Source organism: Akebia trifoliata, chromosome 5, assembly GCF_017979445.1.
Source record: "Akebia trifoliata isolate Shusen 1 chromosome 5, ASM1797944v1, whole genome shotgun sequence".
Taxonomy (NCBI): Eukaryota; Viridiplantae; Streptophyta; class Magnoliopsida; order Ranunculales; family Lardizabalaceae; genus Akebia; species Akebia trifoliata.
Window position 1 is genome coordinate 16,623,289 of NC_141379.1, and position 72,089 is coordinate 16,695,377.

The 72,089-nt window shown below is 35.4% G+C and overlaps 1 protein-coding gene across 1 annotated transcript; it reads left to right on the forward strand.

Moving 5' to 3' along the window:
• The first annotated feature begins 4,711 nt into the window (after positions 1 to 4,711).
• On the forward strand, positions 4,712 to 39,811 carry LOC147401566 (uncharacterized). Its single transcript, XM_086442885.1, has 7 exons — positions 4,712 to 5,111; positions 8,697 to 8,932; positions 9,159 to 9,849; positions 11,059 to 11,425; positions 30,305 to 30,399; positions 37,647 to 37,841; positions 38,970 to 39,811. The coding sequence occupies exons 1-7, from the start codon at positions 4,929 to 4,931 to the stop codon at positions 39,591 to 39,593; spliced, it is 2,391 nt and encodes a 796-aa protein (XP_086299011.1). The 5' UTR covers positions 4,712 to 4,928; the 3' UTR covers positions 39,594 to 39,811.
• The last annotated feature ends 32,278 nt before the right edge of the window (positions 39,812 to 72,089 follow it).

The window sequence follows — 72,089 nt, forward strand, 5'->3', positions numbered from 1 at the left end:
ATCCATTCAAAAAAGTGCTCCAATATGTCATAAACAATCAAATAAACAACTAAATATTCCATCAATGACAAAAAAAATCACAAAACTATTACTAAGATATCACATATCAAAGCCTATAATAAGTGAATAACATTAAGTCATGATAATCGTAGTGTTGGATCTACCAATTCCATCCAAATTATCTTGTACTCCTTTTCCTTAACAAATGCATTAAACGTAATATTATAGATGTGCCCTCCTATTTTCACCATCGTCATTTCATACAGTCTTGTATCGAGGGTCCATTGTCTGTATCTTTCACAAGAACATCGATAAATATTTAAATATATTTTTTAAGATCATCTTGATTGTTCTTTTTCTGATATTTTTTTGATGATGAAGTATCCATATTTTCTAAAGGAGTTGATACATTTGGAACACTTTGTCCTGAAGATTCATTGTTCAAATTTTGTGCTTCAAATTCATCAAAATTGTGGATCCTCTCTAACTTGAGATGATACATCCACATGCAATCCTTTTCTATGTGGACCTCATCCAAGATCTCTCATGGCCATTGTACATTCAAATAATGTACATAACTCACGTGTAAAGATCAATGATTTATGATGATATTTTTTCGCTTCTAGATATTTCTGAGACACATTAGAATCATATTGAAAGTGAGCTAACTTATAATATTCTTAAGATTTAGAAGTAAAAGTATAGGTTTAGACATGCCATCAAGTAGTCATCTCATCGTTCATTAGTCCAATAAATAGTATTTATTTCTACATTGTATCTATGACCCGTGAAAGTTGTAAGCCGCATCCAAATTTCATATTGCTTCTTTTGATAATCTCATTGATTTTTTAGTTGCCTTTGTTTAAAAGTAGTCAAAAATTTCTTATTTATTTCAACTATAATTCTAGTCCATGATTGGGATTTTAAAGTCCCCCCCTGATCTTCCTTCACGGTTATTTTCATCAATACATAGATCAATAAATATTTTTCCTAACCCTCTCATCAATCCAATATGCACGGTTGTTTTCATTAGAATTCATATTTAAGTGTAGTAAAAAATAAAAATAAACAACTATATAATTTAAGATAAAAAAGTAGTAGTGTTGCACAATTTTTCCAAGCCAAGATGATGAATATGTACTAGTCAAATACAAACTATATAACTTAATAATACTTAAATTTGGCATGTGAGCTGAGATTTTTTTTAACGGAGCTTACTCTATGATGGATTCTTAATTTTGGTGGATAACCAGAGACAAACTTTGATTAGTCAAGGTAAGTTCACAACATGTATTATTTTTATTAAAATAATAAATAATAAATAAAATAAAAAGCTACCCCACAAACATCTAGTAAGCCTTTGAAGTCCCTGTCTTTTTCCATGTATTAAATTCATATATTTTTGTTCTTTATCATAATTTTTTTATTTAATATTTTAGATTCATCTCAACAATTTACAAGGAGATTCAGAAGCAACTACTACAAATCAAATCCTTCTTCATAAATACAAATCAACACAAAATACTTGGTTTCTAGTATTGTACCTTTCTCCAGAAATATGGTGGTGGTTAAGGTTCTGTTTGACTCTTAATGATGCATTTATTACCTTTAAGGGAGAAACCCTTCTCAAATCTGCTAATAATTTCACCCAAACCTGAAACAGAGTTAAGATTTGTTAATAAGAAGGGAGAGAGAGAGATTAGACACAAATATTATGAAATAACTCATTAACCAAATTGTAACTAAGATGTGTTTGACAATTAATTGAAACTATGTTGAGAATATTATAATTAAAAACTAAGGAATGAGTTAACTTATTAAAACACTTAAACTATACAATCTTATATTTAGAAAATTCGTAGAATGGTATACCAAATTGGAGTCTTGATTTAGCAAAGATAATGAGCTATTTCATAATATCTTGAAGTGTGTCTGTTATGAATGAGGAGTTAAGAACTATTGAGCTACTCAATTATATCTCACACATGGTGAAATAGGTCGTCAATGATTAAACGATACAAAAGTAGAATCCAATATTTCCCTCAGGCACACTTAAGAAAAACTTTACCTAGAGTCTCCTACCTTTTAGAAGTTAACATCAAGTATTTGGTAAGTCTCAAAGCTCCACCCTTGATCTATTGAGAAAATTTGGCTACCATTTCATTGGCATCCAACCTTCAATCATGCCTACACAAAACATGTTGAGATGATTTATTGTTTCATCAAAGAAAAACTTCTATATGGCAACATTCTCAATTGTTTGTTGGGTGGCTTATAGTTGTAAAGTACAATACCACTCACGTTAGTAACTACCTTTCACTCTTTACTCTTCACACAAATCTTATACCAATGTAAAATTATTTTTGTTTCAATGTAACCAAGTCGAAAAAAAAAGACTTTTAAAAGAGTCAGATTAGGTTTACATAAGGAACTTAGACTTTTGTTAATTTTCAAACTTTTTTACTGTTATTTGATTCAATTATCTCGTTATGATATCTTCGCCTATAATTCAACAAAGAGACCACAAAGACAAACCCATAATTACCCCAAAACCACCAATATTCAAATCAATGGCAAATTCATAAAACCTTACACTCTAAAACCAACAATCGACACTGAATAACCAATTAGAATATTCGAAAAAAAATCGAAAAACCAAAATTTAAAAATAGCCTAAACTTCAATTACTGAAAAACATGGAGAGGAGAAATCATTGCAACAACATTATAAAAATGTAGATCTGTAAATCAGGAAGTCGATTACAAATAACATTTTAAGAGAAAGAAATAAAACCCTAACTCACTTGAAAGTGCAAGATCTAGGATTTTACCTTACAAGTGCAAGATCTACAATAAATTATTTCCAATCTTTCTCTATTCTACCATCTATTTTCAAGATCTAGGGTTTTACCTCAACAAAATCTGAAATTTCTATGAAGAGAGAAACGAGATCAATCTAAAATTGCTGTGGAAAGACATATCTGAAATTTTTGTGGAGAAAGACACAAGAAAAGTCTGTCGATTAGGAAGAGATAGAAAATGAGGACATGAGAGGTAATAAAATACATTTTGGAAGGGTATACTTGTCCACGAGAAAATTGATTGATTTTGAGTACAAATAATGATAAGCATTTAGCTTAATTTTGGTGCTGAAAATTTCAATCAAAATTTCAGCACTTTTTGTTGAATTTTTCCAATAAACAAATGCACTAATTTTAAGGTAGTGCTAAAACTGAATGATTTTAATATTAAGCGTTAAAAATTACCACAAACAAACAACCCCTTAGTCACTTTCATCAGTCATATTGTATGGCAAACCAAGGTTACTATTATTGATAAAAAAATTTCGTTCCTCTTTAGTAAATTCAGAAAAGTCACTCAATCTGTTGTGTCGTGTGACATAGCGATGCATTCGTGTATTTTCCTTTTCTTTGTGTTCAAGAGCTTAATCAAATACAAATGGTGTATTCTTTGAGTACATCTTTACTTTCTGTCAGAGATTTTTTTTCTTCTTGATTTCATGTATCTCCATCTTAAAATATTCGACTTCATTGACCAACCAATGTCACTATTTATTTCTTTCACTAAAATAATCTTCAGTCGACTCTATAGTTTGAAGATATTTGATTATATTGTCATGAACTGCTTCATCTAAGCTACTCGTGTCGTAACATGATTTTCCATGAGACATTGTCAATAATGAGTTTTTTGTAGAGAAGAAGACGATTATGAGTTGAAAGGTAGGCTTCAAAAGAATGTATTCCAAACTTATATATAGGTAATCAAGAAATGTAGATGTGACCATTTACTAGATCTTTTGTGAATTGTTGTGCCTTCAAATAGATAAGTTGATGTAACCATTAAGTATTCAATGAAGCAATTAAATATCTGAGATGAATTGTCATGTCATTAAAAAGTTAAAGTTGATGTGATCATTCACAAAAGGTTCTGTTGCATAAAAAATCTATATAATTAGCATCGAGTTCGACGGTTTTAATATTAATTTGCACTAAACTTAGTGATAATTTAATTACCATTGAGTTCATAATATTATTTAGTATCGAACTCAATGGTAATTAAATCACTGTCGAGTTCATAATATTATTTAGTATGAACTCGACATTATAATTCATTTTTTTTTTCAATTTTGATTCCAACACAATTTTTTCATCAAAACGACAAACAAAACGAAATGGATGAACCGGGAAATCTTTTATAAATCATCTATTTACTTAGGTTTTAATTTAGATCTGTTATATTCATAGAAAACAAGTAAAAAAAGTGTTAAAAACTTATATTTTATGTCAATTTTATCGTATAGAAAATTGGAAAAAAGAACTTAAGGGAATGAGAGCAAAATCAATTTATTAAAGGGGTTTCTAAGGTTTCGTATAATCAAGAATTAATAAATGGATAATTTCTATATTTCACATGCCAAAATGGTGAAAATGATCTTAGGGATCATTTAGAAAGAAAAAGTTTACAAAATGCTACCGTCAAAAGATTAGGGATTATTTAAAAAGAAATCCTCCGCGAGGGTTCTTTTAAGTAATTTTTCTTTAAAAAAAAACTAAGGAGCAGAGCTATCTCAAATATTCACCAACACGTAAGGGATACGACCAAATTTTTTTTCATTATTTATTTATTACTGAATTTGCATAACGGTTCGTTAAACCGGCTGACACGTAACAAGTCCTTCCAAAATCCAAATCCAAATCCAAACCCAAGGGACTCTATCTCTCTCTCTCTCTTTTGATGAATGATGATGATGATTGTCTGAAACTTCACATTATTCGGTTCCAGAATATAATTCGGAATCCAATTCGTCAATAATTCTCCTCTTTTCCTTTTTTTTTTTCTTCTATCCGGTTCATCTCATCAATCGACCCATCATCAATTCATCAAATTTTACTAAATCTGCCAATCAAAATGATTACGCTTGTTGTGGGTTTTGTTTTGGGGGTTTTGGCGATCATCGTCGCTGAAGCTCTTGGATTCCTTCTACTTGTGAAATATTTATCGAACAAGGAGAAGAAAAATTCCTGTGTGTCTCAAGTGCCTCCTACTGATCTTGATCCACAGCAATCTCTCCACTTTTCTTACAACAAGCAGGTCTGCTCGCTCAAACCGAATTTTCATTATTTTTGGTTGATTATGCATTTTTACGTGTTTGTTTCTTTGTTGAAATTGAAATTTTCATTGATTGGGAAATTGTGTTTCTTGCTTTTATTTATTAATCTTTAGTTGTTAGAAACGAAATTACTAACTTTACTTGTTTGATGATTGTTACAATTATCAAGAAGTCCCTCTTTAGAAATTTTGAATCTTCTTGTGAAGTTGAGGTAATTCGAAAAACCTTGATAAGGAAAAATTCATAGACTATGAATCCATTCAATTCATCTGCTGAGGGTCTTAGTTCTTGATTTAGTCAGCTGCAATCCATTCTACCTGTGAACATTGTTAAAGATTAAAGAATGTAGGGAGTCCTTAGAGGTTGAGAAGTTCTACCAAAGCAGCAAAAGATAGAAAAATATACAAACCAACAGACTAGAGATGTCATTCAGATTTTGTGATTTTGAGGTTTTTTTTGTATGAATCTAATAATTGGGCAACAGACTTCTTTGCCAATTTATTAGTTATCTATTGCTATTTTCTGTTATTTTTAATGAGGGCCTTCCTCCTGAGATGCTATCAATCCTGTTGGACTACTTCACTTGTAATTACGTTCATATGTAATTGCCTTGTTTTTAACCTCATCTTGCTGAAAAAAAAAACTAAAAACTACAAATCAGTGCTTATAACCATGTCCATTTGTAAAGAAAAAGATCCTCAAAGAAAATTCCTATGCTCTCTGTTTGAAAGCAGACATCAATAAAGAAGCAGAAACTTTATGTCAAGAGTAATTTTAAGAAAATCCTCTTCCCTTTGGATGCTCTACAGTTTCTCTTCTCCATATGCCCCAACAAATGGCTGAAGGGACCCTCTTTCATAAGATATGGTCTTAAAAAGAAGGCAAAGATGTACCAGCTATGAAAAACCTCCATCACATATTTGGGTAATGCCCAAGCCACACATCAAACTGAGAAGAAAAAAAAGAGCACCAGATCTTACAGGCAACAATAATCCTAGACCATAAGATTTCTTGATTTGTGATCATCTATAGTCACAATTTTCTCAAGAGATGCAGTCTAGAGAAAGAAAACTACCTTGGATTGGATTCTAGATTAATTCCCATTACCTTATTAAACGATTTATATAGAAAGCACCATTTAGATCCCAAGTCCAGAATATCCAATCCGAGATTAAGGTATTAAGAGGGATACCTGTGGCAACAGTGGGTCTTTTATTTCTTTTGGAGCAAACAGTTTAGAGAATTTAAAGGTCTTTCTTTTCAGATGGGATCTAATTTGTAAGGGGAGAAGTTTGTTGTGCTCTTGTTATTTTCATTCCTTTGAGGACCACTTGTCCTCCCAACAATAAACTCTTTATACTTATAAAAACTAAAAATAAAAAATAAAAAATAAAAAATAGGGGCACGTGCAAGGTTTCTAAGAAAAATAGAAACCTATTTAATCTCTAATTCATTAGGCCTTTTTCAAAAGCCAAGATGCTAGGATAAATTCTCGTCATTCCACACATTAAAATCTTGAATAAGAAGACCCTTCTAATCCAATAGATTATAAAGCAAAAAAGTAAAGAACTCCTAAGGTTCTCTTCTCACACCATTTATCTTCCCAAAGGTTGACTTTTTCTCCCCTCCCAAAGTTAAAGTCAACTCCTCTAATTTCATCATGTCTTTCCACACCCTTTCCCAAAAGAGACCTAGGAAAATACTTTCTAAATCCCTCTATTGCAATCATACTGTGCCACAATAACTCTCCTCCACATAGCATATATTTCATCACTAGAACTCTACAGTCTCTTCCTAGGAGGTTTCAGTTCATTTTCCTACTACTTTTAATGCCTAACCCACCTTTTTCTTTCGAAAGGATAGCTCGTTCTCAATTCACTAAATGAAGTTTAAAATTATTGGGCTTTTCATCCCATAAACTATCTATTATTATTTCTCTTTAGAAGATGGAATCATGAATAAGGAAAGGGAGTAGATTGTGAATTGATACATGCTATTTGTACCTGGTAAGTGTCGGGCTAAAAACATGTAATTCTTATGGTATAATATGAACTACATATTTTTTTTGGCAAAGTAGTTTTATTTATTTATTTAGTTATTATTATTATTATTAGTTTTGTTTTTTTTTGTTTATGGGGGGTGGAGGAGCTAGGTGGGTGAACTAATACAATATATTGTAATATAATCTAAAATGTTGAACGTTCAAAAAAGAAATTGTTGTATAATTTGCGGCAATTAGCTCGTTGCCTGGTAGGAAGGTAATTCTATTTTTTCTTTGTGATGGTTAGCTTGAGGAGGAAGGGTTCCAATTTTCTGAGGATTTAGTCTTTGCTCAGCTAGTATCTTTCAATTTCTTAGTGGTTCAATTCTTCAATCACTGGAAGAAATTATCCCTTGTCACATTTTTCAATATCCAATTTCCTTTAAACATCTAATAACTGGTGACCACAAGTGCAATGCTGGCAACATGCATCCAGTTGTCTTTAGATGTGATCTCAAGTGATTCTAGATAAAAGATTAAATTTTAATAGTAACATTAGGCTTGTAAAACATAGATACAATCATACAACTTTAATTATATCTGAAGTTATAATTTGAAGAACTTGAAGGCTTAATTTTGTTTCTTAAGCAGATTTCTAATTTTCCAATTCTTTCTAAGTGAATGAATTATATGCATATTCTACCATGCATCTTTGCTTCTTTTCTTCTTCAAATTGTTCGACTATGTTTTCTTTGCAGTTGAATATCGGTCTATTGTGCTTCATTGTTATTCGAGAGACCAAAATAACACCATATTTGTTGGAATTAATATCCGACCTATTGGTATTAAAGATCAGCTGATTAATATTGATTGATCGGATATGAGTTCCGATTGATTGGCCTGTATTTTCTTAATTGATTTCTTTTGTTTTATTTAGTTTTCTTTGGTCCTTTGGGCCCACATAGGTTGTAATTAAGGTTTTTAACCCATCCAAGATAAATATAATGTGATAGAAGGCTGAACCGACAAAGTTCATCTCCCCTTCCACCATCTTCTTTTTTCCTTCATCTTCTTGTTCTTCTTCTTCTCAATCCCCTTCTTCTCTTCTCTAAATCATCTTCTACTAGTTACAACCTAAGAATTCAACAATATTGATCTTTATTCTAGCCACTTCGGTTGATTTGCTTTCTTTCCTTCATCTTTAATTAAATTTCTTACTTTCCGTGCCACTTCGTGTTTATGCTTAACTTCTTTTACTTTTTGATGGGTAAGCTGGTCTTGAACCCACGACCTCAAAGTTGATTTGCAATGTGTCAAACCAACCGAGCTTTGAGTTTAAGTTCTTGTTCTTAACTTCATTTAAGATGAATATGAAACTTGACCATCAATTGTTGTATGTTGCCTTTATTTACTTGTTTTTGTGTCTTACATCTTTTCTAGTAGCAATGCATCAAGGATTGTCCTGCATGGGACTTTTACCTTGTTGCATGCTTATAGCATGAGAAGTTTGTGGCAGTTACTTTTATAGGAGATTGTAAACTGTTTCTTGACATTTCTTCTTGTATTTATTTATTTTTTATTTTAGGGTGTACTTTGGGTATTAGAACCAGAAAAAGTTCCAAAGGTAGGGTCTGAGGACAAAGTATCAAAGGGGCAAAAGCGTAAAAAGGAAATCTTGGAGGTTTTTCCTGTCAAGAAATATGCAAAAATTAAAGACCACTCACTTATTATGACAGATGCAGATGGTTCTAACACAACAATCCATCTTTTGGGTTGCACAATAGTATCTGTTTCAGCATCAGATCTCTCGTCAAGAAAGTGGTAAACTTTTAGCACCCTAAGTTTTTTCAGACATCACATCAGTGTAGACAAACTTAACCTTTTGTTTTCTTCTTGGTGTTCTATATAATATTCATGTGGTACTGAAGCACGAATTGATACATTGTCTGTATTATATAATCTAAATAAATATTTGTAATTGGCCATCGTCTTGGTTCTCAATTTTGGTTATCGAGATCTAATTTTTCTTTTCTGATGAGCATTTTAGGGCCAAAAGGTACCCAATTAAAGTGGAGAGCAGGAACTCAGTAATTTACAATGGAAGCAGTACTTGTTACATATATCTGGAGACTTCTTGGGAGAAGGAATCATGGTGTAAAGCCCTTCGACTTGCTTCCTGTGTTGACAAGGAAAGAGTCAACTGGTATGCCAGATTGAGCCAAGAGTTCCGTGATTATTTGAAATCCTTAACTGCAGGATACCCTTCATTTATGAAACCTTCTGTGGAAATTTCTTGTGAGCCAATTGATAAAACTAGTAAGCTTGATGCCTCTTCTTCAAAGTTTCGCCTTATTATGAAAAGTCTTGCAAAGAAGGCTTCTAAGGTTGGTCTAGAAAATAAGGGAAATGGGGGTTCATCCTCAGTTTGCGAAGAGAGAAAGAAGTCTGAGAAGTCGCGTTCTGTCCAAGATTTATCGTCGCTCACTGAATCTGTGAAGACTTCTCTAACAGAAAAGACTCCTGACAATTCGTTGGATGAAGACACAGTACCACCATTTCCATTAACCATTACCGACTCAGGAAACCAAAGTCGGGCTTCTGTCATCTCCGATGCAGATTCTGAGTACAAGTTTGGTATTGACGAGGGAACACTTTGCTGGAATTTGCTAATTTCACGGCTTTTTTTCGATGCAAAAAAGAATACAGAGATGAAAAGCTCCATACAAGCACGGATTCAGGTTGTCAATGTCATTTTAGTTTCCAGTACACTTGGTAGCACACACCAACATAAATATGTGATTGTGTAGGGTGATGAGAGGGGTGTGTAGGTGATGGGTTTCTCTCTCCTTAGGATCACCAAGTGGCAAATGTGGGAAATTCAACCATTTCAAATTGACGGGCATCATGTGGCACATGTGAGTCAAATTGATGACCCTCCACCTAGGAGATCGGCATACTCAAATCAACATCCATTGGATCAGGATTTCATACAATTAAACTTCTTTTTAGGTATTGGTATCAGCCAAGATCAATACGAAACATTGAATGTTTTGGGAAAGTACGGTTTGTATTGAATGTATCGGCCGATACTGTATCTATTTTTTCATTAACCGATACATTCAATCGATAGGATATTTTAAACCATGGGGCCAATTAATTGAAACATAGTCTTGTTGCTGTCTCTCATAAAGTTTTCCTTTTTGTTTGATGATTGTAATACCCAAGTCACAGCACACTGAAAGTACATCTCCACTTTAGCCACCTAGGTCAAATTTTATGAGCAATGGCGTGATTATTCATTCCTCCCTTATGGATAATGGAACCAAGATAATAAAATGGCCATCTTGGGCTATCTTCTGGCCATCAATTTCAACTAGTTCACCTTCTCTCTGTTTGTCTCTACTACCATATAGTTTTTCTTGATCCGACTTATTTTAATTCATTTGTATCCTAGGCATCCCTCTAGAATTCTAGTTTTGCATTCACCCCATCTGTAGTCTCAATAACAAATACAATCTCATATGCAAATAACACGAAGGGACTCAAGTGGTATCGTAAGCTAAATACGAGTTGAAAGGTTTTCGAAATGTTGAGCAAGCCTTTTCTTGTATATGGGCAATTGCTTCATTTATAACATTTTCACTGTTCGTCTAATTAAAAGGATTTTTCCTTGTCAATAAAAATAAATTGGTTCTCTAGCATCCCTGTTTACTGTCTTGGCCTTTCCATTAATCTCTCCCATAGTTTTTAAGTGTTATGACACGGTAGTTGATGTATGCATCCACTGCTCCTATATATAGATACCAAAGGTACTCCATTTATTTCTCATTGTTGAACATTTTTCTCATGAATTTTCCATACATCTATTGGAGTACCATTTTGTGTGCATTTTATGTTTATATATGGGTACACATAGTCTGATACTCATGTTCATTTCCTATGAACAGAGAACATTGTCAAACATGAGGACTCCTAGTTACATCGGTGGAGTCACATGTACTGGCTTGGATCTTGGGACTTTACCACCTTATATCCGTAATATGAGGGTTCTTCCTATGGACATGAATGAAGTATGGGCCATAGAAATTGACATTGAATACTCTGGTGGTGCAATACTTGATATTGAAACAAAACTTGAAGTTTGTGAACCTGAATTCCAAAAAGGCATAGTAAATAGAAGTTTAGAATCAGGCTCTGCAGGGGAGGCCACCTCAGATCTTCTCGAAGGTATTGAGCATTTTGGGAACCAATTGAAGCTTTCTGGAGAGACAATGAATGAAACAGAGAAGAGGGATGAAGGTGATAATAAGCTTGGTAAGTGTGAGTGTAAGGTTTGTATGTTACATTGAATTAATTTTCATGTATGTTTATCTATTTACTCAGATTACTAGGTTGAATCCCTATGGATTTGTCTAAAGTTAATGTTCTAAATGCAACCTATAGTTGAGCACATCCTAAATAAAATACTTGTGTTTGCTAACTTTGAAATAAATAAAAAACGCAACAGGAGTAGGACCCAAGAAACCAAAAACGATAAAGAAATGAGTCCAGATATTCAAAGTTGATAAGAAGGTGATTGACTGTTTCACTATTAGTTTTACACACTGACCGATGATCAACTATTATTATCCTAAGGAATATAAGGTGATTAGCTTTGAGAATGTCCTTGTCAATTGGTGAGATGGAAATATTAGAAGTGTTCGATTAGCCTTGAAGTTCATCTCCAAATGATTGAAATTTCTCCCAACCAAGATCCAAGGAAATATGTCAACTAGAAATCACAAATTCTGAAGTGATAACTGTTTCTTGTTTGGGACATTATACAAATCAAGGAATTGAGACATTAAAGAGGAATCTCCACACTGACAATCTTCACAAGGTCACACCCTAATGCCTTCATTTATTTTGAAAGCCATCCCTTTCGTTAAATTCTACCAATCTGTTTTGAAGAACTCTCCTAACCCTGCATTCATATGTGCTTATAACCTCTTTGTTCTTCCATCCAGATTTTCTACTCCCATAATTGGCCCATATTACTCTTCTCGAAAATCTATTAGGTGCCCCTCCAAATCTCCAAATCTACCTGTTCAATGATGCTTTGACTCCCAATCCTCCTTTTTTTTTTTTTTTTATATCTTGGGAACACAATATTCGAATGTACTAGAAGAAATTTATCAGAGTTTCCATTATCATTCCACAAGAAGTCTCTTTCCAGTTTATGAGTATGCCTTTTAACTGATTGTGGAATGGTGAATAACACACTAAATAAACAGGGACTTTGGCTAGAGAGTGTTTAATAAGTAGATCTTTCCTCCTTTAGATAAAAACCTGGTTTTCCAAGAGGTTAATTTCCTTTTTACGCTATCTATCATTGGTTCCATTTGGCTTCCAATTGAAGCAAGGTTTAAAATATCATTTTGAAGGAATGTTTCAATCATGGAAACACTCAAAACACATGAGATAAACGAAACATTTTGATACATTCCAAAAGATCCATAAAAATCAACATTTTAATGATAAATAATGTAAAAAAAGAAAATATTTGAAATATAATACATTTCTTACGTTGATACGCACTATTAGACACCAATATGCTATGAATACACTAAGTTTGATTGCATTAATTTATGTTTAATCTTTCAACTTTCTATAAGCAATCAAATACCCCTAGCCTAATGGATGAAGTGCTTGATTTTAATCAAAAGATTGTGGGTTATACTTGATTTCATTTGATAATGGCTCGTTAAAATTAACTTATTTCCCTGAAAAAATAAAGATTTGAAAGGATTGAAATATTTTTTGCAGAGAATGCATTGCTTTTGTTGCAGAAATGCTTGATATCATTCGAATCTCTATTTTTCCTGTTTTTTTTTTTTTGCAAAGACATCATTACTTTTTTCTGAATAGTTTTCTCTTTTTTCTAATTTTGGATTGTTTCGAAATGATTTGGTTGAAACGTTCCAACTCATATTGATACAAACCAAAATATTCTGATACATATCAACATCAAATAAAACATTACGATACAAACCGATACCAAGCGAAGCACTTAATAAATTCTAGGAACGTTTTTTCTCTCAATGTTAAAAAAAACTAGCACATATTGGCCAATTCATTCCAATAAGATACTTCCAACCATGAACGGAAATACCATGCATTGTGCAGATAATTTTTTGACTTCTAGAGTCATTGAAGAATTACATGAAGATTAACTACCCCCACTAGTAGAACTTCCAAAAACTAATAAATGGTCGACATATTTGAAATAAGAGATCATTGGTCCATCCTCACATGCTCTTTGAAATTTCAATCGTATCAAGTACTTCCACATTATATATAGGAGTTAACCAAAAGAATTGGCCCCTAGATGAACAAAAGAAGGATAAGGGATCAACTTGTCCAATACATATAGAGCTATTGAAAAACCTTTTGGATATTAACAATAAAAAAAAAAGAGAAGAAAAAAGTCTCCTTTGAATTTTGCTCATATATCCAACTCCATCTATCGTCAAATCCCTTCATTTCCAACACATAGTCAAGAACCTCGATTGCACTTGATGAGACATTAGAGATCATGGGTCTATCATATTTGGGTCATAGTTTATGTTTAATGTTTTATTTTATTTTAGTTATTGGGCTTTAATTATGGGCTTATGTTTTTTAGATATATATATATATATATTTATACTTTTTTGAGTCCTATTTGTTTTAGAATTTTATTATTAAGTATTTTAAATTAGTAGGATAGTTTTTTCTTTTTTGAATTGATTTTTTCTATTTATGAAAATTTTCTATTTCGGGAATGTTTTTATTTTTAGAAAGTTACCTTAGTACAAGGAAAAGTCAAATTAGGAAGTCCTATCGGTTTTAGCAAGTATTCTTTTCTATTTAAACAATGTAACATGATGTTTTGGGGAGATTAGAGTTTATGGAATAAAAGGAAATTTTACAGCTTTCTTCTTGAGGTTTCTTCAGTGATTGAATATGGTTTGATGCCAATAACCCTTAATGTGATTCCAAGGCAAATCTATCATCTTTTTCTCTTTAACCTTTTTCTCCTCTATCTTTTTTATCAATCCATTTTTTTCTACATTTTATTTTTGTTTTTGTTTGAGATCAACCTATCCAAACTCTTACTGGTCTACAAGAAATCTTTCCAAGCTCTTTCAAATCATAGATCTAGAATGTATAGCCCAATCTCTAACTTCAAACTTCTTCTCTGTCAAACCTAACTCCATTTTATACCCTCAAACCTAGTTACATCACCTTATCGTAATTGCAAAATTTTGTATTTCACATATTCAATTGGTCTTGCAAAGATCTCACACAATTGGCCAATAAAACATGTTGGGCCTAAAACCATTTCTTGAAATGTCGAATCTATTTTTATTTATATATTTTTTATCCTAAACCTTTACCCTATAAGCTTAAACCTTTAACTGTAATGGCAGTCATAATTCAACTCTGCAACCCAAGTCCTTTTGGTTTTACCCTAAACCTTTACAGTAACCCTATCGTAGCCCAAATCCTTGACCCAAATCCAAGCTAGATTCCCTATCCTGTAGTATATCTTCATCCCTCTCGTCTTGCATCACACATGGTTATACGTCTTTTTGAGTCCACTTCACACACATCACCCCTTTTCTTTTCTATTTTCTATAGGTATTATATTTTTTTTATCCAACACTCTTGCTGAAAATCCACCTACCTTTGATAGAAGAACCTTGGGGAAATGTCTATAAACTCTTTTCCCCTTGTTTGTAAGAAGTAATAGAAAGTAGCTTTGAGCCTTTATCACACTTATTCCTGTCACTGAACACATTCGTAAGGATTTATTTTAAAATAGCTCCACATACTTTAAGAGAGCCAGTATGATCTTGTTGAAACTCGGCTTTATTTAGGTATAATGCTTATCTAACTGTAAGCATTTACCCATCTTCAAAATTTAGTCCATGTACTGATCATCATCCAGAGAAAGAAAATCCAACACACCATCCAAAAAATATTTCCTCACAAAATTTGATATTTTACCTTTACCGATTAAAAAAAGATGTTATTTACTTTCAAATAATGTCCCTTCTTTTACCAAGGACTCTCCTAACTTTATTCTACTAGTGTAAATCACCCTCTTCCCTCATATTCATACAAAAATGAAATATTATGCATTTTCCTTTCTCCATTATCTTGAGTTGTCTTATATAATCTCCGTTGAGAGAACTTGGTTTGTGAATTGGCCAAGACATACTTCGCAATCGAAAAATGTTGATGTCAGGGTGCATCTTGGTTAATTCAAAACCGAATTACCTCAATTGACATGGTACAAAAGAATGGGAATGCAAACTCCTAACGTTCCATTACTCAGATTGAGTTGTCTTAATCGTAGTATTAAATTTTGTTACATTTCCACATGTCTCAACTCTAAATACTGAAGTTTCTTTCTGTATATATTTTTGTAGAAATCTCTATTCATTTTATGAAATATTTCGTTAGAAATTACCATTGATTTTGCAAAATATTTTGTTTAATAGTAAATTTCTGGAGTGAAAAATGCAAGATTTCAGTGGAAGTATTTTGATGAACAATAAAATTCAACTGAAATATTCCTTTTTTTAAATGATAAAATATATAAATAATTATATGTTTTTTTGTAGAAAGGACTTGCACATTTCAAGTAACATTCATTTATTAGTATAAATTTTTAATATCAGGTAGATATCAATATATCATCGTATTGATATATTTTAGGTGTATTGGCACATTCATGTAAGTTCATACGATCATCCATGTTCTACTTATTCGGATATTTTACTGATACATTTGTACCGGTATTTAAAACTAGAAAATATATAACAATGTGAATGTCATAATTTAGTTCTTGACAATTTTACATTTAAGCAAGGGTTTAAATATTGAGCTCCATATAATTAGTATGACATTATTTTTCTCATTTTTCATGTAGAATACAATGGTTTTGGGCTATGAGCTCTCATTACATGCTTAATATGTTGTGAAACACTATTGATCTCATTTCCAAACTCCATATGGTTGCTTATTGTAGTTTGATGATTTATTAATGTGTTTTCCTATCAATTGTTTTATTTCCTACAGTTTTAACGAAAATTTTGTCAACATTTTTATCATTTCCACAATATTTTTATGAAAAATTGTATTAATTTTTTTACATTATCGATATATTTCTATGAAAGTATTATTTCCTCATTGATTGAAATTAACACTGAAACTGGAATTCAACTCCTTGGACTCAATCAAGACATTCCAAAACAAAATGAAACTTTGAAGACGAATGTCTAAAACTAGTTTAATGGTCCCAAGTTTCAATTGATGTGGTCGTTACCATGTCATTATTAGTCGGTTTCAGCACAAAAATACTAATATTCATGTTCAAAATCTCCTTTCAATACAATGTTTCAGTCAGGAGAAAAATCAAGATGGTCTTGATTGAAACTTTTGATGTTTTGTTTTGGTCTCAACCGTAAACAAAATTTTCGGTCAAAACATTCCAGAATGGCTTGAAACTTTGAAGCATGCTAACATTTACCCATACGTTTTGAGTTTCATTGTACATCAATAGCTATATTTTATTTGTTACAATACATCATATATAAATTATGTATCAATTGGAACACATGGGAATTCATGGAATTGCAGATGCAATGCGACTTTCATTAATGTTATAAAAATAAATATTATAAAAAGTGTCAAGATGTACTTGATTAATTAGTACACACAACTTTTAGATTCAAAAGATTTCGAGAGTAATCTTTATGGATTGATTTTTTTCACCCATGTAACTTGAGGGGAATACAAACCTAAATTTCACATACAGTGGTTGTGATATGGAGCATTGGAATAAGGTGTGTCTTGATACACCAAATCATCTGTAGATTTGGCTAGGATTAGGATTTGATTAGGATAAGATCTACCTAGATCTGATTAGGATATGAATTTGATTCTTCTATTATCTATATAAATCCTATCAGGGTTCATTGTAATCATCTAAGATAATCAATCAATTTCATTCTTCTACATGGTATCGGACCATGTCTTTCAAGGACCTGTGATCTATTGATTAAAGTTCTAGGAATGTTCTTCTTCCACCGGCGGACCCTCATTAATCTGTTCAGTACCCATTCCACCCTTATTTTGTCAACTAGACATTTTATCAAGCATATGATAAGCATCGTGCATATAGTCTCTATTACCATTACATTCTAGATCCAATAATCATCATGAATGCTCCATCATCTTGCCAGGTTTTACATAGTATCTATGTTCTTTTTTGTAAATGTCATGTTTTTGGAGGAAAACTGAGGTGGTGGTTCTGGCTGCATGTGCGGGAACGGATTTGGGGTATGCAAGATGTCCCAAACATCAGCTTCTTTGGTAAGGAGACCAACAGAAAGACCATAGTCATTGGGTTGCACATGAAAAAGCGTACTTTGAACTTTGAAGAGAGTTTGCAAGTGTGGATAAGGCAATGATTTATGTATGAAGGGGTCGTACATGAGCATAAGGCAATGAAGAGAGTTTGCATGTGTGGATCAACCAACACATGTACCCTTGCCCCTGCATACATAAATTATTGGATTAATATAATGTAATGCTTTAGTAGTCCAAGTGGCTATTTGCCCCAAAGAGGAAAATTTTATTTTCAACTCCTATTTTTCCTATAAAGTCCACCCTAGCCTACATCCTATTGGAAATATGTCTTTTTCTTTTCCTAGTTTTCTATTCTATGTAAGGGCATTTATGTCCATTCATCTTGATTATTATAAATACCTTGGCAAGCTTTCATTGAGAACTTGACAATTTACCTTCAACAATTCTTCTTGGTATCAGAGCCCTAGAGGACCCACGACAGCCCCTTCTTGAGTTTCTTCCTCATCAGTTTTGGACTCTTGAAGCTTCACCGCTATCGCCACCCTCTTCTCTTCTCTTCTTCATCACTTTAGGTTTTTGGGACCAAGAATAGAGTAGCAGCAACTTTGTTGGAGGTCTCCCCTTTGATTTTTTTTTTTTTTTGTTTTTTTAAAATTCTTTAGATCTGTGATGACCTAATCACAAGATGCTATTGGGCTCTTCTATGCGATAGGACTGTTCGTTGGGTTGTGTAATAAGGCTGCCCTTATTATTTTTCTAATTTATATGGGCTCTTTCTGCTGTTTTCTGAGTCATTTGGGCCGTCTTTGCCCCTTTGCTGATAGCACATTGGATTGGGATTGTGAGAGACCTCTCTTCAAGCCAAAACTTCAAGTTTATGTCCGTTCCTCACTTTACTCTAGATTTCTGGTAATCTCTTGATGTTTCAGATCTTCTCGATTGTTTTTCTTCTATTTTTTTGCACCCTCTATTGGTTTTTGCACCCTAAGTGTATGTTGATTTGATCCTACACTATTTCTTCTTCAAATTGTAGTGTTTCTACATTTGGTTATTGCTCTATTGCCTTGTTTTCCTTGTATCCATTTTTTTTGGAAACATATGACATCAAACCACAAGAATAAGGAGTCAAATACTATCCTTGGGGCAAATTCCTCAGTCCAATGTATTACTAGTGCCCTATTGGATGGTCGAAATTTGCAGTCATAGTTTCGGTCCGTGAGACTATTTGGGCAGTAGAGGCAAATCCGAATGGTTTTTGGGCATTGTTAATAAGCCACCTACTACGGATTCCAAGTTTGAATAATGGGTGATTGATAATCGTACCATTCTTGGACGATAGTTTAATTCCATGGAGCAGCGTATTTATACTATGTTCATGTACCATGAGATTGTCTCATCTTTTTTGGTCAGCTCTTACTCAGATATATGTGCATGCTAAGAATGATTCAAGGATTTATGAGCTCTATCGAGACATTGCAGGCTACTCAGGGGACTTAGAGTATAGCTAATTATTTTGGTTTTCTTCAGTCTCGATGGGAGGAGCTTTCTCATTATGAGTCTATGGCTAAGTTATCTACTGAGGCAGTCGAATATGTGGTTAAGAGGATTGTTCGCCATTAGACATGCCAGTTTCTCATGGGCTTACGTTCCGATTTTGAGGCACTACAGATTCAGATTCTTAACACCTCTCATTTGCCTTCCTTATTTGAGATTTTTGTGACTATTGATAGTGATGAGCGTCGTCACCATGTAGTTCCAAGCTCCTCAAACTTAGGTACTCTCTCCTATCCCTTTTTTTTTTGACTCTTGACTTATCTATTGCACAGTTAGAAAATTTTCTTATGTAGGGAGAAAAATAATGAGTAGAAAAAATTCGAACAGGGATTTTAAGGCTTGGAAAACGATTTCTTTTAGACTATTTTTGCCCTTTAGATCTTGATCTCAAGTGTGCAAAAGGTGTAGAGAAATTACCTTGAGGATACAATTAAACCCTTTGATTGAAGAAATACTGTGATACAGAGTGCACTGTCTGATCACAGTCAGATCACACTTTTCTAATACTGATGATGCTTTAAAAAACAAAAAGATTAAACTAATATTTTCTGGATTTTTTCAAGTTTCCAACAAAAGAAGCAAGTGGTGGTTTAATAGACACCCAAAGAACACTTAGTAAGGAGGTACCTTTTCTCAAGAGACATGTAATAAACCAATGGTTTTTTTCTCAAGAGACACCTTTTAAATCCAGTGGTTTAGATTAAAATTTGGTAGAGACATGTTTTTTCCCAACTAGTAAAACATATAAGGTGTCTTTTTGCCACATTGGATTCGATCATGTTCACTTGATTCTTGACTTTAGTCATGTTTACCTGATTTTTAAACTCTTTCTTTTGATGTCGACAGTATCGAGCATATTGACCGGGTTTGTGCAAAAGTAATAATTTTCTTTCTTCTTGTCTTTGGCACCTTGTTTCTTAAAAAACTAGTTATTCTTTGATTTTAATTTGTTTGTATGCTTGGTCTTTTGATCCTCAACCATATTTGCTTTGGAATAATTTTCAGATTGGTCTTCCTCATTATCGCTGTAGAAGAATCCGGAAATCTGATCTCATAGAATCAAGAAAATAGGATATTCTTCTTGATTATTCTTGATTACTCTTAACTTTCTAGAATATTCTTGTAATGTTCTACAATAGGATAGTTGGTTTATTATTCTAGAATATTCTTGAAGTTCTAGATTATTCTTGTAATAGGATAGTTGGTCTATAAATACCACTATTGGGGCATTTGTAATGATCATCCAAGAATTCTCAATAAATTCAATTTTCTACATGGTATCAGAGCACTAGGTTCTGATCTAGGGATTACCTATGGCGGGTCAAAATCCGTGGAAGACGGCTTTAATCGGTGCGACTAGTAAGGACTCAGTGGTGTCAGGGGAAAGCACCACAAGTCCGAACCTGAACTCCTCCATCTCATTTAGTGGTTCAGAAGGGTCCACGAATTCGTTCCAATTAAATATCCACCGTCTAAATGGAAAAAAACTACACGGAATGGTCGCAAATCGTTCGTTTGATTTTGAAAGGCAAGGGGAAGCTTGGATATCTGACAGGAGAAGTGACAAAACCTGCCGATGTAGATTCGACTCTCAAGACCTGGAAATCAGAAAATTCTTTGATTATTGCGTGGTTAGTGAACTCAATGGAACCCGCAATTGGCAAGCCCTTCATGTTCCTGCCGACGGCCAAAGATGTTTGGGAAGCAGTCAGGGATACGTATTCCGATCTAGAAAATTCTTCGCAGATTTTTGGTTTAAAATCCAAACTTTGGCACGCGAAACAGGGTGACCGAGATGTAACCTCCTACTACAACGAGTTGATGACATTGTGGCAGGAGTTAGACTTCTGTTATGATGATGTCTGGGAGTGTGTGAATGATAGTGTCCGGTTCATGAAACGACAGGAGAATGATCGTGTATTTATGTTCCTAGCAGGACTTAACAAAGAATTAGACGAGGTGCGGGGCCGAATTTTAGGGAAAACTCCTCTGCCAACAATTCGTGAGGCCTTCTTAGATGTTCGGAGAGAAGAAGCACGGCAGAGTGTGATGCTTAACAACAAATCGGTTCCTAGTACTACTAACTCGGAAGTAGAAAGTTCTGCCCTTGTAACTCGAGATTTTCAGGAGGAGGTGAAGAAGGATGGTAAGCGTTCTGAACGGCCGTGGTGCGATCACTGCAAACGTCCGTGGCACACACGGAAACCTGTTGGAAAATTCATGGCAAGCCTCAAAACTGGAAGAAGAAGTCTGGTGGAGCGGGGCGTGCACTTCAGGCCAGTGTCTCGGATCAAGAGCAGCAGTCTTCTTCAAATTCGTTTCGTTTCACCAAGGAGCAGATAGACCAACTGTACAAGATTCTCGAGTCTCAGAAAAATCCTACTTGTTCTTTGGCTCACAAAGGTAATTACCTGAAAACAGCTCTCATTGGTGTCAACCCTGATCGCACCTGGATCATCGATTCAGGTGCAACCGATCATATGACAGGGTTGTCAAATCTTTTTTCTTCGTATAATCCTTGTGCAGGTAATCAGAAAATTAAGATTGCAGATGGCTCTCTTTCAGTCATTGCAGGAAAAGGTTCTATTATAGTATCTCCATCACTCACTCTTCACGATGTTCTTCACGTTCCCAAACTTTCCTGTAATCTTTTGTCTGTCAGCAAGCTAGCCCGTGATCAAAATTGTCAAACTAATTTTTTCCCAACTCATTGTGTGTTCCAGGATTTGACCTCGGGGAGGATGATTGGCAGTGCTAAACAGAGTGGAGGACTCTACTTCCTTGATGATGGATCTGAATCGAGGCGACAATCTCAACAAATAAGTTCCTGCTTTGAATCTATTTCTGTTTCCAATAATAATATTATGTTATGGCATTTAAGATTAGGTCATCCAAGTTTCAAATATTTAAAACATTTATTTCCTAAGTTGTTTGGCAATAAAGATCCATCTATGTTTCATTGTGAAATATGTGAATTTGCAAAACACCACCGTACATCTTTTCCTTCACAACCATATAAACCATCAAAACCTTTCACTATTATTCACAGTGATGTTTGGGGTCCTAATAAGATAAGTACACCTTCTAGCAAGAGATGGTTCATCACATTTACGGATGATCATACTCGACTCTGCTGGGTGTATTTATTGAAAGAAAAATCAGAGGCCGAACGCGTTTTTAAAATTTTTACAATATGGTGCAGACTCAATTTCAAACTAACATACAAGTTTTCAGGAGTGATAATGGGAAAGAGTATTTTAACACGACCTTGGGAAATTTTTTTCTTGAAAAAGGAATAATTCATCACAGTTCTTGCATCGATACACCCCAACAGAATGGTGTTGCAGAAAGAAAAAATAAACATCTGTTGGAGGTGGCTCGTGCATTACTTTTTACAACTAAAGTTCCCAAGTATCTATGGGGAGAGGCTGTTTTAACTGCTGCGTACTTAATAAACAGAATGCCCTCCAAAGTTTTACAATTTCGAACTCCTTTCCAAGTTTTCACAAATTGTTTTCCAACTACTAGACTTTCTGCTGATCTACCTTTAAAAATATTTGGTTGTACGGTTTTTGTTCATGAACATCGAAAAATTGGAAAACTTGAGCCCAGAGCTATAAAATGTGTCTTCATTGGTTACTCCCCAACTCAGAAAGGCTATAAATGTTTTGACCCGATATCGAAAAAATGTTTTTGTCACAATGGATGTTACATTTTTTGAAAAACAACCATATTTTAAGGATATTCATCTTCAGGGGGAGATTTTTAAGGAAGATTCATTTAACTCGGGCAATGTTTTTCTCTCAGATGATGTGTTTCTCTCTGCAAGAATCTGAGTTTAGTATCTCTGCACCTACAGTAAATGGCCAAGATTCATTCCTTGAAAATCCTCCTATTATGAGTGATGTTTCCCCTGAGTCTAGACCTACATTTGAAAAACAATTTAAAAATCAGAATTCTGAACAACAAATTTTGGAAACCGAAAATAAGGAACAACCTACTATAATGTCACAACATGATAATAGATTCAAGGATGGTGACCGAACTTGGAAAGGGATTGTTTACTTGAAGAAGAATCATAAGAAAAGGAAAGACGAATTGACTCTACAGCACAGCCATGATTCTGAACCAAGGACGAATCAACAATCTGAGTCTGTTACAGGTAATTCTCTTTCTCTTTCCAACAGTCAGTCTAAGCCTTCTGATTTAGACATTCCTATAGCTCTTCGTAAAGGGGTTAGATCTTATACTAGTCATCCACTGTCTAAATTTGTATCATACTCGAAATTGTCATCATCTCTTGCTGCTTTTACCTCTCAATTGTCCAGTGTAGAAATTCCTAATAGTGTACAGGAGGCTCTAAAGGTTCCAAAGTGGAAGGAAGCAGTACTTGAAGAGATGAAAGCTCTTGAGAAGAACAATACTTGGAGTGTTGAGGCATTGCTAGCTGGGAAGACCACTGTGGGTTGTAAATGGGTCTTCACTGTGAAGTACAACTCTGATGGTTCAGTGGAAAGATACAAGGCTAGGTTGGTGGCAAAGGGATTCACCCAGACATATGGCATTGATTATTCTGAGACTTTTGCTCCTGTTGCAAAATTAAACACGGTGAGAGTACTTTTATCTATTGCTGCTAATCTGGATTGGCCCTTGCAACAACTAGATGTGAAGAATGCCTTCCTCAACGGTGACTTGGAGGAAGAAGTGTACATGGATAGTCCACCGGGCTTTGAGGAGAAGTTTGGCTCAAGATATGCAAACTAAAAAAGTCCTTGTATGGTCTCAAACAGTCTCCAAGGGCTTGGTTTGAGAAGTTCACACAGTCTGTCAAAAAACAAGGATATTCTCAAGGACAAGCTGATCATACCTTGTTTTCAAGTTTTCTCATGAAGGAAAGGTTGCTGTGCTAATAGTTTATGTTGATGATATTATTCTCACAGGTGATGATGTGATCGAAATAGAGAGATTGAAGAAGAGCCTTGCTTTAGAATTCGAAATCAAGGATTTGGGAGCACTAAGATATTTCCTTGGCATGGAAGTTGCTCGTTCAAGGAAAGGAATCGTTGTCTCTCAACGAAAGTATATTCTTGATCTTTTAAAGGAAACCGGGTTAAGTGGTTGCAGACCGGCTGAGACTCCCATGGATCCCAATGTAAAGCTTTGGGAAGAGGGAAGTGTTCCTATTGATACTGGTAGATACCAGAGATTGGTTGGAAAACTAATCTATTTATCTCATACTCGACCGGATATTGCCTTCTCCGTCAGTGTTGTTAGTCAATTTATGCACGCACCTTATGAAGAACACCTCGAGGCGGTCTATCGAATTTTGAGATATTTAAAGTCTACTCCTAGAAAAGGTCTGTTTTTCAAAAAGACAAATCAAAGGAGTGTTAAGGTATTTACTGATGCAGATTGGGCAGGTTCAGTGAATGACAGGAGATCTACTTCAGGGTATTGCACCTTTTTGTGGGGAAACTTGGTTACCTGGCGAAGCAAGAAGCAAAATGTTGTTGCCAGAAGTAGCGCAGAGGCTGAGTTTAGAGCAATGGCTCAAGGGATCTGTGAGGTATTGTGGATATACAGAATCCTCGAACAACTCAAGATGACTGTGGAACTTCCTCTGAAGCTGTACTGCGACAATAAGGCTGCAATAAGTATTGCTCACAATCCTGTCCAGCATGATAGGACGAAGCACATTAAGATTGATCGACATTTCATTAAGGAAAAAATTGAAGCTGGAACTGTTTGCTTGCCGTTTGTGCCTTCTAGTCAGCAAACAGCCGACATCTTGACTAAGGGGCTTGCTAGACCTAACTTTGAACATCTGATAAGCAAGTTGGGCATGATTGACATCTATGCACCAACTTGAGGGGGAGTGTAGAAGAATCCGGAAATCTGATCTCATAGAATCAAGAAAATAGGATATTCTTCTTGATTATTCTTGATTACTCTTAACTTTCTAGAATATTCTTGTAATGTTCTACAATAGGATAGTTGTTTATTATTCTAGAATATTCTTGAAGTTCTAGATTATTCTTGTAATAGGATAGTTGGTCTATAAATACCACTATTGGGGCATTTGTAATGATCATCCAAGAATTCTCAATAAATTCAATTTTTCTACAATCGCGAATGCGAGAATCTTCTTCAATACGAAGATGATGTTGAAGGGACTCCAAAGTACGATTCCGTTCTTTGTGTTTGAGTTTCTTTTTGTAGTTATTCTTTAAGTTCTATACCGACAATTTTAAGATCACAAACAATTTGTTGAATTTCATGCACTTGTGCTAAAATCGATTTGTCATTGATCATTTTAAAATCCATATAATTAGAAATAATTTTTTTTTATGTTACCTCTTCAATACGGCATTTGTTGTGAAGAGCATCCCACAATTGTTTTGCCATTGGCAATGATCTATGCACACTATAAACTGAGTTGGATAGGGCGTTCAGAATGAGTCCTCTACATAGAAATCCGTCTTTTTTTTCTTTTGAGTCGCTTCTTAATTTCCTCATCTTCTGGAGTGGGTTTTGGAATTTCTTCTAGGTCATCTTCAAGAACATAAGCAAGCTTAAAAGATGTGAGAAAGAACATAACCTATTCTTGCCACCTAGTAAAGTTTTGTCCATCAAAACAATCAAGATGAACCAGATCTTGATTCATCACTGGGATTGACTAAGCTATTGATCCCTCCATTAGAACAAGAAGAGTACTGTCTAAAAATCTTGGAAAATTTTCTTATGGAGGGAGAAAAATAATAAGCAAAAAAAATTCAATCATCAAGGATTTTAAGGCTTGGAAAACAATATCTTTTAGACAATATTTCTCCCCTTTAGATCTTGATTTGAAGTGCACAAAGGGTGTAGAGAAATTTCCTTGAAGGTACAATAAAGCCTTTTGGATCGAAGAAATACTATGATACGGATTGTATACAATCCGATCACACTTTTCTAATATTGATGATGCTCTTTAAAAAACAAAATATTAAACTAATATTTTTTGGATTTTTTCAAGCGTCCAACAAAAGAAGCAAGTGGTGGTTTAAATAGACACCCAAATAACACTTCGGTCAATAGGTACCTTTTCTCAAGAGACATGTAATAAATCAATGATTTCTTTCTCAAGAGACACCTTTTAAATCCAATGGTTTGGATTAAAATTGGGTAGAGACATGTCTTTTCCCAACTAACATATAAGGTGTTTTTTGGCCAATTAGTACAACATATTCACAATAGGTATTTGAACCAATCAAATAAGTTCTATGTCTATTCTCAAAAGTCATAACCACTTTACCTTACCTGATTGGAAAAGACACCAAATAAACAAAATAAAACTAGATTTTTATTTATTTTATTATCATTGAAAATATTTAATAACTTTGCAAAGTTAGGCGGAGGCATGTGTTACTGATCACCTTATTACCCAGTTTGTTTCCTATCAAAGACTCTCATTGTCAGGTTACCTTAGTGCCACTGCTTCTATTTGTTTCAGAGGCTCTACGAGACTCTCAATAGACTGTAGTTATGGCTACTAAGATGGATGCTTTGCAGAAGAATCATACCTGGGAGCCTGTTCCCTTTTCTTTTGGGGAGCAGACTATTGGGTGTAAATGGGTTTTCACTGTTAAGTATCTTGCAAATGGCATTGTTGATTGACACAAGGCCCGCCTAATTGCTAATGAATTTACTCAGATTTTAGGAAAGGATTTTAATGCTACATTTGCCCCGTTAGCTAAACTTTCTATTGTTCGCCTCCTTATCTCTTTGGCTGTATGTCCCTCATGACCTCTTTACCAATTGGATGTGAAGAATGCCTTTTTGAATGGTGATCTAACTGAGGTCATATATATGGGCCCCCTCTTGGATTTCGTATTCAGGGGGAGTATTATGGGAATGTATGTCGCATTCTCAAATCTTTGTGTGGGCTAAAGCAGTCTTCGCGCATTTGATTTCACCGCTTTTATGAGGTCATTTTATTTATGGGTTTTTCCATATGTCACTTAGGTCATACATGTTTTGTTCATCGAAGATAGGATGGTCATTGTACTATTGTTCTGGTTTATGTAGATGATATTATCTTTATTGGAGATGATGCCCAGTGAATTGATAGGGTGAAAATGATATTGGATTGTGCTTTTGAAGTTAAGGACTTGGGTCCTCTTAAGTACTTCTTGGGGATAGAAGTGATCCGCTCTCGTCGTGGTATTTCGCTATCTCAGTGCCAATACACATTGGACCTTCTTCATAATATTGGTATGCTTGGTTGTTGTCTTGTTTCCTCTCATATGGATTATAATGAATCTGACATCATATAATCTCATCTCTCCTCTAATCAGAGACTTGTAGGACGTCTGATTTATCTGACTAATACTATACCAAATTTGACCTTTGCAGTGAGTGTGCTCAGTCAGTTTATACATGTTTTGCATACTTCTCATCTTGATGTCGTTTATCGTATTCTTCGCTACTTGAAGTCGCGTCCTGATCTTGAGCCTTTTTATTTGTCTACTGCTCAACTCATCTGTCCTGCTTCACTAATGCTGATTATGTTGGTTCTATTACGGATAAGAGATCTTTGTGGTTTTTTACTTTCCATAGTGGTAACTTAATCTCGTGGAAAAGTAAGAAATAGAGTGTAGTTTCTTGTTCTTTTACTAAAGTTGAGTATCACGCTATGGCCCTTGGCACTTGTGAGCTTATTTGATTTTGATATTTACTGACGGAATTGGGATTTCTTGTTTCTGGTTCCTCTACTCTGTTTTGCGATAATAAGTCTTTATTGTACTTGTTTTTGACTTTATGCTTCAAAAGAGAACCAAGCATATAGAGGTTGAAGTTCACTTTCTCAAGGAGAAAGTACGATCTGGTGCCCTTCAGACAGTATTTGTATATTCTTCATATTAGTTTGCCGATATGCTTACGAAGTATGTTGGTCTCTCTATGACCAATTCTCAACTTGTCAAAGTTGGGCTTAGTTGATATATTTGCACTATCTTGAGGGGAAGTATTGAAAATGTCTTTATTTTTGTTTTTCTAATTTTCTATTCTTCTATGTAAAGGCATTTATGTTCATTCACCTTCATTATTATAAATATTTTGGCAAGCTCTCATTGAGAACTTGACAATTTACTTTCTACAGTTCTTCGCATCCATCCATCTTCCGTTAAAATCTAGACCATTGAGATTGAACCATTATAGATGAGCCCATCCGACCAGCCACTTAAAAGCACAAATTATTTTGGATGATGTTACATACAAACAACGTGTGCCCCCTTATTGGTCCCTTCTAAATCACATACTAAAACCCTTTGTGTCATACTTGTTTTCAATCCAAGTTATCGCATTTTTCATGGCCAAGTCCTACTTTTCATTCTGTAAGCCTCTTGATAAACTAACCCAAGATCAAATATTGGCAATTTGTATGGTTCAACCCATCATTTTTTTTAAAGAAGTTTATGGATTGATGAAAACTCAAATTAAGGTCAATGATATTGCCCGCAATGGAGCCACATTGAGATAATATAAGACCCAAAAGAGGCTGTCGATACTCAAAAATGAATTGTGCCACGTATATGCCATGCGGACTGATTGTACATGAGGTGGCACAAACATAGTCAATGTGGGGCGACAAATATAACATAGGTTTGGAGGCCAAGGGATCTTACGACCCGCGTGATCGTAAATTCTAACATTATATCTAACGAATTTGTTACTTTATGGGTCATGGGAGGGGCATTTTAGTAACTTAATGTTTATCCGCCTATAAAAGAGAGCTTCAGGGCATCATAGAAGGGGCTGGATCTTTCCCCATTTTCCTCTCTCACAAAGGAGGTCTCTCTCTCTCTCTCTCTTTCTCTATCTCTTGGATCCTCCTCCTTTATCTTCTCCTTTGACTCGTTCCATCGGCGAACATTTCTATAGGCGGCGTCTACCTATGCCGTCCATAGGTGCCAATCACCTACGCCATCCATGGGTGATGTCCACTTACATTGTCCATAGGTGATGTCCACCTATGTCAGACTATGTCGTCCATAGGCACCATCCCCAAGCGCCTGTCCACTTACGTCATCCATGGGCGACGTCCACTTACGTCATCCATAGGCGGCGTCCACTGCGTTCGTCCACCTATGTCATCCATAGGTGCCGTTCACGCCATCAATGTTATCTAGGTGGAGAAGTAGGGCTCCAGGTAGGAATGGTTCCCCTCTCACAACCCAATATACCCATGGGAGATGTTGTTAAAGGGAAAAATTTTAAGTAGAAAAGATCTTATCCGCAATTTTATTAGTTGATGTATTTTGACCCATTATAAAGGGAATGACCAATGATTGAGCCCATGATGGATGAAGCCTACTTTGAACCCATTTCAAGGCCCAAAAGAGGTCATTCGATAATATTTATTTTCTAGGTTGTCCATTTATATTTGAGGTGATTTGATTTGATTTGTTTTAAGCTATATGATCATTGGGATGTCGTCTTCTACAACGTGCATTTCGCATTGGCGACTCTTCTTCGATGATCTTGATCTCTGAGGCCATTGATTTCAACAAACCCACATTGATTGCTGATCCCCAATCACCATGAGTTTGAGGGAGGATGTAGTATTAGATATGGAGCATTGTAATAAGGTGTATCTTGATACACCAAATCATCGGCAGGTTTGGTTAGGATTATGATTTGATTAGGATAAGATCTTGTTAGATCTACCTAGACCTGATTTGATGTGATACATCTTATTACAATACTCCATAGCTAATACTCTTAACATAACCTACAAGATGGATATTCATACATCACAATGTAAAAGCAATTAGAAGTGCAAAATCTATCCTTCATACCAGCAAACACTATTTGATGTACAGAAGAGGGACAAATACATACTTAGTATTTCATGTTATCATGTATATATGTTTCATGGATGTTTGGTATGTGTAATTTTTTGTCATAGTCTTTCATTAACCTATCGTCCAGTGTGCATACGAATGGCAGTTTGACTTTCTTCTTTTTGCAATCCAAATGGTTATTAGAGTAATATTAAGAGGACTTAAAGAATACACAAAAAATGTATTTAAAATAGATTTTATGCTTGTAAGAATTTTTTACTTTAAAAATAAAAAACTGTACATATAAGCAATTACTAGATAAAACACCTATGCAATGTATTTTATGTACCAAAGTTGATTTCACAACATGGCCCTGATTATTGAATCAAAGTTTGTGAACATGGTTATGTTGCAGATGGGATGAAAAAATCAAAGAGCACCAATTGGAAGTCAAATTACGGATCACGGTGGAAGTCTATCATAAATTCCATGGCCAATCAAGTTTCACAGGTTTGTAATAATTTCTCTATATGAGTGTGGGCATTTACTTTTCCTTATCTATTTATTGTGCACATTTCTATGTTTTTTATGGATATAAATGCTTGTTATTAAAGAACAAAACAAAGATGGGGGTTGAGAAGAATTACCAATACAAAAGAATTTGAAACTAAACTAGTTGAAAACATGGTCAATCACACGAGTCCTATGTGAATTCAAAGAATAATCCCCTAAATTCCTTTTGTATCTTGGTATAAATAAACGTTGATGTAGGACATCTACAATTCTAAGTAGTTTTCTAATTCTATTAGGATTTATTTCTATTTTCTAGTTCTATTAGGATTTTTATTTTTTAGTTACTTTAATACTATTCCATGTTAGTTTCTATTTTTGTTTAAATTCGTTTTTATTATTTAGACTATTATTAGAAGTGCTTAGTTTTAGAATGTTAGTAGGATTATAAGTTGTTATGATGGAGTTATCTATATAAGGAGCTTCAAATATGAAAATTAAAACAATAGAAATTTAATTATCTTTTCTCTCTTATAATTACTTTTTAGCTCTATACTTTATTTTCTTTCAAGCTATTATTTGTTTATCTTATCAATTGAATCTATTGATTCAAATTAATTTTGAGTGTTCCATTGATCACAACCTATCAAATCTATTGATTCACACGCTTCCACTACGTCAAATGGTATCAGAGCTCTTGCTACGATCCATAAAAGATGTTTGGTGAAGGTGATTTTGTTAGAAAATCTTATCTAGAAGCTCAATTGGAAGTCAAATTGGAGAAGTTTAAAGAAAGCATCGCTAACAAAATTATTGCTATGTTGGAATCCAGTGTTCAAAGCGTAGTTCTCAACACCATTGAGAGGAGAAAGGTAAGAAAACTTTTGGAGATGAAGACCCAAAGGATTCCCACAATCCCTCCTGTAATTCCCTTCATAATTCAGCCCCTAGAAGCTCTTCTAGAGACGCTGAATTCCCTTAAAACCATAACCTTACCCATAATTTTGGTTTTGCCCAAATTGGATAATTCACACCTCATACTGCCCTCCTTCAACCTTCTAGCCATACCGCATCATTCCTATACCATCAAAATCAAATCCTACACTTTCCAACAACTACATATCAGCCTTCACAACATGTTTTTCATGAACCTAACCTTCCAAATACTCTTCAAAACCTATCAAACAACTTCAATGAACCCTCAAGGACCATAACAACCCTGTATGTGGATTACATAGATGAATTTGATCCTTATACTGCCCCTCCTCTTACTAAACATCCCTATTTTAACCATGATAGACTTGCCCCTAACCCTCCCCATACTCACCCATTCCATATCGCGATCCTAATGCAAGAGGAGACCATTATCCCCTCCTCGCAAATCAGTCTTTCCACGATTTTGAGGAGGTTGAATGCATGTTCATGCATAATCCATCCCCACATCCTCGTAACATTGGACAACAAGAGAGGCTTTTTGAATATAGGCTTAAGGCAAACATTCCTACCTTCAATGGGCTCTTGCACATTGAAGATTTCCTTGATTGGATCTTCAGTGTTGAAAGCTTTTTCGATTACATGGGAATTTCGGAGGATAAGAAGGTCAAACTTGTGATTTTTTTAAGTTAATCGGGATAGCATCATCTTGGTGGAACCATCTCCAACGGGATCGACTATGTCAAGGTATTAGGCAAGTGGAACAATGGCCAGTCATGAAACAATTGCTGAAGCAAAGGTATTTACCCCCGAATTACATCCAAACCCTCTTTATTAACCTACAAAATTGTAGGCAGGGCTTTCAAAGTGTTAAAGAGTACGTGGGCGAATTCTCCCGACTTCTTTCAAGGAATGAGTTGCATGAGAATGAAGAACAAACTATTCGCCGTTTTCTAAATGGACTTAATAGGAATATCCAAAAGAAATTGGCTACTCACTAGCATATTTCTCTTCATGTCACCATCAACAATGCATTGAAGGTAGAGTCTTTCATGATCGAACTCAAGTCCTTTTCTAAGTCTTCCTACAATAATAATTGTCGAACCAATTACCATCAATCTGCCTCTCCTTCTTAAGGCACTTCTCTACCTGAAAATCAAGCCCAACATGAGCCATCTACACATGTCTCCACCTCCCATCCTCTACCTCCTCCTCCCAATCACCCGAAACCTTCATTCTAACCCCAAACCAACTTTAATTCCACCCCTTCTTACCCCAATCAAACCAACAACAACAATCAACTACCCCCTTCTAAACCTAAACTGACCAACCCTTATGCACATTCCAAGCTAAACAAGTGGTTAAAGTGTGGCAAATCAGGTAACACCTCCGAGGTGTGTCGTAGTCGACAAACCCTAGTTGCGGAGGCCGAATGTGAACATTGGGATGTTGTTGATAATGTTGGAGATGACGATGGAGTTGTGGTTTATGATGCATATGGATATGATGAAGATGGAGAACATCTTTCTTGTGTAATTCACAACCTTCTTTCCATCCAACATGTTGATCATTCCACAAGGTATTACTTGTTCCACAACACTTGCAGAGTTCAAGATAAGTTGTACCAGTTGATCATTGACAGTGGGAGTAGCAAGAACATTATCTCGTCGCATATGGTAAAAACTATCAAGCTGCCCAAAACTGCACACCTTAAACCTTATTCAATAGGTTGGGTTGATGATGAATACCAAAAGCAAGCACTCAACAGTGCAACCTTGCATTCAGGATAGGTACCTACATGGATCAAATTTTATGTGACATTGTCCCTATGTGCACTTGCCACATACTTTTAGGCTGCCCTCGGGTCCACGACAAGGATGTTACATACAGTAGGAAAGCCAACACCTACTCCTTCATGCACAATAAAGTGAAGGTTGTTTTGCATCCCTCATATGCCAAACCGAAGCCTTCTCAACCAGCCAAATACAAACATTTTGCCGACAAGCATAGGAATTTTACAATGAAGGATATCTTTACTTATTCTCCCGATGTTGGAGTTTCTTTATCTGTGTCGAACTCGAGAACGAGTTCTCTTCAAGAATAGGGGCCTGATGTAGGACATCTACAATTCTAAGTAGTTTTCTAATTCTATTAGGATCTGTTTATATTTTCTAGTTGTATTTGGATTTCTATTTTTTAGTTTCTTTAGTAGTACTATTCGGTGTTTGTTTCTATTTTTGTTTAAATTTGTGTTTATTATTTAGACTATAATTAGAAGTGCTTAGAAGTGTCCAATTTGAGTTCTAATGGGATTAGAAAGTTAGTATTATGTTATAGATAAGTTATGAATGTAAATTTTTAGTATTTTAGTAGGATTATAAGTTGTTATGATGGAGTTATCTATATAAGGGCTTCAAATCCGAAAATTAAAACAATCAATCAGTACATAACAATTTAATTATCTTTTCTCTCTTAATTACTTTTTAGCTTTCTTGTTTATTAATTGAATCTATTGATTCAAATTAATTTTGAGTGTTCCATTAAACACAACTTATCGAATCTATTGATTTACGCGTTTCCGCTACGCTAAACATATAGGATTTGACCCCCAAAATTATGTTTAAAGGGATTTCTACTCCTCATAAAAAAAATTCTTTGATTATGCTATCTAGATAGACAAATACACCTCAAATGCAAGATTTCCCCAAAGAATCATACCTCTAATGGAAAGGGCCTAATATGGAACATTAATTTAATCGAAAATGGGAGAATCATATACATGTAGAATGCAAAAAAGAAATATGAAATACCCTTCAAGTAATATTTCAATGAAGCGGAAGATTATTGATTTTTTCATTATTCCTTTACAAGTGAAGCAAAAAATTTAGCATGATGGGATAACATGATAGAAACTCTATCAAGCAAACAATTGATTCCATATTCCCAGACATTCGGTTTTTTTATTTTTTATTTTTTGAACTCAGGTTCCAAGAAAGCTCCTCACTATTCTATCATGTGAAGCTTTGAACCAGATGATATTCTTAAATGAGAGAAATACATCCCATAATTGGCTTATAAGAATCGGCTACACACAACATAAACCCTTCAAAAATTTAGCGTGATGGGATAACATGATTTTCCAAACATTTGGTTTTTTTATTTTTTTATTTTTTGAACCCAGGTTCCAAGAAAACTCCTCACTGTGCTATCTTGTAAAGCTTTGAACTAGCTGATGTTCTTAAATGAGAGAAATACATCCCAGAATTTGCTTATAAAAATTGGCTACACACAACATAGATCCTTAAAAAATTTAGCATGATGGGATAACATGATGGATACTCTATCAGACAAACAATTAATTCCATATTCCCAGACATTGGATTTTTCTTTTAACTCAGGTTCCAAGGAAACTCCTCGATATGCTATCCTGTGAAGCTTTGAACCAACTGATGTTCTTAAATGAGATAAATACATCACAGGATTGGCTTATAAGAATCGGCTATACACAACATAAATCCTTCAACAATTTAGCATGATAGATACTCTATCAGACATACAATTAATTCCATATTCCCAGACATTTGGTTTTTTTATTTTTTTATTTTTTGAACCCAAGTTTCAAGAAAGCTCTTCGTTATTCTATCTTGTGAAGCTTTGAACCAGATGATGTTCTTAAATGAGAGAAATACATCGCATAATTGGCTTATAAGAATCGGCTACACACAACATAGACCCTTCAAAAATTTAGCATGATGGGATAACATGATTTCCCAGACATTCGGTTTTTTTATTTTTTGAACCCAGGTTCCAAGAAAGCTCCTTATTGTGCTATCTTGTGAAGCTTTGAACTAGCTGACGTTCTTAAATGAGAGAAATACATCCCAGAATCTGCTTATAAAAATTGGCTACATACAACATAGATCCTTCAAAAATTTAACATGATGGGATAACATGATAGATACTCTATCAGATGAACAATTAATTCCATATTCCTAGACATTTGGTTTTTCTTTTAACCCAGGTTCCAAGGAAACTCCTCACTATGCTATCTTGTGAAGCTTTGAACCAACTAATGTTCTTAAATGAGAGAAATACATCCCAGAATTGGCTTATAAGAATCAACAATACACTACATAGATCCTTCAACAATTTAGCATGATAGATACTCTATCAGACATACAATTAATTCCATATTCCCAAACATTCGGTTTTTTTATTTTTTTATTTTTTGAACCTAGGTTCCAAGAAAGCTCCTCACTGTGCTATTGTGAAGCTTTGAACTAGTTGATGTCCTTAAATGAGAGAAATACATCCCATAATTTGCTTATAAGAATTGGCTACACACAACATAGATCCTTAAAAAATTTAGCATGATGGGATAACATGATAGATATTCTATCAGACGAACAATTAATTCCATATTCCCAAACATTCGGTTTTTTTATTTTTTTATTTTTTTATTTTTTTATTTTTTGAACCCAAGTTCCAAGAAAGCTCCTCACTGTGCTATCTTGTGAAGCTTTGAACCAGCTGATGTTCTTAAATGAGAGAAATACATCCTAGAATTGGCTTATAAGTATTAGCTACACACACCATAGATCCTTCAGAAATCGGACCCATTTCCGCTACTCACCTTAAAGTTAATTCCTTTCGTGAAATCAGAGCCCTCACTCTAAACATCTCTTCACACTCCAGACCCATATTAACAATGAACCCATTCAAGAAATCGAAATATCTAGATCCACATCTGAATAAGCGCCTTGTTCATCACCTTTTCTTTCCTAATTCCTAGAGCTCAAATCCTCTCGGGTGTACAAACATTTTCCCACTTAATTCGTTACTATTTGTAAGACTTTTCTATGTCATCCCATAAGTAATTTCTAAACAATGTATCTATCCTCTTAACCATAACATTGGAATGGAGATGTTATAGTTCAAAGTGGCTCAATCCCTAAGTGCATAAATGAAGGTAGTATTCGTCTGAGATGATGGACTAGGGATACCTTGTACCACATATCCACATTCATGCATAACAAGTGGGTTCGTTTGTACAGTTGTTTAAGTACAAATACATAAGGCACAAGTTGTCTTGTTGTTCACTATATTTGCTCATTCTGTTTATTATTTTAGTGGTTGCATTGGTAGCGATTGTTCTGCTCTTTGAAAGTTGAAGCAGCTATACTTATGCTATACCAAAGACGTTATTTTGATATTTTTTGTCGCGTCACATGCCATGTCAGTGATGGATAAGGGTATGCCATGGCAGTAATGGATATGAAAGAAATGATTGTACATTGGATAGATCTATACATAGGGGAGGAAGAGTTTTCAAAAGGGGGAAGAAGAATTCCTCCATTAGAGAAAGATAGAAGAGAGATGGTCTTTACTTTGTAAGAGATTTCTTAGAAATTTTGAAAGAGGAGTGAAAAGAAATAGATCAATTCATATTATAAGCATAGTAGTACGTTTATATAAGTATGCACATTCAATCATCTATGTTCAAATTAGTTAATATATTTGTAACTTATTTGTATGTATTAAAAAAAATGTAACGGCTATATAGCAGTGTGGAAATTAATAAAACTATACTTATTTATGTTGTAGTTAATAATATGTTCATTTAAGGTAGTATTTTACATATTAAGGTGTTTATTTAATGTGGCATTATTATTCTCCTTTTTCCATGAAGAAACATGTTTTTGGTTGTGTATATATGCCAACATGTGGAGGAATGCTACTGATCTTCATTCCCACACTCCTTATAGTTGTGTTATGGTTTGGCTTATTTGTGAGTCTTCACATCTTTTTTATCATTTGCTACACTTTCATTGAGAACTTCCTTAACATTTCCATTATTTCATAATATTTCCATCATTTCCATAGTTGTGTTAATTTTCACACTTACTGAAATATTTCCAGAAAATGTTTTCATTTCCAAGATGTCAGAAATAGACTCTGAAGTCGAAATGGTTCTGGGAAGAGAGCTATAAGTTCCTACCGCATCCTAGAAACTCCTCCAAGAGAATGTTCCACATTTTCTTTTCCTCTATATGGGTTGTAAATTCTTTTTGTTTGCTTTATCTATGGTCTGATAGTAGAAGATGTCTAGCCCATTTTCGTTGGTTCAATGCTAACAGGGTTGATCACAATTATAAAACTCTTGTGACTTCCCCCTTCTTTTTTTTTGAAGTGTGTGTGATGTGGCAATATACTAGCTTTATTCAATAAAAGAAATACAATGCTTTTCTTGTACTTCATGTAATGTAGAAGTCAAATCCTTTGAAACTCTAAACTAATCTTTTTCCAAATCAAAGGTTCCCCTCTCCTTGAAAATAAGGGTTGCATCAATTCGAGGAACAGTGAGGTTGCATATAAAGCCAGCTCCTTCTGATCAGTTATGGTATGCATTCACATCAATGCCTGAGATAGATTTCAGCCTGGAGTCTTCTGTTGGAGACCACAAGATTACTAGTGGATACGTTGTTTCACTCCTAGGGAGTCGGTTCAAGGTGAGGAAATGAGTTTCTTTGAGATAGTATATTTCTTGAATGAGATAGTATATTTCTTTTTAATGATGAATACTTATTATTAATGTGTCCACGCTTATCCTTCTAACTCCATTTACTTACTAGTACCCAAAAGTCATGTACCCAAAAGTCATGGTGGGTTATCCTATGTTTACACGCAGGGTCACTACACACCATTTAGTATTTTAATGGGTTGCTATACAATCTATATATATATATATAAATTGATGTCAAGGGGCTTGTCATCATTTTTAAAATTCATAGGGGTATTTCTAATATTCATCATAATTTGGAAGGGTAAGATGAGGCAACTACATTAATTTGTTGGATATTTGTTCAAAAGGATAGTTATGGTATTTAGTTAAAAATTATTTCAAAATATCTTTATAAGTCCAATGTTTTAAAAAGTATGTCTTAAGTGGTCTGGATTCTCATTTGGAGGACTATTTGATCCAATATTTCAAAAACTAGGCTTACATGGTACTTGTCCCTAATTCTATCTTTAATTTTATGTTCCATATTGTTTTTATGATTCCAAAAACAGAGTAATCAACTTGTAACGATGGGCTTGGCTTCTCCTTGTGCATTTCACATATGCCATAATTTATACTTGGTTTGCTAAAGCTGACACCAAAATGAAGAAAAGAAATAAAAAAAAGGAGAGCTGCTATTGGCACCCCAACTTTTACTTATTACACCCCATGTTCTTAAATTATGTATCACACCCCAGCTAAAGATTAAAACACACTCTTCAACTTATCATGGACATGAAGGTTTGGTTGAGATTATAATCTCACCATTACAAAACATTGTAACACCCATTCAAACAATTTAAGTAGTTGTTCACAATTATGACTAGGTTAATCTACGATCCTAAACCCAAAAAATAGAAATCTAATAAAAAACAAAACAAAAAAAGAGCTTCTATTGGCACCTCAACTTTTACTTATTTTCAACCATTCACTTATTTTCTTTATTTTTAGTTGGGGTGCCAATAACAGCTGTTAAAAAGAAACGACAAAGTGGAGTTCTTATTTCTTTTTTTTTTGGTTTGGGGCTGAATGAACTTGGGTGGATCTTCTGTTTGATGCTAGTGCGCCATTTGTACAGGTGGCCATCCGTGAAACTTTAGTACTTCCAAACTGTGAAAGTGTATGCATTCCATGGATGTTAGCGGAGAAGGATGATTGGGTCCCTCGAAAAGTTGCACCATTCATGTGGATTCGTCAAGAGGCAGTTGTTAGTGATTCGAGCTCTCAACCTGGAGAGAAGAGTAAACTTAAGCTTGAAGCTAGCAAAGAAGTATCCAGCAATCATCACATGGAGGGCAAAAATGAAAAAACAAAGAATGTGGCAAGTGTTCAACAGCCAACACATGAAGCTTCTTCTGAGGATTTGGTATCTCCTTCTCAACCGTCTAGGTCTACCAGTCACAGCGAGTCTCTTCAAGATCTCAAGGCCCCAGTATTATTAAGGAGTAGTGATGAACAATATGAGAGCAACAACAATAGCAGACCAGAGAGCCCACAGTATCAATCATCATTAGGGGCAGAGGTGGTGAAGGATCAACATTTTCTTGCTGGTGAAGAAGTGAATTTAAAGAGAACAACAACAGCAGGCAGGAGAGCAAGGATGATGGATTTGGGGAAGAAGATGGGAGAGAAATTAGAAGAAAAGAGACGTCATATTGAAGAGAAGGGTAGGAACATTGTCGAGAAGATGCGAGGACCATAATTGAAAATAGATAATTGTCTACACTCACACTCCAACACAAAATGATTCTTCTGCTCATTGCTATATTTCAGCAGTCCGCATCTAAATTCTGATTATTCTTTGTGAGATAGGGTTAGCAATATTAAGGCCACTACGGGGTTTAGAGATTGTATTAATTCAACTAATGACCATTTTCATTGCATATTGCGCAAGAAAGAAAAGGGATTGGGAAAAAATAATCCTCTATTTTACATTATCAGATGTATACAATAGTTTATCCACGGCTTGGCTAGTCTTAATAATGGAATGATATTTCACATGGCTATCAGCTTTCTCATGCCACAAAATGAAATGAAGCACGGACTGGCCCATCGTATCTCCTATTCTGAATCAAGTATTAACAGCTGCCACGAAGATCGACTGTAAAAGACCCAAAGCTTCTACTTTTTCGGAGTATTCAATTTTATGCACCCCATCTTTTGTCAACAATCCAATGGTTATAAGACTAATGCTCCAAGAAAATAGAGGAATCCATATATAGTCTCTTTTCATATCTTGAAGTACATTTATCTATATAGTCTGGACTAGTTATCCCTTCCCAATCACCAATCCGTCCACCACCAAAATCCACTTGTTGAATGCCTAAATACCTGCAACGGAGTAGAAAATAAATCAGAGCTGACTTGGATAATAGCTGGTCAAAATTGTGTAAAGTAGTCGCTTATTTTAACCATAGAAAATAGATTTTGAACTATTAATTAATATAGCATCTGATCTAGATTCTGAAAAGGAGCGTAAACTTCTAATAGTGCTACGAGAGGACCATGAGGCTATTGGTTAGATTATAGCCAACATAAAAAGGATTATCCCCTCTATGGTCATGTACTAGATTAATCTGAAAGATAACACTAAATCATCAAGAGAACCACAGAGGAGATTGAACCCTATTTTGAAAGAAGCTCTGAGATTTAAAGAGATCAAATTGTTAGAGGCGGGTATCATATATATGATACCCCCCCATCTCGAATAGTTGTTGGGTTAGCTTAGTTCATGTTATACCCAATAAAGTCACGGTCATGGCCAATAAGGACAATGAGTTTGTCCCCTTCACAACCAAATAGGATGGCGAGTGTGCATTGAATATAGAAAACTCAATGCCATGATTTGGAAAGATTATTTCCCCCTTACATTCATAATCAAATGTTGGAGCGCCTAGTTGGCCATTCCCACTACTACTTCTTAGATGGCTACTCCGGGTATAATCAAATCCCAATCGCTCTTGAAGATCAAGAGAAGACAACCTTTACATGCCCATTTGATAAGTTTGCCTACCGTCACATGCCATTTGGGTTATGCAATGCACCTACTACATTTCAGCAGTGCATGTTAAGTATCTTTTTAGATATGGTCGAATGATTTCTAGAAGTCTTCATGAATTTTTTTTTTCTGTATTTGAGTTTAGTTTTGATAAACGTCTTCATCATCTGACACTCGTGCTTAAATGTTGGACAGAAAAGAACTTAATTCTTAACTAGGAGAAGTATCACTTTCTGGTGAAGTCAGGGATTGTCTTATGCCACATAATCTCCAAGAAGGGAATAGAGGTCAACAAGGCCAATATTGAACTAATTGCCAACCCCACCTCTTAAAATTGTTAGAGTGGTACGATCTTTTTTAGCAAAATCTCAAAGCTTATGTGTGATATTTTGGCCAAGAATGCTTTTTGAGGATTTGACTCCAACTACTTACAAGCTTGCAATAAGCTTAAGACTGAATTGACTTCAACATCCTTATTAGACCCCTCCGGATTGGAGTAGGGTTGGGAACAGATCGGTTTAGTATCGGATTAGTGTCACTCCGATCCGATTTTTTTTAAAGATGTACCCAATCCAAACAGATTAATGAGTATGTGAACCGAATTTGATCCCTTTCATTTCATCCTTAATCTGAAACTGATCCTAACACATGCTTTATTTTTAAATTATCAATGTTCAAAAAACTTAAAAATATAGAATTTTAAAAAATCTACTTTTCTACTACAAATATAGAGGGAAATTAAAAAGATTAAAATGTTATCTCTCTATGTATTGATATGAAATTAAGAATACAAAAAATTATTGAAATATGTTCGGATCAAATTGGGGTAGATCTGAATCTGATTCGAAATTATTTCGGATCTAAGATTTCAATCTGACTCCAATCTAAAAATCTGATTTTTCATGTTTCTTGGATCATATTGGATCAGACCGATTCAGACATCAAGTATATTTCTGGTTATTGCCAACCCTAGATTGGAGTATCCCTTTTGAGGTAATGTGCAACACCTCTGATTATGCTATAGAAGCCGTGCTAAGACAATGAGTGGAAAAATTTTCATATGTCATTCCTTATGCTAGCAAAACATTGAATGACATCCGACACAATTACTCCACCACAGAGAAGGAGTTGCTAGTTATAGTGTTTTCACTTGATGAATCCATATCTAACTTGATATGATCCAAGGTATTGGTCTACTCTAATCACATAGCCCTCAAGTACCTTCTTACCAACAAAGATGTTAAGGTTCGCCTTATCTGTTGAGACATTCTTTTGAAAGAATTTGATCTCGAAATTTGAGATAAAAATGATTTGAAAATGTGATCGTAGACCATTTGTCTAGACTAATTGTTGAGTCATCGCTCAATTCCTCTCCAATCCTTGAAATATTTTCAAATGAACAAATCATGTTCATCTCACACTCTAATGTTCCAAGATATGTTGACATCGTAAATTATATTATCACGGAATAAACACCTAGTACCTGGTCAAAACAAGAGCGGCTTATATTTCTAAGCAAAGTACAATGGTACTTCTGGGATGATCCTTACTTGTTCAAGTATTGTCCCTATGCATACAAATATCTTTATATCTTCGTTGCGGTTGATTATGTTTTCAAATGGGTTGAAGTTGTTGCTTGCAAAATAAATTATCATAAGGTGGTAGTCACGTTCCTCAAGGAAACTATATTGGCACATTACGATTCATTTAAGCTATCATTATCGATGAGGAAAAACATTTTTGCAATTAGGCTTTCGAATCTATAATGTGAAAGTATAGGATAACACATAAAGTTGTTATTCCTTATCACACTCAAACAAGTAGATAAGTAGAAATCTTTAATCGAGAGATAAAAATAATTTTAGAGAAAACTATCAACACCACTTGTAAAGATTGGTCATTGCTACTAATAGATGCCTTATGAGCATATTACACAACTTACAAAACATCCATAGGAATGTTTCCCTATAGGCTCATCTTCAAAAAGCCTATCATTTGCTAGTCGAGTTAGAACATCGAGCGTACTAGGTTATTAAACGCTTTAATTTTGATCTTGACTAGGCATGAGAGAACAAGAAACTCTAACTCAATGAGCTGGATGGAATTAGGAATGATACGTACGATTGTACTAGGAAATACAAGGAAAGAAAAATATGGTGCACGATAAGCTCATCCTAAGAAAAGAGTTCCAACTAGGGCATGAGGGTCTACTCTGTGACACATAGTTACATCTGTTTTTTGGGAAATTAATAACTAAATGGATAGGCCCATACATAATCCATACGTGCACTAACATGGTGCAATAGAAGTCCAGAACCCTAAGGATGAATTGATTTCAAAGTCAATGGACAAAGACTGATGCCGTATCTAAAATGCTCCATTTTAGAGGATTGTGAGATCCAAATCGAGGATCCTGTATACTAGGATTAAAAATGACATCCGTCTAGATGAAGATGTTAAACTTAGCATTTTTTAGAGGCAACCCATGGTTTTAGAGTTTTTAAACAACCAATAGAGTAATATTTATTTTTTGAAGAAAAATGGATTTTAGTGGTTTAAACATTTCAGGTCATTCCTATATCCGAGATAAGTCAAATCAGGTGTTTTTCACCATTTTCCTTACATGTTTAGTTATTTTCAATCTCCATTTCATGTATTCATTCTAGAGATTAGAATATTGAGGACAATATTCAATTTAGGTTTGGGGGTATGGGTTGGTTAACCAAAATATTTCTTTTAAGTTATAAAAAAAAAAAAAAGATCGTGTTGATATTTATTTTTCAAAACAAAGCATGAGTAGATGTTTTTAGACATTTTATTAAAATTAGAAAAATTAGAATATCAATAATAACCCTTGAGATTTGAGCCATTACATTATCATTCACTTAATGGATATTTGAAAGAATTGTATCTTTGATAAATTCACTATACATCTGACAAGTTTTGAGAGTCTAGGTTGATTAGAGTGGAGTGAAATCTCTGTTTGCCTAGAGTGTTAGGAAAAACAAAGTCAAAAATTAAGAAAATAAATTGAAGTATGAACTGTAGAATGTAATGAAAAGATCCAAAAGAAACAAATGTAAAAAAAAGAACCCACTGTGACTAAATTATCGATGTTTCAATAGGGTGAAAGTCGTCAATGATTAAAAAGTGAGTCAAACTTGTCTACTAAGGGTAACCTGTGGGTTTAAGGGCTTACTGTATTCATTAATTATAGTCGAGAGGCCTACAAAAATGACATTATTTTTAATTTAATTTAATTTTTTTGTTTTGTTTAGGACTAGAAAAATCTAGGTTTGGGGCATATTAAGTGTATAAAAATATGTATTTTCCCATTGTTTAATAGATTACTTAACGATATTTTTTAGCCTAGAGTTACGATTTCTTTATAAAATCATGCATAATTGTTAATTCATCATAAATTACATTTTATTGACTAAATTACATGTATTTTCCCAAATTTTGAGGATTTAATTATATATACATTTCTTGTAGGGAAAACAAATAGGAATTGAAGAATCAAATAGTGGGAAAGCTATCAATGTCAAAATTCAAAAGTCAAAGGTCAAAGTCAAAGCATGATCTAAGAGATCCGATGGTTCTAGATTGATAGAATCAAGTTGTGATTCTGTCATGTCATACTGTTTTGACTATAACTTTTGACTCACTTATCAAAATAAGGCGAGATTTTAGGATTAGCAAAATGATTCAGAGGAGAACAAATTCTTATTTTACATAACAAAACTAAATCGTTTTTGAATTGGTCATAAATACGTAACAAATTAAAGACTTCAAATCTGTCATGTTTCACCATTTTGGAGCTAACGTTTGACTCGATTATCTTAACAGAGTAAGGTAAATGGGGTTAAAATTCTAATTGAGTAGGGAAAATAATTCTATTTCACGTAGAAGAACCAAATCAGACGAAAAAATGACAAAAACTTATTGTCAAAGCAACCCTAGTTTTTTTTTATATTATAAAAGACATTGATTTTCTAGTTTTTGGATTCTCTTTTCTCTCTCTTTGATCCTTCTCTCCTCTCATCTCCTAATCTTTTCTTCTTCTATTTTTATTTTAGGTTTTAATTATTACTTTCTAAAAATTGAAAGACAAGTAGTTGTTCAAGATTTATTTAAAAAGATCAATAAAACATAAGTTATTTTTTATTTTCTAGAATGAGTCTTGGCTAATTTCACAATCTAGGGAGATTGATGAAGCTAAGATGTTTAATTAATTTTTATTTTTAAATTTCTTACATATTTTTCAAAGTTCTTAATAGATTTTTATTCAACAAATCTTGTTTCTAAAATTTTGTTATTTATTTCCACTTATCCCTTATCTCAGACGTGATTTGTTATTATTGGGAAGAACCCATTATATTAGATGCTTGCTATGATATAGGACCGTTGGGTGATAAAACTTTGAAGGGAAGTGAATCTTAGCCAGTTCTTAGATTTATAAAAAAAAAAGGGTTTTTATTGTTAAACTTTCAGAATCAAGAACCTTTGGCGATTTCTTAATTTTAATTATCCAAGAAGAACGTGAGAATAGATTGACTTAAATTAATTATCATATGTGGATCCAGTCTCCTAAGATGTTTTTCAATTTAGATTTTTTAGTTAATTTAATTAATATTTAGTTTTCTCCAAAAATCAGACCTTTTTTTTTCCTTTGATTTTTAAAGCCTGAAATATTAGTTTCCCAATCCTCAGTGGAATGATCTTACTTACTAATCTAAAATATATTTTTATATTTTATTTGTTCTTGTTCTTTTTAGATACATTTTTACTCTACAAATGTTGAATGATGCAATGAATCCATCTAAAAAAATCCAGTCTTCAACTTACAAAACAAAAAAATGATTGTGGCTCTTCAGGGTTGTCTTCGAACGAAAATGTCATTTGCAACTCTTCAGGTTCAACAAGAAGAATAAAGATTTTTATTCTAATTTTCCATTTAATATTGATTATTTTAGTTCAATTTTAATAAAATAATTTGTTTCTAGAGATGGATCTTATGTTAGTAAGTACTTTTTTTAGCTCAAGTACTCGGGTAGTATTGTAATCAGGCAAAATGATTAAATTTATTGAACTTCTTTATAAATGATTGATGGTTGTAAAACTAACTTTCTTTTTTAAATATATAATGGCTCTTCTAGGGGTTGGGGTTGATTTGTCACTTGGATTACATGTGAGGGAGTAGTGTGTATATGTTGTTGATATTGCTGATTAGCATGTGTTGATATGGATTATAGTGGTGATAATGGTCATAACATGGATAATGCTTGTAGTATTCTTGGTAGTGTTGCTGCAATTGTTGATACCATGCTCCCAAGTTGGGAATTTATATTTGCTTGACTTTGATCTTGGCTAGGTTGTGGAGCTATTGCAACCTGTGTGGATTGTGCGTGAGAAGCCAAAGTGTTCCTACCTGAGTGATAATGTGATTTTGTTAACTGACCCTGCCATGAGCACCCACCCCTCCCCTGTGAGGGATGCAAGACACAAATATGTATGTTAAGTACCTTCCTTCATAAAGAAAAAAAAAAAAAAACCCACCAAAAATAGCAAAATTCAATTGAATCTTGACATGCTGGAACTAAATAAAGCTCGGTTCCTCATCATGAAAGATTTAAGGTAAAAAATTAGTTGTTTATCGGATGCATTAAATTTCATTTAAAAAAATATTGCAGCAACCAAGATGACCACCGGTGCAAAGGGGTTTGTTGATTGGCTTTCAATTTAGCTGGGTGTTAGTAATGCAAATCAAGAGAAAGATACTCCCTAATTTTGTAAACAATGGAGTTGTTATGATATGCAGAGGATTTTTAGGAAGCTTATTTGTTGCAATTCTATTTATTTTATTTATTTATTTCTATCTGAGTTTACTGCTTTCCTAGTTTACTTCTTCCTAGTTTATTGTTTTTTGATGCAAATTAGGAGAAGGATACTCTATAGTTCCGTAAACAATGGAGCTGTTATGATATGCAGAAGATTTTTAGGAAGCTTACTTATTTGTTGCAATTCTATTTTTTTGTTCTGTTTATTTCTTTCCAAGTTTATTGCTTTTTAATGCAAATCAGGAGACTGATACTCCATAATTCCATAAACAATGGAGCTGTTATGATATGCAAAGGATTTTTAGGAAGCTTACTTATTTGTTGCAATTCAATTTCTTTTGTTTTGTTTATTTCTTTCCGAGTTTATTGCTTTCCTAGTTTACTTCGTCCTAGTTTATTGCTTTCCTAGTTGGAGTTGTAGATTGTAATATTGGATTGATATTTAAGAAAGGTGAAAAATAATGAAGGCAGTTTTTGGTCATTCAACGAATGAGGATTTTCTTTGGAGTGATTCCAATGTTACAGAGAGATTCTGTGTTTGCTCTGCTCTTGGTCATGACGTCAGGTTGATCTAGGAGGCTTTGCACCAATTTTGGTATAAGAGCAAGGTTCTTTCATTATGGAGTTTCGAGTCTCATGCCTGTAACCCGTAGTGGTACTTCATATGCCATGGCAAACAACCAAAATCTGAACAATCCAAATCCAAACGACCAAAACCCAAATAACCAAAACACAGACCAACCTCAGTTGCAGCACCAAATCGATCAAATCACCACAGTGTTGGAGCAACTCACTCATCGACTAGATGCTATGGATGAACGTTACGTTCGAGAGGAGTATGGGCCCTTCAATCGGAGAGGGCGCAGAGTAGTTCGTAGGGGGGTTTGGACGAAAGTGATGGAGATACTGATGAAGGTTGGGAAGAGGAAGAAAACCATGAGTTTGAGGATCATGGACCTCAAATCTGACGTTAGAGGTGAAAATTTCATCTAGATCATGCTAGACATGGCGCAAGTTATCAACCTCTTAATGAACTAACCAAGATAATGAAGGTTGATGTGCCAGATTTTTATGGAAAGTTATAGCCCAACGCTTTTGAGGACTGGTTAACAGCTATCGAGGATTATTTCGATTGGTTTGCTATATTAGAGGATAGAAATGTTCGTTATGCTCGGATGAAATTGAAGGGGCATGCACAAGCATGGTGGGAAAGTGTGGAAGAACAATTACGTCGTACTCGACGACCAGCAGTTTCTAATTGGGAAGAAATGAAGGAAAAATATTTGCCCATTGATTATGAGCAAATGATGTCCGAAGAGATGTTGCAACTTAGGCAAGGGTCGTTGAGTGTTAATCAATTTACGGATTGCTTTCATGAACTGACTGTCCATAGCAAGATCATGGAGACTGAACAACAGACTTTGGCTCGATACCGCACCGGATTACACAGTGAACTATGCAAAGAAATGTGGACTGCATGTTTAATCAATGTGAAGGAGGAGTATCAATTGGCACTCCATATTAAGAGACAAATGGGACCTTCGGTTGGGAGGAAAATGACGTCGATGGATTCAAGACTGGAACGTGTCGCCATGCCTTCATCACAAAGGCCACCATTACTGAAAGATCAATCTAGAGGTACGGTGAGTGGATACCAAAAAGGAAAAGCAAAAGCTTTTAACGAAGGGCCACAATGTCAGAAATGTAAAGGCTTTAGACACTATGTTGTTGTGTGTCCTACAAGAGATAAGAAACTAGCCTTTATATGTGAAAAATAATTATTAGTAGTTGATACTATTGAAGACACGGATGGGGAGGAGACCGATGGGATTTGTCATTGTGAAGAAGAACACTTGGGTGGGTCGGATTTACCTAGCTGCGTGATCCAGTGAATGTTGACGGGAACTAAGAGAGAGCTCCAAGCTAATCCAAAGTGGTTGCACACCAATATTTTTCACACATGCATGGCACATAGTGGTCGGGCCTTAAATGTCATTATTGATAATGGCAGTGGCATGAATGTGATCTCCAAAGCTGCCATCGAACATTTGGGGCTGAAAACTAAGAAACATCCTACTCCTTATCGGATCAGTTGGGTTAATGAAGCCAATTCAGTCCCAGTGAAGCAACGATGCTTGGTTAAATTTTCATTGGGAAAAAATACGTGGACGAAGCTTGGTGCGATGTAATCCCTATGACCGTTTGTCACATGTTATTGGGATGTGTATACAGTGGTTGATCGGTGTCGGATTTGCCAATTAAATAAAGGAACCAAGCAACAAGTGGGGCTCTATACGCCATTCCCCATTCTAGACAATCCATGGCAGCATATTAGTATGGACTTTGTTCTTGGGTTGCCAAGAACTCTTTGGCAACATGATTCAATTATGGTGGTCGATCGTTTTTCCAAGGTGTCCCATTTTATTCCATGTCACAAAACTTATGAGGCATCAAAAGTGCTTGCAATATTTATGTAGGAAATCGACCATTTGCATGGTATTCTGGCTTCGATTGTGTCTGATAGGGACGTTAAATTTGTGAGTTATTTCTGGAAGACATTGTGGACGATAATAGGAACAAAGCTGATGGTTTCTAGTGCATTCTATCCCCAAACTGATTGCCAAACTGAAGTAACCAACAAGAGTTTGGGAAATTTATTATGCTGCCTCGTCGAGGATCATGTGACCAGCTGTGATATGGTGCTTCCGCATGCCGAATTTGCCTTCAATAATTTTATTAATAGGTCAACAGGCTGCACTCCATTCAAAGTGGTCTATGGGTTCCGACCTAGCACTCCACTTGATGTTAACTCATTACCATTGCCACCCAGGCCAAGCGAGGATGCACTAGATTTTTCTAGCTATATGCAAGATGTCCATGATGAATACAAACGACACCTTACCTTCCATACAAATTCTTATGCAACTTCAGCAAATGCAAGATGCAAGGATCAACAATTTAATGAAGGTGATATGGTTCTTGTTCGTTTAAGGCCGAAGCATTTTCTTCTAGGGAGTTTTACTAAGCTTCATGCACGCCAAACAGGTCCTTTTAAAGTAACCATAAAATTGGGCACTAATGCATATGTCATTGATTTACCTTTTGATTTTGGTATTAGCCCTGTTTTTAACATAGAAGACCTTATGGAGTTCAAGGGTGATGTCGATGAAATTTTCGTAATACCGATTCCAGAGTTAACACCAGTTCTGTGAGTTGTAGAAAATACAGCACTGCTAGATGAGATTGCTGCCATTCTTGACCATCAATTTGTTACAACTCGTTGAGGAAGATATTACAAGTTCTTAGTGGAATGGAAAAATCGTCCAAATTCGGACTCTGTTTGGTTGCAAGCTTCGAAAGTCAAGCGTTTACATCCACATCTATTAACTGCTTACACTCGTCAAAATTTGCTAGAGTCAAGTTATTCAGGAGAGCCGGCAATTGATGCTCCATAATTCCGTAAACAATGGAGCTATTATGATATGCAGAGGATTTTTAGGAAGCTTACTTATTTGTTGCAATTCTGTTTTTTTGTTTTGTTTATTTCTTTCCTTGTTTATTGGTTTCCTAGTTTACTTCTTCATAGTTTATTGCTCTCCTAGTTGGAGTTGGAGATTGTAATATTGAATTGATATTTAAGGAAGGTGGAAAATAATGAAGGCAGTTTTTTGGCCATTCGACGAATGGGAATTTTCTTTGGAGTGATTCCAATGTTACACAGAGATTATGTCTTTGCTCTACTCTTGGTCTTGACATGAGGTTGATCCAGGAGGCTTTGCACCAATTAGAATGCAAGGTAACAAGATATTCAGCTCGATTGCTTCGGTTAAGAGCATGAACATGAAAGAGATTCAATACTTCAAACCTTTTAGGGAAGGTACATACATTCTCATTGACTATCCTGAGGATGTTCTGGAGAAGAAAATTTCGAAGTGGTTAGGTGTTTGGTGGGGCACTTCTTTAATGCCAAGCTACCCTTCATTTTAATTAAGAATGTAGTCGGTGCTATCTAGAAAATTAACGGAGCTCTCGACGTTTCTCAGATGATAACAAGCTTTTCTTCTTTAAGTTTAGAGAGGAGGATTATCTTCTGGACATCCTGGAGAAAGGGCCCCAGTTTATAGGTGGTAAATTCATGGTGGTGAAGGGATGGGATCCCAGGGTGAAATTGGAGAAGAGAGAGGAAGCTTTTATTCATTTGTGGATAAAGCTGTTCAACCTCCCAAAACAATTCTAGACCCCAAGAGGATTGGGATATGTTGCTAGTGGTATGGGGAGGCCATTGTATATGGATAATGCTACTGATGAGGGTAGTAGGTTATCATATGCTAGGGTATGTGTAGAGGTAAAAGCTGATTCAGAATTTCCCAGGTTTCTCAAAGTTAAAATCAATAAGGATATCAGGCTGAGGTGAGAGTTGAATATGATTGGTACCTACCGAAATATGGCTTTTGCTTTACATTTGGGCACTTCGATGCCAATTTCCCCTTAATAAAGAAGGATGTGCAGACCGAGCATGACAATTACGTTCCTTGTAAGAACCTTGCTTAAACTAATCACTTGGCAACAAACATTGAGAACTACTTAGAAAATGAAGGTTGGACCGAGGCTACCCACCAAAGGAAGAGTCCAGCCAAAGTTCCTAAGACCAACATTGTGGAGGGAATCCAGCATGAAGTTCTTAGTACCCCTATTGTTAACCAAAAGGAGGATGTGGAGGACTCAGAAGATGAGAATATGGAATGGATGGATAAGGAAGAAGAAGGTGTGGAATCCATCCCTCCAAAGCTTAGGACCTCAGAGAATGTGAACAAGGCTATATCCAGGTACAACACTAAGGCTCCTTCAGGGAGCAATATTGGTAGTGTTGGGAGCTCAGGCCCACCCAAGAAAAGAAAAAAGAAGAACAATAACAACCCCAATACTAATAGGTTCCTAGCTCTAGTAGGTGCTAACACTGAACATGTGTAGTGAGTGGGCTATATGATCTAGAGCCAAAAGTCATTAGTAAGGAAGTGAATCCTAGTAGAATGCCCAAGAGGAATCCTATAGTGGACTCAGTGAAAATATCGGACTTCGTACTGTGTTTAGTCCTAAAGGGGGGGTGAATAGGATAATTAAAATTTCTTTCGATTTATCTAACTTTAACTTAGATTGATAATGTGACTATTTATTCTAGGTCATTCACTTATCCTCGATTTTGTACTTATGTCTCTAAAATGTATTTAATGAAAATACACTTAATTGAAACATTCATTTCGTCATGTCATTCAATGGTCATATAAGATTTACCTATTCAGCATTCATGGCATCTTATGTCATTCAAAGCATTCAAGTGTAAGTTGCAGAATCATAAACACATGCATGAGACATAAGACTTATATGATTCGGCAATATAAATCTCCATTCTCACAACAAGTCTTTAATTTGCAATGCAATAGTTATTTACTTAGAATCTAAAGATTTATGGTATGTCATACATAGCATAATATTCATTCATAACATGCATTTATCTAAGTGTAAATTAATAGAAGTACTTCCACAAACACGAGACAAACATTTTATAGTGGTTCGGCAACGTGCCTACATCCACTCTAAGATTCTTTCGCAAAGGTCTTGGTGTTACTAATCAATGAGATTTATGCTTCACCTCGAACTATACATAAAATTTTCATACCTAGGCTAAATTCTAAGATCTTAAGATTGAGAGAAACGCATCCTCTTGAAATATTGTGAGTTTTGTATCTCGAAAATTCACTAACCTCTACCATTGTCAAGAATCCTCAATTCTTGAATTTTTTGTCATACGATTGGATCTTTGTTGATAATGACTGGCATCTAGCATTTTGGGGATGCAAAACAACACTTTCCTCTTTGCAAAGCACATTCACATCATGCACGCGATCCAGACCAAGGATCCAACTTTTTGCATGTCCCATCTCATCTTAGAGACCCTGATCAATGCTTGTGTCAAGTTGAAGAAAGGTCATTCGTTATTCTTCCCACACTTAGTCTGTCAGATTCTTGAGAGGCGAACAGGAGTGCTAATGACAGTGCTAGTACCCTAACGCGAGATGGTTTAACTTTTGGAATTCTAGGGTGCATTGTCTTTTGCTAAATGTGTCCCGGGTTTATGGCAATTGATACCAGAGTACTTTAAGAAGCATGGAAGTCCTTATGGTTATGAGCGCCCAAGACAAAAATTTGATGAAGTTGGAGCAAGTGAAGCTAGATCATCTAGTCTAGATTTTGAGGACACATCTTTCTTGGATGATATCAAGCCACATCTCCTATAGAAGGCATTTTCAAAAAATTTCAAGGGGATGGGTAATGTAGACACCCCAATTTGCACAAACTTATTAGGAAAATCTAAATTTTCTCAAATTGATTTCAATTAAGAATTTAAGCCTTTCAACGGGCCCACATTGCCACTTGGTATCATCCTCATGTATACATGCATACATGCATCATGTCATATAGTTTTGCATGCTCGACCTTGTCCCTAATCCAAGCTAACCTGATCCGAATCTGAAAGCATTCTCTATTAACCGATCCAATACCCATACCCTAACGCAAGTCCATAAACAAGTTCCATATCCTAATCAAGCCAAGTGATCCTAAGACCTTAACCCAAGGTCCATATTACCATTATCCATTATCCATAAATCAAGTCCATTCCCTAAGCCCAATACTAAGCCCATTCTCCCACACCCTCTCAAAGGATGACACATGTTGATATCTCATATGCTTCCAATATCCAATACTTTAACTAATTGGAGAGTCAACTCCCTTTGTGAAAATCCAAGAATACCCTTATCAAAAGGTGTAGTCAAACTAAAAAGGTTCTTGGGTATTTGGTAATAATCCATAAAGTTGAGAAAACTTCCAATCATACCCTCAAAAGGTCAGAATCTTCAAGTACATACATGGAACTCTCCCATTAGTCTATTTCAAAAACTTACATTCACGCCTTGTTTTATGAGTTATTTACAAATGAATCAATATCTACTTTTCACCTACCACTTCACCTTTATACATGTTAATCTCCTGTTCATCCTTTCAAAAATACTTTTATTCTTCCATTAGTCCATTTCAAAAATATACATCCACCCTTTCTTTATGAGTTATTTACAAATGAACTAAGGTCTACTTTTCACCTACCACTCCACCTTTACACATGTCACTCTCCTATTCACCCTCCCAAAAAGTACTTTTGTTCTCTCACTTCTATTACCAAAAAATCAAAGATCAAAGAATATTTTTTGGATTTCTTCACCAATGTTATCTCATACAAATGAAAAATCCAAAAGAAATAACCTAAACCTCATGTCCATTCTCTTTATTTTTAGGGTTGGACCACTTTATCCCTAAAAGTTCTCCAAAACTCTATAAATAACCCCATTTTTAATGAACAGTTCATGCCCTCAAGCCCCCATTTCTCTACTCTAAATTCTACCCAATTTTCTACTCACTCTAACCTCCTCTCAACCCAAGCTTCTACTTAAGAGCAATCACGCCCCTCTCCACCTTCAACCAACAAATTCCCCATTTTCCAACCATTCACCCTCAAGCAAATCATTCAACTTTCAAGGCCACTTCAATATTCAAGCTCATTCAAAGAACCTCAAGGGATAAGGTGGGTTATTTGTCTATTTTGCATCTTCTACTTCTAACTCTCTTACTTTTTTTATAGAAATTCCTTAGGATGTAATGCACACCCTCTGAAAGTGCCTTTGATCCACGGGGTGCGCGGATCCACTTTTGATTTTTGAGGTTTGGGAGTCGCTACCTAGTTATTACGGTCTAGGAACCAAATACCGACTCTAAAAAGGTAAATACTACTAATCTACGAGAGAAAAATACGGGTCCGGGGATCACGTTACGGGATTGGAAGGTATTAGGCACCAACCCCGCCCGGCAAACGTCGGTCTCTACTAATTTTCAAATAAAACTACATTGCTAACAAGACTTAAATAATAATAAAAAAATAAAATAGTTACCTTTTTCGAACGCAACAGTTTTGTTCCCTCAGATCTGATAGAACAAATCCTTGTACAGTATTCCTCGCTTTGTTCTGTTGTCAGATTTATTTTAGATCTTCAAGAAGAGGTACTTTCTTCTTAGATGTGAATCTTCTGACTTTTTTTTCTAGATTTCTGGGTGTTTTTTGAAGAGCTTCTAGGTATTTTTTTAAGCTAAAGTTTTGATATGGATGTTAGGTAAGGAGTTGGGACTTCAAAATTAGGGTTTATGGGAGGCTAGGATAGCTTTTTGACCTACTTTTTCTAGAATTTATTTTTTCATACGAAAATATGGTGTGGAGGCTCCTATTTATAAACCTTTTTAAGTGCCTTTTAGATAGAGTTAAGGTTTAATTATAATTCTTTTAGAGAGAATTATTGTTTAATTATAATTCTTTTAGAAAGAGTTATTATTTAGTTAGAATTCTATTAAATGGAGTTATTATTTAGTTAGAATTCTATTAAATAGAGTTATTATTTAATTAGGATTGTTTTAAATAGAATTATTATTTAATTAGAACTCTATTAGGGTTTTGACTTTTAGTCTCATTTGATTGACTTTAAGATTTTGACTTAAGTCCTACTTGGTTGACTTTTAATATCTTGACTTTAGTCTTACTTGAGTGACTTTAAGATCTTGACTTTAGTCTTACTTGATTGACTTTAATTTTTTGGAGAACCCTCTTTATTATATCTTTAATTCTTTAGGCCCCCAGATGGAGGGATCCTTGAATAAATATATTGGCAACCATCAACAATTTTGCCTGAGAGCCTGATTGATCGATTTTTTGATTCAAAATTTTAAATTAATTTTATTAATGTTTCACTTTACATTATTTACTGTTTTATTTATTAAAATTTTTAATTATTAAAATTGTAAAATTATCGGTTTACCCTCGGAGATGACTTTTTGTGCTTTAAGTTATTTTTCAATGTTCCAGGATGTTTTGGAATCGATTTTTTGTAAGGAATTTAATGGGAATGTTGGTTTTTTTTTTTATCATTTATGAAGTTTTTGGTATGAAATGGTCGTAAATTTTATGAGGGACATTTTCATAATTTTGTCAAATTCTGTGAAAATTGACGAGATGATTTAATTGGTTTTGATTTGTTGTTTTATGTGTTTGAAAGAGTCTTCTTAAGCGTAATGTAGGCTCTAGGGATGTTTTAAGGTTAGGTATATTTTGGTAATTTGGTTATTTTTTTAGTGATTTTTATCGTGAAGCTTCTTTTTGTCTATAAGATGATGATTTCTAAGTTTTGGGGTTATATTTTCCTAACGTAGCGTGGTTTCTATAGTTTTGTCGGTTCGAAATACCTCATCCGGATTTCTGAAACATCACTAGGAACAAAATAAAGCATTGGAATAAACATCCATCATTGGGAACCGTTGCAATCAGGTTGATGAGTTGATTAATCAGGCGAGTGCAAAATGGGGTGTCTACAGATGCCCCTATTTGGCAGAGGGTTGAAGCAAACTAGATAGTAAATCTATTTTGATAGATAGTGCGATATCCGAATGCCAAAGTTAGTGACAGTTCATTTTGCAGCCTGATTTAGCAATTCGTCGGGGTATTCGGATCCTTAAGAGTAAAGCTCTCCCCGGACTAACAGGTTGTCAGGTCATCGAGCAAAAACTCTCACTGATAGTGTCAGATCCTTGAATTTGAAAAATTCTCCTTGACTAATGTAACAACTGTGCAAGTGTGTGCACTTAAAATCTAAGATAAATTTCAAAGAGTTTAAGTTGGAATTGAGTGAAATCTGAGCATAAATTGAATATAAATTGAGCATAAACTGAGCATAGTTCCAAGAAAACCCTCGGTGGTAACTGAGTATAATTTCGGAAAAGCCCTTGGCGGCATCTGAGCATAGTTCCGAGAAAGCCGTCAGTGGCAACTAAGCATAATTCCGAGAAAGCCTTCGACGGCATCTGAGTATAGTTCCGAGAAAACCATCGGCGGTAACTGAGCATAATTTCGAGAAAACCCTCGGTGGTAACTGAGCATAATTCCGAGAAAGCCCTTGGCGGCATCTGAGCATAGTTCCCAGAAAGCCCTTGGCGGTATCTGAGCATAGTTCTGAGAAAACCCTCGGCGGTAACTGAGCATAATTTCGAGAAAGCCCTTGGCGGCATTTGGGCATAGTTCTGAGAAAGCCCTCGGCGGCAACTGAGCAAAATTTTGAGAAAGTCCTCAGCGGCATCTGAGCATAGTTCTGAGAAAACCCTCGACGGTAACTGAGTATAATTCGAGAAAACCCTCGGTAGTAACTGAGCATAATTTCGAGAAAGCCCTCGACGGTATTTGAGCATAGTTTCGAGAAAACCCTCGACGGTAACTAACCATAATTCCGAGAAAACCCTCAGCAGCATCTGAGCAAAATCCAAGATTACCCTGGGCGGCATCTGAGCAAAATCCAAGATAATCCTTAGCGACAATTGAGCAAAATCCAAGATAACCCTTGGCGACAACTGATCAAAATCCAAGATAACCCTTGGCAGCAACTAAGCAAAATTGGGAGAGGAATGAATGAATGAATCTGAAGAAAAATGAATCTGGATGAGATTGAAAATGAATCTGGAGAATAATGATTGAATCGGGGAACGAATGAATAAATTTGGAAGATAATGAATCTGGAAGAGAATGATCGAATCCAAGAATGAATGGATCTGGAAAAGAATCTGGGAACAAAAGAATGCCATATCTCCTACTCTTGGTAAATGAGTTATTAGTTAATTTCTGGGTACAATCAAATGTGAGATCCAAAGTGCTTTTGTTTGAACCTCAAGGTTTTATCCAAAAGTTTTATGAATTTAAAACCTGAGTTTTTATTTCTTTTGAACCTCAAGGGTTTTTCAAAAAACTGTTATCAAGAGGGTAACCTAAAGTTTGGGGTTCCCATTATCTTTTAGGATTATCATTGATCAGGCTTAAAATAAAAAATACGCCTAATTTGATAGGAAACATTGTATTGACCCCATCTTGTACAAAAAAAAATACCCCTAGTATAAGGGGAAATTACATATCAGAGAAGAAAGAAAATGCCCCTTGTATAAAGGTTTGAAATATTTGATTACCATAAGCGCAATAAAGATCTAACTTTTAATTTTGATTAATTTTATTGAAGATTTTGAGTCAGGCTCAAGAGAACAAAATATTTTCTTTTGAGATTCATCATAAAATTCACCCTTCATCTCCTTTGGTTCACTTGGGAAGTAAAAATTTTCAGATCGATCATAGACAAGATACTTGTGGCTTCTGAGTCTGTGCCTGGTTTAAGCTAAGTATTGAACTTGATTATTTGAACTTCTGATATTTCAGCTCGAACCGCTCTTAGCTTTTTAACTTCCTAGAGATTTTTTCTGCTTTTCTTTGTTACTGTAACTTCCGCCTAGATCACATTTTCAGGTTTTCGGTCTAGTGAGCTTGCTCTAACTTTTGCCTAGATCGCCTTTTCAGGTTTTCAATCTAGCGAGCTTTAATTTTTCTTTGCTCTGATTGTTGTCAAAGTTGTCCTTTCAGATTTTCAATCTTGCAAGCTTGCCTTAATTTTTGCCTAGGTCGACCGTTTCGGGATTTCAACCTAGTAGGCTTTTTTTTCTTTTCTTCTTTATGAAATTGCTGTCTGATCTTACTTTGCTATCTTCCTTGACTTTTCGCACGGTACTTAGGAGGACTTTTATGGGTAGGCTTACGACTGGGCATAAAAAGAAAGGAATTTTGAGGTTCAAAAATCTAAATACCCCTTGTGTGGCATTTCCTTTGCAATTGTTTTCTTTTTTCCTTGAATTTTCTTCTCCATTTTGGATGATGTTTCTTTTTCTTTTGATTTTTTTTTTCTTTTTAGATTTTTCTTTGTTAGGGAATCTATTTTTTTATGTAGTCGGGCCTGAAGTAACTTCTCAGGTTGCCTACGTACCCCAGAATTTTGGGATCAGACCAAAACGTAGTTCGAATCTTCCCTCCCCTAGGTTAGGTGATCGGGCTGAGAAAGAAAAAGGCATAATTTTTCTTTTTGAATAGGCTGCAAAGGAGTTGAAAAAGGATATATTGAACTGGGTAACTGGGGAAAATGAGGATTGATTCGGCCAAAGATGGCCTTCTTAAATGTAGTACCGTTTGATTTGGTCAAGGTTGGTTGGTTCTGGTAGTTCAATTCCATCATGATCTTGAACCCTGATAGCTTTTCCTGGTAATATTTCCTTGATGATGAACGAACCTCCCCAATTTGGTTTGAACATCCCTCTAGGGTCAAAGATAGGTGCCCGATTCTCTTTGAGTTCTAAATCCCTGACTTGTAAGTGACGGACCTTGATCTTTTTGTCAAACGTACTGGCGACTCTTTTTTGATAAGCTTGCACGTGATATAAAGCTTAGTTATTTTTCTTCGATCAAATTTAATTCTTCATACCGTTGACGAACCCAATCTGCTTCTAACAACTGACTTTCCAACAAGACCTCGAGAGACGGAATTTTCATTTCAACTGGCAAGACTGCTTCCGTGCCATATACTAAGGAGTAGGGAGTAGCTCCAGTAGAGGATCGAATTGAAGTTCGATATGCCCATAGTACAAATGACAGTTTTTCTGACCAATCTCGATGTGATTGACACATTTTTCTGATGATAATCTTAAGATTCTTATTAACTGCTTCGACTACTCCATTAGTCTGAGGGCGGTAAGGAGATAATTTGTGGTGTGAGATTTTGAACTTTGAACACAATGTAATAACCTTAGCTTTGAAGTGTGACCCGTTATCAGAAATCAACTACGAAGGTACCCCGTATCGACTGATGATGTTTGTTTAGATAAACTTTATAACTCGAGACGCAGTGAGGACAACATAAGAGGTAGCTTCGACTTACTTAATAAAATAATCGATATCAACTAGAATGTATTCATGCCCGTTTGATGCCTTAGGCGATATTTTACCAATAATGTCAATTTCCCAAACTGAGAATGACCACGGTGAAGTCAGACCAACTAATTGAGAGGGTGGCACATGTATGAGGTTTGCATGTATTTGGCATTTATGACAGGTCTTGACCATGTGATGACAATCTATTTCCATCGTGGGCCAGTAATATCCTTGTCTCATAATTTTCTTAACTAACATTTTCCCACTCATGTGGGGGCCACATTCTGCTAAATGTAATTCAACCATTATCTGTTCAGCTTGATCTTTATCAACACACGACAAATGAATCCCATCATATGACCTTTTGTATAAACTTCCTGCGCACAGGATGAATTGAGATGCTAATCTTAGTTGTCGTTCCTTCCTCGATGCTTCTTCTGGGAATTCTTATTTTTCCAACACTCTCTTTATAACTGTATACCATGGCTTCCCATCAGGTAGTCGAGTAGCAATGTTGATCTGATGGTAATATGCAGGTTTGTCTTTGACTTCGACAGTGATCGGCCTTAATTCCATGCCAGGGGGTAAATGGATCATTGTAGATAAGGTGGCTAAAGAGTCAGCAAATCTGTATCTTCCCTTAACAAGTGTTGAAACATGATAGCTTTAAACTTACTCACTAAGTTTAACAGATACTCATGATAAGGCTTCAACTTTTCATACCTAGTCTTCCATTCTTCTAATGACTGATGTATGACCAAGGCTGAATCCCCAAAAACTTTAATTTCTTTAATGCCTAGGTTCAAAGTAGCTTTGAGTCCCGTGATGCATGCCTCATATTTAGCTGTGTTATTGGTGTTAGAAAAGATTAATTTAATAGCGATAGGAATGTGGCATCATTTCAGAGAAAATAGGATTGCCCCTATTCCATACCCATTCTAATTGGCGGCTCCATCAAAGTATAACTGCCATGTTTGGTTCTGAGGTTCTTCTTTGACATGCAAGATGTTCTCATTTGGGAATTAATCAACAGGCCTTATTCCTTCTACTACAGGGTGATCTACCAAGTATTCTGCCACAACTCTCCCCTTGATAGATTTATGTGTAACATGCGTGATTTCAAACTTTAATAACAACAATAACTATTGTGCGGTTCTCCCTGTCAATGTCGATTTCTCGAAGAGATACTTGAGAGGATCCATCCGAGATAACAGGATAATTGAATGAGATAGCATATAGTGCCGGAGTCTCTGAGTAGCCCATACCAGTGCTAAGCAAGTTTTTTTGAGGGCTGAATACTTTCGTTCATATTCTAACATCTTTTTGTTGATATAGTATATAGCCATTTCTTTGCGAGTATCTTTGTCATACTGTGCAAGCATGCATCCCATAACTTCTTCTGTTACTGACAGATAAAGAAGAAGTGGTTCACCTGGTGTAGGTAGAACCAAAATAGGTGGGTTCAAGAGATATTCCTTGACTTGATCGAAAGCCTTTTAACATTGCTCATTCCAAATCGTTGGTTCATTCTTTTTGAGGAGCTTGAAAATAGGTTGCAGACGTTGGTGAGTTGAGCGATAAATCTACTGACATATTGGATTCTGCCCAAAAAATCTCAAATTTATTTTTCAGTCTCAGGCGGTGGCATCTCTTGGATAGCTTTAATCTTCACAGGGTCTACTTCGATCCCTCTTTGACTGACCACAAATCCTAATAATTTTCTAGAAGTTACTCCAAATATGCATTTCTGCGAGTTGAGGCGGAGTTGGTACTTTTGAATCCTTGTGAGAAACGTTTCTAACACAGCAACGTGCCCCAGTCGTTCTTTAAATTTGACTATCATATCATTTACATAGACTTCGACTTCCTTGTGTATCATGTCATGTAGTAAGGTCGTGACTGCTCTTTGATAGGTGGCCCCGACATTCTTCAGACCAAAAGGCATGACCTTGTAGCAAAATGTTCCCCACTGTGTGATGAACGACATTTTTTGCATATCTCGAGGATCCATTTTTATCTGATTGTACCCTGAAAAACCATTCATGAAGGACAACAAAGCATGCCCTGCTGTACTATCTACTAGAACATCTATATGTGGTAAAGGAAAATTTCCTTTTGGACTTACTTTGTTTAGGTCTCTGAAATCCACACACATTCTGACTTTTTCATCCTTTTTCGGCACTGAGACAACATTAGCAATCCACTAAGGGTATTCTACTACTTTAAAAAATCCAGCGTTAATTTACTTCGTAACTTCTTATTTAATTTTCAGAGTCCATTCTGGCTTTATGTGTCGAAGTTTTTATTTGATTGGTCGAGCATCAGGATATAACGGAATCTAATGTTGAACAATGTCTGTATTTACTCCCGACATATCCTCGTAAAACCATGCGAACACGTCTTTGAACTTTCTGAGCAAATCTACTATCCCTTTGCTTTCATTGGGAGATAAAGTGACCCCAGTCAGAATCTCTTGAGGACTTTCTTTTGTTCCGAGGTTGATAACCTCTATTCAAGTAATTTGATTATTTCAGGGGGAGGTTCTTCGTCGGAAGACTCTCCTTCCAAAGTCAGATTATTAGTTAAATTATTACTACGCTCGGGGTAATCAAAATTTTCTTTCATTTCATTAAAAAGAATGGGGTAACAGGACTCATTGCAGACTTGACAGACTCACTTGACTCAGTAGGAAAAACATACTTACTAGCAATAATAGACTCAGCAGAAACAACTAACTTACTTGACTCAATAGAAATAAAGGACTCATCCGGCATATCAGACTGAACATGACTAATGGGATTGACAGACCCAGCCTTGACGTGCAACACAAAACTAATTACATGATAGTTAGAGAGACACCCAACAGCGGGTTTGATTATAGATTGAGGATTCAGGATCTCCTTCTCAACTGACAACACTAGGACACTGTGATCTTCAATGAATAGCTGATCAATATTGAGGGAGTCCAGATCGAGCTGCCAGTCTTCAACTTCCTTCTCTTCAACTTCTGTGCTTGCTTCCTTTTCAGGCCATTCCATGCCAAAGAAGATTTCAAACCCCGGTAGACGAGTACCTGTGATGTGATCAATGAACGGCTCTGGGAACCTACAATAACGGAAGTCTTCTCCTTCTTTCACAAAATAGCCATTAAGGGTCTTACGATAGGACTTCATTTTAATGAGATCCGTGGTGCCCTTTGCCTTTTTACAATTGCCTTGTCCCGCTTTGTCTTCCAGTATTGGATCCAATCTTCCTTAGTAGGCTTATATCCTAGCCCGAATGTGCCAATGACTTCATTAATCACGGGTGCCTCTTTAATACCTTGTTGCTTGCGACCTAGGCCCATACCAGGGAAAAATCTCATTTTTTTGAACATATTGGCCATATAACAGTTAGAGGTGTTCTCAATAGGGAAATATTCTTTTACTGAGTGATCCCATTGAACTGAGCAGATCTTCTCGAATTCAAACCCGCTAAGTTCTATTCCCTGTTGTTCTGGCTGAATATCAAGCAGTGGCTCATTCTTGGCCTCAGTACTGTTTACGATTCCTACAATTTCAGCATCTCTATGAAGAGTAATTACTAGTCCATCCTTGATAAACTTGACCTTCTGGTGTAGCATGGAAGGAATGGCTTTGATCTGGTGTAACCATAGTCTCCCTAACAGTAAATTGAAAGAAGACTGGATATCAATAACCTAAAATTCCACAGGAAATTCAACTATACCTGTGGACAGTCGAAGGTAAAAAATTCCCAGTACATCCCTCTTGGTGTTATTATAGGCCCTAACACCTTGATTAGTGGGCTTGAGATCTTCAGCCTTAAACCCGAGACAAGTAGCCGTCTTCAGAGGAAAAACATTCAGTGCACTCCCATTATCAATCAAAACCAGAGGTACCCTCATCCCGTTACAGTCAACTGTGATGTGCAACGGCTTAGTGTGGCTTGCCCCTTCTTTTGGGAGATCTGAGTCCGAGAAGGATAGGATATTCTCCACGTAAGTTGCCCCTACTATACTGGCCAGCTGATCTGGAAAAGTATCAAGGGAGACTTGGGTTGTGTTTAGTGCTTTGAGAATAACCTCCCCAAGAGCAGTGGAAGCCATGAGTAAATCCCATACTGAGATATTGGCCCCTGATTTCTTCAACTGCTTGATCACAGAGTTATCTTCTTCGATCTTTTCTTTGATGGGATCTTCTTTCCTTGCCAAGGCTGTAGGATTATCAACGCAGAGTTTTTATGGCTTAAAAACTCTTTCTCCTTGAGTCATATGTCTAACTTCATCACATGAGAGGGAGAAAGGCTCATCTTCTTCAGTCAACAAGTATGGATTTTTATCTGTCAAAGATACAGGGTTTTTCAGGTTCATTTGAGCCAACAAGTAGCTAGTGAATACGGGACTACTGTAGCGAGGCGGGGATAAACAATACGTATCATCCGAGGTTAGATCAAATGGTTCATAGTTCGTAGTGAAAACCTCATCAGTAAAAATTATCCCGGCAAGGGGGTAACTAGGCGGTTTAACTTGGATTGGATGGATAAGAGAGACGTGATCGAATGGCAATGGGGTGTGAGAAACCATGTTCAGGGTTGGTGGAGGTTGGTAGGTAGGTAGTGGATTAGTAGTGACATTTGGTGGGCTAGGGATTGTGATCTTTTTGTTGTCAATAAGGTTTTGAATGGCATTGTGTAAGTGATACATCGATCCGTGTGAAGGTCAGGATTTTGATGAAATTCCTAAAATAAGTTAGGGTTTTGTCCGGTTGGCAAGGGATTTGGTAAAGGTCGAGGTTGAATCGGGGTAAGCAACCCTTTTTTCAATAGTTTTTGTAAAGTTACGGTAAGGGTCATCCTTAAATTGGTAAATTGGTACGGAGTTCGAGGTTGACTTGGGTGAACCTGGTTATTAGTCCGGGTTGGGGGTTGAGCTAGGGTAGCTGACGTGTTGGCTATGTAGACCTGGTTGGTACTAAGTTTGGGAACATAGGGTTTCTTAGGCTTATTATCTGAGGGGTTAGAAAGAACCCCAGAGGCAAATGCATCCTCGAGTTGGCTTCCGGCTTGTAATAAGGAATCAAAAGTAGGGAGATATTGGGCCACTAGGTGCTGAGCATATCCTTGTGAGAAGTTCTTTAGGATAATTGCTACTTGTTCTTTCTCCGAAGGTCTATCCAACATTTGGGCAGCCTTGGCCCTCCAACGACCAGTGAAATTAGTAAATGTCTCCCCATTTTTCTGTTTAGTTGCTTCCAAATCCCTTCTTGAAGTCTCAATCTCGGTACTGTACTTATACTGATGCCAGAAGGCCTTTGACATGCTCTCCCAGGTACCCACAGTAACTGGATCTTGAGACATTAACCAACGTAGTGCTGACCCTGATAAAGTTCTCTGAAACAACAACGTCATCTGTTCGTCGTTGAGCCCCATAGTGCGCATGTTGGTAACATACACCTTAAGATGTGTTTTCGCACATCCTGTGCCACTGACCTTGTCCATTTCAGGCATCACAAACTTCTCTGGCAAATAGATTTTAGGGATGCGGTTCAGAGCTTCAATGCCTGCTGCAATTTAATCGATACTCTTTATACTCATCATAGCTGACTCTAATTGAGACATTCTGTTAGTGAACACCGGATTTTCATCAACATACTCTTCATCTCGGTCGAGTTTGAAGACTTCACGTGGACATTTGTCTTCTACTTCTTTCCTTTTGGGTCATCTAGGAGACTGCCCGTTGATTCCGAGGTCTGTTCTAACACTTCCACTTTGCCTTTGATGCTGTTGATATCATTGGCAAAGGTTGGCAAGATCTTATGGATCTCTGTGAGCTCAGATTTTGAAGCTATCTCTGCTCGTTGACTTGGTGCTGAAGCTTGTTCTAACCGACTAGACTTATGACTCCAACTAGGAGGTGGACGCTTGAGTTTGGGCGCAATGATAATTCTATATGACCCTATGACCCCATCAAAGGTAGATTTAATCAATTTCAGTATTACCCCCTTGATAACATTTTAATGAATCATTTTATTGAGGTTTGTGCACCAATCCATTCACATAATGAACATTCAAAAAAGAAATAAATGTTTATTCAAAAGAAAAAATAGCTTTATTGAAAATGATTGACAAAGAAATGTTCTTATTAAAACATCTTTCAACAAATTTGATTTGAACTATTTTTACATGGACGCTTGGCTTTGTCTTTATGGTCATCAGGATTGCTGTCAGGCTTGATCCTCTTGGCTTAAACAACTAGCTCTTTGAATTCTGCTGGTCCGTCTGGATACCCTAAGGTGTATTTGTTCCAAGCCTTCTCAATGAGATGCACTAACTTTTTAGTCAAAGGCTCGGGGTTGGGTTGAGGCAAAGATGACTCTATAGGTACTTCGTACTGTTCTGGGATCAAATTAGGATGGTAAAAAGATGTTTCTTCTAAACCGATCAGACGAATATAGTAGGATCCTTTGGTTCCTAGAACAGGGGGATCAGTCATCCACCAAGGACATCTTAAACCAATATGACGGGCAAGGCGAGAGTCTAATCATTTGTTCCAAGCCTTGACTGAGTTGTGACGCACTAACAAGTTTCTTTTGGAAAAGTGCTCTGGTCCATACTCGAGGTTTAAAGGAACATCTACAATTTTGAGACGATCACAAAGTCACATATAAAGTAGGTGTGGGCTTCCTTTGAAGCTTTCCCACTCACCATTTTTTATGGCATCTAGACTTGAGAAAGTTTTAGCTAGGATGAGAGGTACTGGGTTGGCTTTCTTTGAGAGTTGAGAGGCTATATTTATGAAGGACTCAGGGATAGTTTGGCCATCACTATTAGAGGTCAGTATGTATTGGGCTAGGATTCACAGGCACAATCGATAATCTCTAGTGGCTAACCAGGCTTCGGGTTTTACATTGACGGGATGACTGCGGGAGCGATACAGGCCCAGTAAAGGTAGTAAGTCCAATATCCCGTTATGGACTAGGGCCTTGGCTTCTTCCTTGGAAATGTTCAGCCCTGCGGCGAAGTCACTAGAATATCCGGTTTTCAATGAGGGCCTGACTAGAGATTTTGAAGTGGATATCCCCATGATGCCACAATAATCCTCGTGACTGGGGCACAAGTGCATATGCCCAATATGGAATATGTGAAGGTAAGGGTTCCAGTGCTTAGCCATAACACGTAAGAGGTTCCAGTCTATCTCAAACTCGTGGAAGTAGAGAGCACTCCTCAACATGAATCTCCCAAAATTGATCTTTTCTACAGGGTTGCATCCCTATGACGGTTGTTTTGACTAACTGATCGATTGGGTTATCGCTTGCGACTAGCATCCTGGTTTGACACAAAAAGGTATTTTAGTACTCTTCCAAGGTCCATGTAAAATATTAATTACTTTTCTTTTTATGTTCTTTTAGGAAATATTTTTCTTTCGAAAAATATTGTTCTGATGGAAAATATTTTTTCTTGGAAAACATTTTTTCTTAGGGAGTACACTTTTTGGGAAAATACTTTTTGTGAAAAATATTTTCCATTTTTAAACTATTTTTGTTCTTTGAAAATTTGATTTCCATTTTGATTTAAATGGCCCGGTCCATCATGATTGTTGGATCGAGATGGACTGGGTCATTATTGAATTTTTGCAAAAGAATAAATTTTTTATTGGGTCGGTGTACCCATTTTAATTTCTAAAAACAAAATTTTTGATTCTTGAGGATAATCATACACTCTGATCTCATCATTCACATCATTCACATATACTCATCAATCATATGGTTCCATTCAATGAATAACCTGGGAACACCCATGATAAGTTCGAGTTGTGACCTACAGGGAAGGTTTCTAGACTCTAAGCTTACTACGTGCAATGCATTTTTATCTGGCCACCCTTGCCTAAGCACACCTATATACCTCTTGAGCTTACTCAATCAAACGGTACGTGGTGACTTGGTTTGGTATATAGTATATGTGATAATCTAAAACCTCAACTCACTTCTCTGAAGCAAAAAACAACCAGTTTGATCCCCAGTTGAGAGGTGGCGCGTGATGCTGAAAAAGGGCCTACTTAAATACCTCTCGTCTAGAATAGACGTAGTCTATCCCCCTTGTACAGTAGGGTACAGTGGGGCAGGATCTCGCTTAGACACTGGTTTTGACCAAGAAGTGCAATTGATGTACTTGGATTATCTTTTATATACCTAGGGTACGAGTCAAGATTTGTAGCTTTCATAAATGGTTTGGCATCCCACGATTGGACCAACCACGTACTAGTACTACGTTGGCAATCGGGACATGTCACTGTGTGGCTCACAATAGGTCAAAGGCTCAGGTCACTCCAGCTTGGGTGCATCGATATACCTTTCAGAGTCACTTGATCAGACGGTACTGATGCCCCAGTTTGATATACCCTAAGGTACGTGACTAGAGTTGTGATTTTCATGAATGACATCGCATTTCCGAAGAGACTGAGCCACTCACTAGTGCCACGTTGGCTGTATGGGACGTGCAAGCGTGTAAAACAGTGAACGTGCATGTGGTGTGTGCAAAACAGGGTGGGGTATGCCCGAGGCCTTTTCCAAACAGATTAATTCATGGGTCCAATTAAATCATACAAGCAATCATGCAATTACATATATCCATTGATCAGGAAAGACTAAAAATATATCCATATGGTTCAATTCAAAATTAAAGTATGCATAAAATAATCCAAATCAAACGGATTTATTTTTTCTATTGTCCAATCAAAGGTTATTTTGGGTGGCACAAAATAATTTAGATTTTCCAAGGATGTTAAATTGAAGATAGAATGATGGTTGGAAGATTTAAACCCCCCTCCTTTTTTTTTTTTTTAGAAAAAAAATTACTAAAAACAAAACCAAAGTCCTAAAAAATACGTGACCAAAAAGTGATTTATTAATGGCATGCCACTTTTTTTTAATGCCAGCCCAAATTTTTATGTAAATCACCAAATTAATTGCATACAATTGAGGTGTTATTAGGAGAAAATGGTGTGCCAAAAAAAACACTTGGCCATATGAAAGGCTGCCGTTAGCCTTTTACAACATTTGGGATAAAATTTTGAGACATTATTAGCACACCCATTATTTATTTACAACACACCAATTATTTGAAAATAGATAATTGCTTACTCATGCATTAATGAGTTATAAGTAAAAACTGGTGTGTTAATAACAACTCTCAAAATTCCCATCAAGAAACTTACTGGCCCCCCCTCCTTTAAAAAAAAAAAAAAACAAAATTATTATTAACAAAACTAAAAACCATTAAAAAACAAACAAAATTATATAAAAAAATAAATATTTTATTGCCGCACCAACTATACTTTGGAATCAAAGCAACGTTTTGGATAAAAAAAAATGGCGTGTCAATAAAATTTTATTCATTTATTGACTCATAAACGACTCCTAAAGTGGGTAAATATAGTTGTGTTCTTAATCCGATCTTGAGACAGGAACTGAGATCTCTTTAAGTTCAAAACCAAGATCAACACCCCAAAACATCAACGACCGTTCTAAATGTGTAGACATAATCCAATGATTTCAGATCAGGGAAGAATAATTTGAGAGAAAAAAAAAACTAGAAACCAATACACCGATCATAGATTTTAAATTAGTAAACCATTAGATTTCTCAGCTTCAATCGAATAAGAGAAAACTCAATAGATGTGTCAAACACAGATCTGAACAGATCACCATGAACAACAACTCGAGCTTTTCTAAGGTTTGAGTTGGATCTAATTTATGTTCAGTTTTTTTTTTGACCAGCCTCTTGGAATCTTTGAATTTTAAATAACCCGAACCAGCAAACTCTGAATGTCTCTTCAATAGGAGGAAGAGAGATCGATGAAATCGTTTATTTGGAATCGGTTTTAAAAAGTTCTACTTTGAATCAAAAGGAATCAACGATTTTAATCGAGATTAACACTGATTGGGCTGAGATTTCAGCCAATATAACAGAGAGACGAATTCGTTCTTTGTTAAAAATGATGAACCCAAGTGATTCAATCATCTTAAGAAGTTGATGTGCGAGTATAAAAAAAAAATTGCTTGTTACACACCAACCTAAACTTACTGTGAACAAACCTAAAAAACAAAATTTCCTTTTTTTTTTCTCTTTAAAAAAAAAAAAAATTCTGATATTTTTAAACGATCGGCTTCTATGTGTTACACACCACTCTTATTGGCCCATTGTTGTTGTTTAACATAAATTTTTTTCTTTTTACCCTTTTTTTTTAAGAATATAAAAAAAAAAAACAAAAAAAGGTTGTCGAAGGATACATCGTTCATCCTCAAACCAAAATTTTGCTTTTGTTATTTTTTTTTTAAGAAAAAAACAATGCTTAAAGATAGCATCCAACAAAAAAAAACATATAAAACACAAATGTTTATTAATCATCGCTCCGTCCTCAATTAGACTTCTTGATTTCTTTAATTACTCTGGATCATTCTAAATACCCTTGATTGAGCCATAATAATAAAATAATACGAACATGCAAGCGCAAAATATTCATAATTCAAACACACGATCAATCATTGAACAAAAAGGATGATAAAAAAAAAAAAATAAATAAATAAACAAACCACTAAAAAAATTAAGATCGTTTTAGCAATGCTCCCGTACTTGGGATTTTTCAAGTTTGATCCTCAAGGTTCCCAGTGGAGTCGCCACTGAAAATGCCCTCGATCCGCTTTTGACCTTTGAGGTTTGAGAGTCGCCACCTAGTTATTACGGTCTAGGAACCGAATACCAACTCTAAGAAGGTAAATACTACTAATCTATGAAAGAAAAATACGAGTCTGGGGATCACGTTACGGGATTAGAAGGTGTTAGGCACCAACTCCGCCCGGCAAACGTCGGTCTCTACTAATTTCCAAATAAAACTACATTGCTAACAAGACCTAAATAATAATAATAAAATAAAATAGTTACCTTTTCCGAACGCAACAGTTTTGTTCCCTAAGATCTGATAGAACAATTCTTTGTACAGTATTCCTCGCTTTGTTCTGTTGCTAGATTTGCTTCAGATCTCCAAGACGAGATACTTTCTTCTTAGATCTGAATCTTCTAACTTTTTCTCTGAATTTCAAGGTATTTTTTGAAGAGCTTCTAGGTATTTTTTGAGCTAAAGTTTTGATATGGATGTTAGGTAAGGAGTTGATGCTTCAAAATTAGGTTTTATGGGAGGCTAGGGAAGTTTTTTGACCTACTTTTTCTAGAGTTTATTTTTTTCATACGAAAATAGGGTGTGGAGGCTCTTATTTATAAACTTTTTAAAGTGCCTTTTAGATAGAGTTAAGATTTAATTATAATTCTTTTAGAGAGAATTATTGTTTAATTATAATTATTTTAGAAAGAGTTATTATTTAGTTAGAATTCTATTAAATAGATTTATTATTTAGTTAGAATTCTATTAAATAGAGTTATTATTTAATTAGGATTTCTTTAAATAGAATTATTATTTAATTAGAACTCTATTAGGATTTTGACTTTTAGTCTCATTTGATTGACTTTAAGATTTTGACTTTAGTCCTACTTGGTTGACTTTTAATATTTTGACTTTAGTCTTACTTGAGTGACTTTAAGATTGAATTTAGTCTTACTTGATTGACTTTAATTTTTTGGAGAACCCCCTTTATTATATCTTTAATTCTTTGGGCCCCTAAATGGAGGGGTCCTTGAATAAATATATTGGCAACCATCAACAATTTTGCCTGAGAGCCTGATTGATCGATTTTTTGGTTCAAAATTTTAAATTAATTTTATTAATGTTTCACTTTACATTATTTAATGTTTTATTTATTTATTTTGAAAATTTTAATTATTAAAATTATAAAATTATCGTTTTGCCCTCTGAGAGGACTTTTTACGTTTTAAGTCATTTTTCAATGTTCCAAGATGTTTTGGAATCGGTTTTTCGTAAGGAATTCAATGAGAATGTTGGTTTTTATCATTTATGAAGTTTTTTGTATGAAATGGTCGTAAATTTTATGAGGGACATTTTCATAATTTTGTCGAATTCTGTGAAAATTGGTGAGATGATTTAATTGGTTTTGATTTGTTGTTTTATGTGTTTGAAAGGATTTTCTTAAGCATAATGTAGGCTCTAGAGATGTTTTAAGGTTAGGGGTATTTTGGTAATTTGATTATTTTTTTTAGTGATTTTTATTGTGAAGCTTCTTTTTGTCTATAAGATGATGATTTCTAAACTTTTGGGGTTATATTTTCCTAGCGTAGCGTGGTTTCTATAGTTTTGTCAGTTCGAGATACCTCATCCGGATTTCTGAAACATCTCTAGTAACAAAATAAAGCATTGGAATAAACATCCATCATTGGGAACTGTTGCAATCGGATTGACGAGTTGATTAATCAGGCAAGTGCGAAAATGGGGTGTCTACACCCTCTTCCATCTTCAGTAGGTTGGACTAAGGTTTGATCGAAAGGGTGGGGGTTGAAGTCCTGTTTTCCTAATTA

Bases quoted from the DNA above. Each gene is read 5' to 3' on its own strand.
- LOC147401566 (XM_086442885.1), top strand. From the start codon at position 4,929: ATGATTACGCTTGTTGTGGGTTTTGTTTTGGGGGTTTTGGCGATCATC. The intron at 9,850-11,058 runs GTTGTCAATGTC...TCCTATGAACAG, and splicing joins CCATACAAGCACGGATTCAG to AGAACATTGTCAAACATGAG. The intron at 30,400-37,646 runs GTTTGTAATAAT...TCCAAATCAAAG, and splicing joins TGGCCAATCAAGTTTCACAG to GTTCCCCTCTCCTTGAAAAT.